Here is a 72,089-nt window from a genome sequence, read left to right as displayed (position 1 = left end):
CACTTCACTTAAAGAAGAATATAGTTTCAGACTAAGTACATGGTATCTTCTTTTCTAGTTTCTACTGATATGAACCACCATACTTCTACAGATCAAATTAAAGTGATATATACTTGTGCCGTACTGCCATTGGCTCATTGAATATTCCCATTTGATTATAACTTTTTCCCATGCAACTTGAGATATGGTGTCGAAGAAGATGCTGAACTATCGTTTCAATGGCTATCAAATTCCTATTATACTGAAATCTCCTAAATCACTTAGAGTGACACTTAAAATTAAAAATCTAAAATAACCAAATCGTTTAATCCCGTAATCAAACTTTTAAAAATCAAATTAATCCGAGCTTAGTTGGATTGCATGTAGATTGAAATTTCTTAAATTCGAAAATTGAAAACCCAAATCGAAGTTTTCATATTCTATCCTAATGCTTGGAATAAGATTGGTCGTTTGGTTGGGAAACAAATTATCCCATAATTAATTATCCCGCAATTATTATTCTACCATTCCATAAGGATAAAAATAACACTACAATCTCGGGATAACTAATCCCGAGATTAGTTATATCGCGATTTTATCCCAACTAAACGTGGGATAGACTCATCTCAACACTACTAGATATCCGGTAAAAACCAACCAAATTTGGTCGGTAATGGCCAATAGTGTTTGTGGTCGGAAAGGAATACCGACCAAAGTTGGTCGGAAATTACCGACCAACTTTGGTCGGTCAATTAAATTCAAAAAAAAAAATATTGCAAAAAAACCGACCAAAGTTGGTCGGTATTTTAATTATGTAATCAAAAGATTCACCATCTGAGAATCGAACCGAGGTCTGTACTGTGGCAGGATACTATTCTACCACTAGACCATTAGTGCATTTTGTGTTAAGACTGTCTTTTATTTAATTTATACTCTTTAATTGTATTTTCGCACGAAAATAACTGACCAACGTTGGTCGGTTTTATTAAAAAGTAAATTTACCGACTAAAGTTGGTCGGTTTTTTAAATGACCGGCCAAATTAACCGACCAATTTTGGTCGGTTTTTTTAATATTATTTTTTATTTATTTTAATTGAAAAACTGACCAAAGTTGGTCAGTTTCTTGAAAAATAAATTTTGTGCGACTCAAAAATAGTTTTCCGCATTTTTGCGCCAAAAAAAACCGACCAAAGTTGGTCGGTTTCGTAAAGAAAAATTAAAAAATAAAATATTTTGAAAAACCGACCAACTTTGGTCGGTTTTTTGGTCGATTTTTTGACCGACCAAAGTTGGTCGGTCGACCTTGGTCGGTTTTTACCGAATTTCTGGTAGTGCAAATTTAATCCCGGAATTAATTATCCTTTATCCCTCGTACCAGAGTAGTACAAGAAAGGGCATATATACCATAAAGAGATAGGAATCCATTTATCCATACGCACATTGTAGCGTCATGAGTTCAATTGTTTACTTCTGTAGTAAAAGGTATACTGGAGCGTCTTATGAATATCTATTAGTAACTGAAGCAAGATTAATTAGGAGATAAAATATTCCAAGATCAGAAGGAAAATATATAATATGTGCAAACATTTTTGGTGCTTTATGCAACTGTGAAATCTTGGAATTACAAGTGAGCTCTTTGTAATTATGATAAACCAAGGAAGATAAGTGTAATTTATCCAATTAAAGCACAATTTGTTTTTAAAATATTGAAAATCATTGTCAATCAATTTCCAATGGGCTCCTTAAAAAAGTGATTGAAGATGATATTTTTGAGGTGTGCCTAATTAACTTTTCTCATTTTCAGAAAAGGATTTACGTCTCAACAGTTTAATGATTAAACATATTAAGGTATTTAATTGTATAAAAATCAGTTTTAATGCAGGTCTTTCCATCAGTGGAACGTCATGAAACAAATATTCATAAACTATTCCTTATACAGGAAAGTTGATAAAGATGAGTTTAATATAATATATGACTACTTTGGATTTAACCACTATAATAATCATATATTGGTTGTCTTATATGTAAGTTGATTAATGGTCCTTGTTAAAAGATAATTACACAAATCGACAACCAAACAAATTAAATGGTGTGCTTTATAATTGTCAACTTCTCTTAAAATACTCTATACATTTATATCAAGAAAAGGAAATCTTTATCACAATAGTTTAACATTTATATTCTTACCGTGAAAAAAATATTTTTCGTCCAAAATTATTTAAAATAATTACAGGTACTCATAATTGCGTTTCTTTGCAAATTTTAACGAGACTTCTCAGAACCAGAAGAAAATAAAAAACAAATGCTACAAAATTTTGAAATTATAATAATAAAGTCAAAGAGGATGTTGCGGTCAACATAGCCCTGTATGGAAATATCCAGCTAAATGTATGTTAGGACTTAGGAGACAATGCATGTAACCCTAGAACCCTACTGTCTTTTTCAATCAAAATATTTAACAAACTAAAGAAATTGAAAAGAGAAAATCGATAAAGAATTTATTAGGAAAAATTCAATTGTGAGAAACCAAGTATTGGATTAATTTAAGCAAGAGGAGGGAACTGAGAAGCTTCAAGTTATGAATGTTTACCCGAAAAATGGATAGAGTTAAATTTGTACGTAGTTCTAAGGGTATGTGGTATAACTAGACACAAATCGCAAGGATAAATGGAAATATCGAATATTGACTGTAAAGAATGAAAAATAAACAAAGTTGAGAAAGGATGATTTATGGATTAAACAAGATAAGTCCATCTATGAAGCTAAAAAGGATAATTCTTCAGTACAAGAGTATATGATATTTGAGTTACAATGTAAGCAAAAACTTGGTCCTTTACAGGAATATAGCCATCCCTTTTATAGTGGGGGAACCCTACTTTAGATATAATTAAAAATACATAATGGAGAACCCATGATAAATCAGTTTTTCCCTAATTCTCGCCGAGATTCTCTCCCTTAATGCGGCTGCAATGGCTCTTGTCTGTGAGCTCGATCCTGATCGGACTCGGTATCGGTCAAAAAATTGGTTGGTTTCCAGCTTTAGAGTTTGATGCGGGTTTGAGGTCGATGCTGACTTGGGGTCCGAAAATGATTTGGGCTCGGTATTGGTTGGCCTCTGGCCCTTAAGCTTGATTCAATCACATCTTATCATAGTTCGATTCAGACCCAAGATCGATAATGATTTCGAGCTCGGTGTTTAACCTTTACCTGAAATCTGAAGCTCGTTTGTGCCATCTTCGGATACATCTCGATTTTATGAAGATTTTCTGCGGTCCATTATGGTTTCGTCTCGATCAGACGTACGAAGTCCAAAATTAGTTTCGACCGTATACAGATAGTCCCCTCGTTTCTCGGGAAAGATGTGGCGAGAAACGATATGATTTTCCAATGGCTCGATCAGATATAAGATGACGTTTACATCGGGCTCGATCATGACACACGTGATAGCTGTCCCGTCGGTTTAGTTTTCCAAGGCATTTAATGCGTGTCAGACGGTGGTCGACCACCGCTGATATTGAACCGCCATTGCTTCAATCTATAAATAGCCCCTCCTTTTACCATTTATCACTTTTACATCTTCAATCTCCCAAATTTTCCAAGTTCTTTTTCGTATCTTCTGAGTTCATTCGCAAATCTGTGATTCTTCTCTGTAAAATCCTTCTTCTAAAACACCAAATCTTTGTTACCTCATTCTATTCTCGATCTTTAAATCCAAAAATGGCGAAAACATCAAAAACTATTCCTCAGAAAGAGAAAGCTTCTTCTTCAAACCCTGCCGTCGACAAAACACCGGTAGAGCCACGGCCTGAGGAGTGCGTTCCTGGGGCGTGTGTTCTTACCTCTGATTTTAAGGTCGACCAAGGCTCGTCGGTTCCCGGTCGATGTGAGCCAGTATCGAGGTATATGTGTTCGATAACCGAGAGGCACCTCGAACAACTAAAAAAAGATTGCAATTGGGAGAACAAAAAAATATTAATCTCGTCTTCTGAAGAAGATATCACCACTTACGTGAAAGAATTTTTAAGTGTGTAAACTTACCCTTTCACGTTAGGTCCCCTCGACCCCGCTATTGTTGATTTTTGCCGTCAATACCAAATAAGCCTAGGCCAGATCCATCCTTCTTTTTGGCGGATCGTTATTTTAATCAGTTACTTCGTGAACAAAATCGAGAGGATGCCTTTCACCCTCGACCATCTCATCCGATTGTACTGCCCTCGCCTCTTTCAAGGCGGGTTAATAAAACTTCAGCGTCGGGCTACCAAGATTCTGTTCTCGAGCATAGACGAGGACAGAGATTGAGGCTAGATGGGCATGTTCGTTCGAGTAAGGACTTCGGACCTGATTCCGACTGAAAAGATGCTTTTTCCCGAGGAGTGGAACATGAAGCGTAAATGTAATTCTACTGTTATCTACTACTATTTTTCCCTTTCATTTCTTTTCTCACCGATATCCCCTTTTTGTGATGCAGCGGTTCCCTGGATGTCCGGTGCAGTTCCCGACCTCAAGAACTGGGTACGGGATCTAGCTTCGACCTCCACATACGTCGAACGCTCATGGCGTGATTTGTCAAAGGGCCGATGGGAGGCCAAAAATCATGGTAAGCCCCTTTCTCGTATCTTTGGTAGTTCGAACGAGATGCTTTTCATATACTTAAATCAATTTTCCTATATGTAGGTGTTGGCAAAGATGCAATTTTGAGGCCCTCGTCCGTCGAGGAAGAGGCTTCGGCCTCTGTTCCAAAGCTGGTGATGGATAATAAGAGAAAAAGAGCCTCTGCTTCCGAAGATTCAAAATCGAAAACGAAGATGGCTCGTAAACCGAGGAAAAATGCCATTCCTTTGATCATAGAATCAGTTTTGCGGCTAAGGGATGAAGACAGAGAAGAAGAAGAAAACAACGGGTCCGTGCTGGTGGCCCGAATGAAGAAAACCATCGATGCCCCAAAGGCAGCTGAATCGATGGTAATTTATAAGGCTCCGCCTCGGACTGAGGATATATCGGAGGAAGATTCGGGCAGAGTCCCCGAATCATTAGAGATCGAGGGTGCTTCGTACCGAAGTCAACAAACGGTGGGTATATCGGAAGAGGTCGGTCCTGAAGCTCTCCGAACTGAGGAGAACGCTCCAAGCGAGTCACTTGGGGCAATAGTAATCGGAGACTCGCCCACTCTCCCTGCCTTTTTTGAAGGGGCGATTTGGGAAGCCCAAGCTTTGGGGGACCTCGAGATGAACCGGTCTCATGAAGGGGATGACCCCTTCTGCGATTTGTTTACTGGGGTCAAAGATGGTGCTGTCCCTAGTGATGTATCAGGCCTTTTCTGCGAAGTGCAGCAAGCTCTGAATCGGGTAAGATTTAACTCTCTTCGTTGATATTACTTTTATGTTTGCTATTCTTTTCTAACTTCTTTTCTTCTGTCTTCACAGGCCGTGGCGGTTCATCGAGAAGCATGCTCTCGGTCTCGAGCTGAGCTGCATCGGTTCGAGGTCGACCTCCGACGGGTTACAGAGGAGAAGAACGCCCTTAGACTCCTTTCCGGGCAAAGGGAAGAAGAAATGAAAGGCCTTCGAGCTGAGTTGGCCAAGGCTCATCAAGACTAGACCGACCTGACTGAGCAGGTAATGATAATGTTAAGAACTCATGGGGTTGATTCAGGATTGGAGGCTAATATTTCGATCTCACAGTTGCAGCAGAAACTCGAGACGATCGGGCAGCTTCGTGAGGAAGGGCGGAGACCATGGGATGGAAAGATGGCTTGGACCGTCTTGCTACAGAAAAAGAAATTGTGCGGGCCCAATTGTCATCGACTGCAATCCAACTTTAAGGCATGAAGAAGAAGAGCTTGGTTTCAAGCGAGAAGAATAGAGGAACTCGAGGCTCGGTTGGCCTTCGAACTTGCCAAGGCCAAATCTGATGCCGAGGAAGCAAAGGCTAATGCGGATGCATTCGTGGCCGTCTATCGGGCCGATGCTGAAGCTGCTCAGGTACAGGCAAGAGAGGTAGCCGAGACCGCTAGAACTCGAGCACATTGGGTTGCCGAACTTTCTAAATGCCGATCTCGGAGGGAGACTCTTAAGGAGATCCACACTTGAGATTTTGTCTCACCGAAGAGATAAAAAGGGCTAAAGAGCTCGAAGCCGATGCTGAAGCCTTGGCTTCCGATGACGACGACGACGACGACGACGACGATGTTGAAGCCTTGGCTTTCAACGTTGTAAACAATCTTGTATATATATATATATATATATATAAATATCTTTTATTTTCCCGACTTGCCTCTATTTTATTTTTTTGCCTTTTGAAGATTTTGTTTCATTCATGCCTTATGAAGGTTTTCAGAAGGCTTTAGGCAATTTGATCGAATTTGGACCTTGTAGCTTTTATAACCAAGTGAGTGCTTGATCAAACTTGAAATGAGGTAGCTTGTAGGCTTAGTAGTCAGGTGAGTGATTGCTCGAACTCGAAGTAATATAGCTCGTAGGCTTAATAGTCGAGTGAGTGATTCGAACTCGAAGTAATATAGTCCGTGGGTTTAGAGGTCGAGTGAGTGATTCGAACTCGAAGTAATATAGCCCGTGGGTTTAGAGGTCGAGTGAGTGATTGCTCGAACTCAAAATGATGTAGCCCGTAGGCTTATTAGTCAAGTGAGTGATTTGAACTCGAGGTAATGTAGCTCGTAGGCTTAATGGTCGAGTGAGTGCTTGCTCGAACTCGAAATAAAAGTAGCCCGTAAGCTTAGTAGTCGAGTGAGTAATTCGAACTCGAAGTAATGTAGCCTGTAGGCTTAACGGTCGAGTGCGTGTTTGCTCGAACTCGAAATAAGAGTAGCCCGTAGGCTTAGTAGTCGAGTGAGTGCTTGCTCGAACTCAAAATAAAAGTAGCTCGTAGGCTTAGTAGTCGAGTGAGTGATTCGAACTCTAAGTAATGTAGCCCGTAGGCTTAATGGTCGAGTGAGTGATTGCTCGAACTTGAAATAAGAGTAACCTGTAGGCTTAGTAGTCGAGTGAGTGCTTGCTCGAACTCGAAGTAACGTAGCCCGTATGCTTAATGGTTGAGTGAGTGATTTCTCGAACTAGAAAATAAGAGTAGCCCGTAGGCTTAATGGTTGAGTGAGTGATTTCTCGAACTCAAAATAAGAGTAGCCCGTAGGCTTAGTAGTCGAGTGAGTGATTCGAACTCGAAGTAATGTAGCCCGTAGGCTTAATGGTCGAGTGAGTGATTGCTCGAACTTGAAATAAGAGTAGCCTGTAGGCTTAGTAGTCGAGTAAGTGCTTGCTCGAACTCGAAGTAACGTAGCCCGTAGGCTTAATGGTTGAGTGAGTGATTTCTCGAACTCGAAATAAGAGTAGCCCGTAGACTTAATGGTTGAGTGAGTGATTTCTCGAACTCAAAATAAGAGTAGTCTGTAGGCTTAGTAGTTGAGTGAGTGATTCGAACTCGAAGTGATGTATCCCGTAGGCTTTAATGGTCGAGGGAATGATTGCTCGAACTCGAAATAAGAGTAGCCCGTAGGCTTAGTAGTTGAGTGAGTGATTCGAACTCGAAGTGATGTAGCCCGTAGGCTTTAATGGTCGAGTGAGTGATTGCTCGAACTCGAAATAAGAGTAGCCCGTAGGCTTAGTAGTTGAGTGAGTGCTTGCTCGAACTCGAAGTAACATAGCCCGTAGACTTAATGGTTGAGTGAGAGATTTCTAGAACTCAAAATAAGAGTAGCCCATAGGTTTAGTAGTCGAGTGAGTGCTTGCTCGAACTCGGAATAAAAGTAGCACGTAGGCTTAGTAGTCAAGTGAGTGATTCGAACTCGAAGTAATGTAGCCCGTAGCCTTAATGGTTGAGTGAGCGATTTCTCGAACTCAAAATAAGAATAGCCCGTAGGCTTAGTAGTCGAGTGAGTGCTTGCTCGAACTCGAAGTAGTGTAGCCCGTAGGCTTAATGGTTGAGTGATTTCTCGAACTCGTTGATTTTTCGGTTGGCAGTCCCCGATTTATGGGGTAATGGTCGGCCCTTAAGCCTGTTGGCATAATAAATCTCGAAATAGAGGAATGTTTCTTGGATATAAGATATCGGTAAAGAAGACATTTTTTTTGTAAGTCATTATACATGTGTTCATGTTTTGTGTCAGGGCTCGGGCCAACTACATGAGCAAGGTTCATTTTGACCATTTAGCTCTTACAATTTTTCCTATCGGAACCCTGTTGTTATGAAGTAACTTTCTTGCATCGAACTTGATATATTTGAGGGGTAATGCCCCCCAAGTATTCGAGGTCGATTGTAAAGAGGCCTCGGATACTGTTGAATTGTTCTAAGTTAGCACGATCAATGATTGCCTCATTAAAAACCTTGCCGAAAAACCCATTTGGGATAAAACCGATCTAAGGGAAAAAGAGTGCAACGCGTGCTTTCAGACCTAGGGCTTCGTGTTGAATGATCCATCCTTGTTCCTGATCGAACTCCTGCAAGGGTTAGTTTTGAAATATAAACGAACATGGGAGGGTCGTACCTTAGCAGTAGTATCATTTTAGGTGCGACACATTCTAATTGCTTGGTAGTTGTTTGCCGTTTATAATACCGAGCTTGTAGGATCCTTTACCGATGTTTTCGAGAACCTGATACGGTCCTTCCCAGTTTGGACCCAGTTTTCCTTCATTTGGATTTCAGGTGCTGAGGGTGACTTTCCTTAGCACCAAGTCCCCGATTTTAAAATGGCGTAGATTGGTTCTTCGATTATAGTATCTTTCGATCCGCTGCTTTTGGGCGGCCAATTGGACGAGAGAAGCTTCTCGTTTTTCATCCAATAATTCGAGGCTAGTATTCATAACCTCATGATTTGACTCTTCTGTTGTATATCGAAACCTGGCACTGGGTTCTCCGACTTCAACTGGAATCAAGGCTTTATAGCCATATACTAAGGAGAACGGGGTTGCCCCCATACTAGATTTTGATGTTGTTCGATATGCCCAAAGAACATCGGGTAGAATTTCTCTCTATTTTCCCTTAGCATCGTTCAACCTTTTCTTTAGGTTTTGAATGATAGTCTTGTTTGTCGATTCGGCCTGTCCGTTCCCACTAGGGTGATACGGTGTTGGTAATATCCTTTTTATTTTGTGGTCTTCGAGGAATTTTGTCACTTTGCTGCCGATAAATTGTTTACCATTGTCACATTCTATTTCGGCGGGTATCCCAAATCGACATACAATATGATTCCAGATGAAGTCTATAACCTCTTTCTCCCTTATTTTTTCGAACGCCTGTGCTTCAACCCATTTAGAGAAATAGTCAGTCATAAATAAAATGAACTTAGCTTTACCTGGGGCCGACGACAGAGGGCCGACGATATCCATTCCCCATTTCATGAATGGCCATGAGGATATGACTGAGTAAAGTTGCTCTCCGGGATGATGGATCATCGGTGCAAACCTTTGACATTTATCACATTTTCGAACAAACTCCTTTGCATTTTTGTCCATATCAATCCAATAATATCCTGCTCTGATTATTTTTTGGACTAATGAATCGGCACATGAATGATTACCACAAGTACCCTCGTGAATCTTACGTATGATGTAGTCGGTGTCTCCTTGACCTAAGCATACCGCTAATAGTCCATCGAATTTCCTTCGGTATAATGTTCCATATGCAGTCAATGTGAATCGAGCAGCTTTGGTTCGTAGGGCCCTCGAATTTTTAGGATCCTATAGGAGCTTTCCGTTCTCCAAGTATTCAATATACTTATTCCTCCAATCCTAGGTTAAGCTTGTAGAATTTATCTTGGCATGACCTTCCTAGATCACAGATCTCGAGAGTTGAATGACAGTCCCCGGGCTGATCTCATCTTCCTCGACCGATGGTCCCATATTTGCAAGTGCATCGGCCTCACTGTTTTGTTCTCGAGGTATATGCTATAAAGTCCACTCTTTGAAATGGTGCAAAGTTACTTGCAGTTTGTCCAAATACCTTTGCATTCTATCCTCTCGAACTTCGAAGGTTTTGTTTACTTGATTTACCACAGGTAAAGAGTCACACTTGGCTTCAACGACTTTTGCTCCCAAGCTTTTAGTTAGCTCGAGACCTGCAATCATGGCCTCATACTCGGCCTCGTTATTAGTCAACCTAGTAGTTTTGATAGATTGCCTAATAGTGCTACCCGTATGCGGCTTTAAAACGATGCCTAGCCCGGACCCCTTCACGTTCGAAGCCCAGTCTATGAAAAGGGTCCATACCCCAAATGATGTACCCGATTTCAACAAGAGTTCCTTTTTAACTTCGAGTACGAGGGCTAGCGTGAAATCGTCTATGAAGTCCGCTAAAATATGAGACATGATGGCCGTCTGGGTTGATATTCGATATCGTACCCATTGAGTTCGATGGCCCATTTGGCCAATCGGCCTGATAGTTTGGGCTTGTGCACGAAGTGGGTAAGTGGTTAATACGCAAGGCGCTAATCAGTGCAAGTGCTAATTTCTCTAAGTATGGATATCTAGTTTCTGCTTCTCCTAAGGTTCGACTTACATAATAAATGGGAAATTGCGTACCTTGCTCTTCTCGAACTAGGACACCACTTACCGCGATTTCTGATACTGCCAAGTATAAGCAAAGTTTCTCGTCTGCTTTTGGAGTATGAAGTAGTGGTGGGCTCGATAGGTATCGCTTCAATTCCTCTAATTCCTGTTGGCATTCCGGGATCCAGGCAAAATCGTTCTTCTTTTTGAGTAGAGAGAAAAATCTGTGACTTCGATCTGACGACCTTGAAATGAATCGGCCTAAGGCAGCAATCCGCCCTGTTAGCCTCTGCACGGCTTTTACACTATACATAATGGCTATGTCTTCGATGGCTTTGATTTTATCGGGGTTGATCTCGATCCCCCGATTCGATATCATGAAGACAAGGAACTTGCCCGAACCAACCCCAAAAGCACATTTCTCGGGGTTGAGCTTCATGTTGTATTTCCTTAAAATCTCGAATGTTTCCTGCAAATGAGACAAATGGTCCTCTGTGCGCAGGGACTTAACTAGCATGTCATCTATATAAACTTTCATTGATTTACCTATTTGTTCCTCGAATATTTTATTTACTAGGCGTTGGTAAGTAGCTCCTGCATTTTTTAGCCCGAAGGGCATCACATTATAACAATATATTCCATACTTGGTGATAAATGAAGTCTTTTCCTGGTCTTTCGGGTTTATTCGGAATTGATTATAAACGGAATAGGCATCGAGAAAAGTAAGGACCTCGTGGCCGGCCGTGGCATCGATCATGCGATCGATGTTGGGCAGCGGAAAAGAATCTTTGGGGCACGCCTTGTTTAAATCCTTATAATCTACACACATTCTAAATTTATTTCCTTTTTTAGGGACTACAACTACATTGGCTAGCCATTCGGGATATTTCATCTCCCGAATGGATCCTATTTTAAGAAGTTTAGTAACCTCGTCCTTTATGAATGAGTGCTTTACCTCGGACTGAGGTCTTCTCTTTTGCTTCACCGGTTTGAACCTAGGGTCCAGGCTTAGCCGATGCATCGATATATATGGTGGGATCCCTGTTATATCTACATGGGACCAAGCAAAACAATCTATGTTATCGATAAGAAATTGAATAAGCCTTTTCCTATGTTCAGGGGTTAATCTCGTTCCCGGGTATACCTTTCGTTCGGGCAAATGCTTGATTAGTATGACTTGCTCCAATTCTTCAATCGTTGATTGGGTAACGTCGGAATCATCGGGAACCACGAAGGATCGATGGATCCTTTGATCATCATATTCGTCGATCTTCCGATTTTCTGGTTGGGTTGAAGCTGACGTATGTGATTGCTATTTGGCATCTCGTTCCTCTTTTGAGTCCGACCCCTTTGTTGACAAAGGTGAGGATATCAGAATTTCTTCTTCGACGGCAAACATTTCTCTCGCGGCCGGTTGTTCTCCGTACACTATTTTGACTCCCTTCGATGTTGGGAATTTAAGAACCTGATGTAGGGTCGAAGGTACAACTCTGATGTTGTGGATCCATGGTATTCCAAAAAGGTCATTGTACCTCATGTCGCCTTCGATTACATGGAACTTCGTTTCCTGGATGGTCCCGGCCATGTTTATTGGCAGAATTATCTCGCCTTTGGTGGTTTCACATGCCATATTGAATTCGTTTAGAACCAGGGTTCTGGTCCTGTAGACTGAGCTGTTCTACATCCTTTCTATCTAATAATGTTGGCCAAGCTACCTGGATCAATTAACACACACTTAATTTTAGTTTTATTCATAAGTACGGATATTACCAGCGCATCGTTATGCAGATGCATGACTCCTTCTGCATCTTCATCATTAAAGGACAAGGTTCCTATGGGTGAGCAATCCGAGTTCGAGGTCGCTTTTCTCTCATAATCGATGTCTTATTAGATTTATGCATCGACCCTTGAGGGGTATCGATGCCGTCGATGATCATGTTGATGATGTGTTGTGGTTCTTCCTGTTCGTTTTGTTTGCTGAAATCTCTGTTTTTGAAATGGTTTTTGGCCTTGTCGCTTAAATATTCTCGAAAGTGCCCTTTATTGAATAACCGGGCTACCTCCTCTCTTAGTTGCTTGCAATCTTCCGTCCTGTGGCCATGGTTGCCATGATATTCACACATTTGATTGGGGTTCCTCTGGGAAGGATCGGTGTGCATGGGTCGAGGCCATTTAGTGTCTTTGATGCATACGATAGCCGACACGATGGCAGATGCATCAATGCTGAAGTTATACTCCGATAACTGTGGTGCTTCCTTAGGTCCGGTAGGCCTGTCGAATCCATTTCTGTTCATCATCCCCCGTGACCCTTGACCTCGATCACTTCTTTTGTTGCCTTGTCCGGGGTTACATCTCGATTCATTGATTCTGTGACTTCCACTATACGGTCGGTATCGGTCCCTGATCGGACCTTGTTCTCGATTGATGTCCCTTCTAGCAGCGGGTTCAGAACCCAACTGATCGTTTTCGACTCTAATTTTTGATTGGTACCGATTATGAACGTCGTCCCAAGTAATAGCTGGGTACTCGATCAGTTTATGCTTCAACCGCCGTGAACCCGTCGAACTTCGTTCGTTCAAACCTTGAGTGAAAGCCTGAACAGCCCAATCGTTTGTGATTGGTGGCAGATCCATTCGTTCCATTTGAAAATGAGATACGAACTCCCTTAGCATCTCGTTATCCTTTTGTCTTACCTTAAACAGGTCCGACTTTTTGGTCTCGACCTTTATGGCCCCGGCATGTGCTTTTATGAAGGAATCTGCAAACATAGCAAAATAATCGATAGAATTAGATGGTAAATTATGATACCATATCATTACTCCATTTGACAGGGTTTCACCGAATTTCTTCAATAATATCGATTCGATTTCATCATCCTCTAGGTTGTTCCCTTTGATGGAACATGTGTAAGAGGTGACATGTTCTTTGGGGTCGGTAGTTCCGTTATATTTAGGAATCTCGGGCATTCGAAATTTCTTTGGGATCGGTTTAGGAGTCGCGCTTGGAGGGAAAGGCTTTTGTACGAATTTTTTGGAATCTAAGCCCTTCAATATCGGTGGTGCCCTCGGGATCTGATCAACCCTGGAGTTATATATTTTCACCTTTTTGTCGTTTGCCTCGATCCTCCTTTCACATGATTCTATTCGTTTGGTCAGTTCTTCGAACATCTTAGCAATTTCGGGATTAGTCCCCGACTCTTGCTTATTTGACCTTACTATAGCTGGTTCCGTTCTGTGGGCGATTTCTCGGGATGGACTGGGCTCCGGCCTGCTCGGTATCTGGGTTTGACTCTGTAACTGAGCTATTACTGCCTGGTGAGCTTGCAATATTTCGTAAATCATGCGCAAGCTGACGCCGTTTTCTTCGACGTTATGGGTATCTCGAGCTGCAGATCGAGTGCTACCATGAATGCTATTTTCAGGTTCAGAATGTAGGTTTGCCTTAATGGCCACATGCGGATTAACGTCTAATGGCACTTCGACTCGAGCTTCAACGGTGTCGACAAACGGCCTTTCGGTCCTAGGTGTCAAGTTGTTGTTCTCACCTTGAAGACCAGTGTCGTTGTCGATAGGTAAGGCCATTTAATTGATAGCTCGTCGTTGCTAATCCGAAATCAAAGACACTTCCGGAAACAAGCATAAAATGGCGTGTTTTACGAATTTGTACCAAATAACCACTGTTATCCTAAGTCCCACGGTGGACGCCAAACTGTTTACCTGAAAAATGGATAGAGTTAAATTTATACGTAGTTCTAAAGGTATGTGGTATAACTTGACACAAATCGTAAGGATAAATGGAAATATCGAATATTGATTGTAAAGAATGAAAAATAAACAAAGTTGAGAAGAGAATGATTTATGGATTAAGCAAGATAAGTCCATCTATGAAGCTAAAAAAGGATAATTCTTCAGTATGAGAGTATATGATATTTAAGTTACAATGTAAGCAAAAACTTGGTCCTTTACAGGAATATTGCCATCCCTTTTATAGTGGGGGAACCCTACTTTAGATATAATTAAAAATACATAGTGGGGAACCCATGATAAATCAGTTTTTTCCTAATTCCCGCCAAGCTTCTCTCCCTTAGTGCGGTTGCAACGGCTCTTGTCTATGAGCTCGATCCTGATCGGACTCGGTATCGGTCGATATTGGTTGGTTTCCAGCTTTAGAGTTCGATGTGGGTTTGAGGTCGATGTTGACTCGGGGTCCGAAAATGATTTGGGCTCGATATTGGTTGGACTCTGGCCCTTAAGCTCGATTCAATCACATCTTATCATAGTTCGATTCGGACCCGAGCTCGATAATAACTTCGAGCTCGGTGTTTAACTTGTACCTGAAATCTGAAGCTCGTTTGTGCCATCTTTGGATCCATCTCGATTTTATGAAGACTTTCTTCGGTCCATTATGGTCCCGTCTCGATCAGACGTACGAAGGCCGAAATCAGTTTTGACCGTATACCATGAATAATTAGGGTTGTTGATCTAACTCTACTTTGTGAAGAAAGCAACTTTCTTCCAGCTATAACTTGCAGCAAAACATGTTCCATAGTTTTCTACATTATTGTCTTAGTAGAGAAGATATATTGAATTCTTGAATGGAAGATAATTTATAGCCCGCTTCTAAAATAAGTTTATTTTGCAAGGTAATTTCAAAAAAGTATTTTTGGTAGCTGGCGAGAAGTATTTTATATTTGGTTAATTAATTTAAAAAATATTTTTTGAGCACCAATTAATATTTGACCAAGCTTTTAAAAAGTATTTTAAAGTATATTTTTCTCAAAACTGCTTTTCAATAAAAAATACTTTTAGGGAGAAACTACTTTTTTCTATTTTTTCAAAAATTGTTTCAGCTTCGATTGAATTTCTTCTAAAAGTTTGGTCAAAGACCTTAATTTTGAGAAAAAAAAATATTTGCCTAAAATAAAAATATTTATGGCAAAAAGAATTTTGGCGAAACATGCTATTTATCTGATTAACATTATTCGAAGGTAGGAAAAAGTGTTCCCACTCACTCTTTTGAGATTAAAACAAAGTGGAATAAATATTAGTTAGGTTTATAGAAGTATCTTGGATATTGGAACCTAAACTCGTGAAACCATTTCAAATTACTCACTTTGTTTCAATTTTTGTGACACTATTATTTTTTTAATTTGCTTAAAAAAGTTATTGTATTTTTATATTTAAAAAGAATATTTCTTTTTGATTTATTTTTTCATTAAAGAAATAATTTATAATCACATAAATTTTAATATTTGTTTATACCAATTTTTTTTTCTTCTAAAATTTCGTATCTAATCTTGCTTTTTTTAGAAAAATACCCGATGCGCTTCAATTCTTTAAGCATAGAATAGACGACGCGCCATTAGGCTCCCAAAATAAAGCACAAATACAACTCACACACGTCAAAATCAACTCCTAACAACTCCTTTATTTCAATCAAAAAACAAAAAAGAAAACAAATTGAAACCAGCTCCCCCTTCTAGTCTTCCCCTATATTGACGGTTGTATTCAACAGAAATGGACACGTGTTAAGGCTGCATATTCGTCGAAACACGTAGAAGCTACTCTCTCTATTATTGGTGGGTTTCTTTTTTAACGTGGCCCACACTCTTGCACCTTCCATCCAAGGTCTATTTTTTCAAATTAACAACAGTCTCTCATACAGTAGTTTTCTTCAAATTAACTCTTGATACAAAAAAATAAAAAAGAAAAAACCACACACACTATTTGATATAGTCACACTCTTAGGAGTCGTTTGGGATGCTGTATAGCAATTAATCATTATATAAGAATTTGTATTGAGTTAATACATTGTTTGATTGTGATTTCAAATGTAAGATAATTAATCCATATATATATATATATGCACCAAGTGTTGTATTATCTTATCCCTCTATCAACGAGAAATAACTAATCCATATATAAGCTATATATGGACCAAAATGACAAAATTATCTTTTTGACAAAATATCTTACGGTACAATTATAAGTTCATTATTTTTTAGTTTAAAAACTAACAAATAATTTAGATGATACTTTGTATACTCAATTTTAGTATAATAAACCAAACACCCAACAAGAGATAATCACACTATTAATTTTGGCATTGCTAATCCATGTATTTGTCTACGATCCAAACGACCCCTAGTGGCTCATTATTACTGTGTGCATCTTTAGTTTTGACCTTCTCTCATTTACCCCAAATTGTTTCTTCCCCATTAAGTATTACCGTTCATATCTTAATAGCCAATTACAGTATTTAATATTCTTCTAGTACTCTTATAAAGTGTCATAAGAGTATAAATTTATACTCTGTTTGGTTTGAGGTATAACTAAACAAGGTATAAATTTAATCCTACATATCTTACCTTACCCTTTTAAATATGAGATTATTTTATCTTATCTCTCATGTAATATAAATTAAACCTGGAATATTCCGAAATAATTTAGTTCGCGTACCAAACTACTGAGCTCGTGTATATTTACTGATTGACGTCAAGTACTAAACTCTTTTAAAAAACCAAGCTCATACTATTAATTTCGTGGTGTCTAATGGGGGGCCATCCTTCTCTTTTTAAACAGTGTTGGAGAAAAGAAAACGCCTATAAAAAGAGAAGTAGGCCTGTGTAAAGAAAGATCTCATCAAAGGAAGCAAAAAAGAAAAGTTTTTGTTTGTAGAGAGAGCAGCCTTTTTGCTTTCTTCCTTTTGTCCTTAAGCCTGTTCTAAAGCAAAGGAAAGAATCCAAGGGAAGTTTCTTACAAAGTCTTCCATTTCATCAAAATCTATTGAATATAAATTAACTCATAATTATCCCACTTTCTTTCCTCAGAAAAGGTTCAAAGTTTCTGTTTTTCACTTTCTTCCTCTAAATTAAAGTTGTGTTTCTTAGATATATATTTGCATAAAGAGAGAAAAGAAAAATGGGTTTAGGAGGAACTTTGGAGTATATTTCTGATATCATGAGCAGTGATAAGCCCAAAAAGAAGAAGAAGCAGTTTAATACAGTGGAGCTCAAAGTCAGAATGGATTGTGATGGCTGTGAACTTAAAGTCAAGAAAGCTCTTTCTTCCTTGAGTGGTAAGTACCATAATCTTTTTCCAAAATGTCCTGCACCATTAAAAAGTAATACAGTTTCTATGTACGTAGCTTCATTTTTTATAAACTTCCTATGAAAACAAGGTGATATATTTTGGTTTTGGTTATATTTGCAGGAGTGAAGTCTGTGGAGATAAACAGGAAACAACAGAAGGTGACAGTAACAGGGTATGTGGAAGCAAACAAGGTGTTAAAGAAGGCAAAGTCAACAGGGAAGAAGGCAGAGATATGGCCTTATGTCCCTTACAATTTGGTGTCTCAGCCCTATGCTGCAGCAGCTTATGACAAGAAAGCACCACCTGGTTATGTCAGAAGAGTTGATCACAACAACCCAACTACTGGAACAGTTGCAAGATATGAGGACCCTGCCTATATCAACATGTTCAGTGATGACAACCCTAATGCTTGTTCTATCATGTAAATAACTCCGCTTTAATTCCAAACAAGTTCAAGTCAGCTATTATCACACACAAGTTTTAGAGCACTGCAAGTTTGTTTGCAGGGTTTTGGGATTGGATCGAAAGGTTAATTGCTGTAATTGTAAGTTTTGCATGGGTACTGTTAATTAATGGATCTATCATAGATAGCTTTCTACTTTCACAAGATTGGAGTAAGGGTGTCTGACGCTACCTTTTACATAACCACTTGTGGGATGTCACTAGATTTTTTTTTGTTATTGTTGTTGCATGGGTGTTAATGAGTAGGGTTGGGTTTTTTGGTACAGTCTGGAGTACTGAATGAGCAGTCAGGCAAATACTTAGTAGGAATTTAGAATTGGGGTGGTTGTAATAAACCTACAACTTGTAGTAATAGAAGAATACTACATTGTCATTTTGAATGTTATATTCTCTTTTGCTTGTTTGTTTGTTTTTTCTTTTAGTTTAATTTCTACTATATATTTACAGAAATTTTTTACTATTAAATTATATATCTAAAAGATAATTATATGTAATTGTGCATAAAAAAGGAAATTAGCAACCTAAAAAATAAGACGGGCTAGTAATACAATAGATTAAAATATACTGATAATGTAAAAAATATTGGTACTAAGGGTAGTTTGATTTATGACCTCGATTAATTAATTGTAACATATAAGATAATACAACGTTTTGGTTGGCTTCATGCAAAAATTGATTATCCTATAAACTAATGCGATGTCTGGTTGACTTATTAAATAATATAAGTGTATTAGCAATGAAGAGACTAAACTATTTAAAGACAAAAATACTACTTTTTTATGCATAATAATATTCTCATAATCATCACTGCATAACAATCTCTTTATTATTAATCATGGAATAAATAATCCAAATATCCCTATGAATAAAAATTCGATTTTCTACGTGGGATGATGTTTGATGATGAGTTTCCTCTCTGCAGGTTGTGCACAACTGTAACATTGATATCACAGCAAAGCTGGTTGTTGACGCTAACCATCTCCTATTGATGCTGAAAACTGTTGGTACAAATAATATTGGGTCCAACACCCACGGTTTAAGTAGGACTTCTTGAGTTGGTGAGGACGGGAGCCAGGGGAGGTGTAGTCCTTTCAAAACCAAAAGAAAACAAATTGAATAAAAAAAAATGAATGTTTGAATGTTTTATTAGCTAGCATTTGGACATAAATTTGGTTGAAACTTGGAAAAACGAGATTTTAAAGATGCGATAAAAAATAATTTTTAAAAGTTACAATTGTGTCTGGACATGCATTTTACTTACAAAGAATTTGAAATTAAATTTTGTGAGTCAAAAACTACTCTAAAGTTGTTTTTGAGATTTGAAAATTTTGTTTTTAAAATATGTCAAAAAATAGTTAAAATCCATAAAGAAATAGATATTTAAAAATAAAATCCGACAAAAAGCTCCCAAATCTTATGGCCAAACTGGAACTTAGTCTCTTATCGTCAATTTAAATATTCATTACACCTATGGCACAGAGAACACCAATAAATAAGGAACACCCGATACTTTAGAGTTTAGATATGTAACTTACAAACGGTGCCAACTTTATAAAGATAATCAGAAATGAAATGATGAAAAATAAGAAAACAAAAATAGAGAAAAGGCAAGATATTCGGGACATGATAGAGTGACTTCTGTGGTAAACAAGTTGCGGGAAGTAAGACTAAGATGATTCAGACATATAAAAAGGAGATGTCAAGATACCCCAGTGAGGTAGTGCGAGACGTTGGCATTGGAGGGTCTGAGGAGACGGAGAGGCAGGCCAAAGTATTGGGGAGAGGTAATAAGGCATGACATGGCACATCTGCAGCTTATTGAGGACACGACTCTGATTAAGAAGGTGTGGATGTCGACAACTAGGGTCGAAGGCTAGTAGCTAGTCGCGAGTTTATCATTGTCTTCCCTGTAGTATGTATAGCACTCTCGTACTTCCTTATACTTAGATTTGTATTATTACCAGTTATTTTGTTGCTTGTGTTTTCTTGTTATCTTGTTGTTGTTGATATTGTTTTGTGTTTCTGTTTTATTTTCGTAGTTTATTTGTTGTTATATTTCTTTTCGACTACGCTGTGACTTTGCTTTTTCCTGAGCCGATGGTCTATTGGAAACAACCCCTATACCTTCAGAACGTAGAAGGTAAGGTTACGTACACACTACCCTCCTGAAATCCTAATCGTAAAATTATACCAGGTTTGTTGTTGTTGTTATTTGACCTTTGCTTTTCCTTTTCAAATCAAATGTCTACAGGTGAAAAATAAATAAATCAAATGTCTACAAGTGATAGTTTACTGATGTTCAACGACTTAATTAGGACTACATAAGGAGAATGCTGTCTTAATGATGAGACTATGGTAAAATTAGGGATCAGAAAGAGTAAAGTTTCAACTACACCTTATGTTTATACCAAACTAATAAATAAATAAATAAATATATATATATATATATATATATATATATATATATATATATATATATATATATATATATATATATATATGACATTTGGCCATTCTTAGTTAATATGCATTCTAATCTCATTAAATCACATAACTATAGTAAATGAATATGGTTTGATGTAAAGAGTTGGTGTGATAATTGTTATGTGTGATGTCCTAATTTGCTCATGTCGGATCAAAGGCAAGAAACAGTCCTTTAAAGTCGCACCTTCTAAATTTTCTTAGAAAAGTGCAAAACATATTTCAAACAAACGTTCTCAAACTTTTTAAAACATGGATTAGGATGTCCTAACAACTGCTTGTTTTCAAATTTGAGTTCTCAAACAAAACTCGGAATGTCCTTTTCAATTCGTATTTAGTGCTTGTTTTTAAAAAAAAGTTAGGTATGTGTTTACCCTTAAAATTGGATAACAATTAAACTTATAATGTGGTTTTAAGGACACGTAATTGCACCTAATACCAATTGATAAATGTGAAGATTAATAACAGAAATGAACTATAAAGTAAAGCGAACCAGTGTTGAAACGGAATTCAACCCTCGAACTAGGGTGCCCTCGAACTGATTGATACCAAAACAGTTAAAAATAAAGCAAGCTGATGAACAAGAGAGTATAAGCTAAAGAGAGAGCGTTATATTGGCTTTTTTATGCGAGAACAATATATCTTACAAATGGTTAATACTCCCCTTTATATAGTAAAGGAATTCTACTTATGGTATAACTCTAATTACAGAAGAAAATCTCATGATTAGCCAATTAATCATTCCTAATTTGATCCGTTCCGAGATTTCCGCCATGATCTTCGACTAGTCACGGATATTTCGCCTTTCTGTTATTATGTTATCTTCGATCTTGCTCGATGCATGTCTCATTCGGCCTCGATCGCTGCTGTCCTCGATCTCGACAGGTACCTCGAATCCCGAACTTGATACCTTGTCCTCGTACCTTGGTCTGATCCACTACGGGGCCGACCTTCGATGCAGCTCCCTAGTCCGGGTCAGATAGAAAAATTAGGTGGGCTCGATTTTAACCGTATATAGATAGCCCCCTCATTCTTTGGAGTGTAATGACAAGAAACGAATTGAGCCTTCGATTTTTACGTTGACCTGCCATGACGTCACCGTCGTGACGTAAGTGACGAAAGTGACCGAAACGTCCCGTCGGTACAATTACCCAAGTTATTAATGTGTATCAGTTGGTGGTCGGCCACTAGTGCCCTTGAACTGTCAACGTGAATCCCATAAATAGGCCTCTTTTTACACTCTTTCAAACTTTATCTTCAACCTTTTCTAATCTCCAAAGCTTTTTACATCTTCTAAGTTCTTCATCTGCAAATCTACGATGTTCACTGCTAACCTCTTCTTAGAACACTAAATCTTATCATCTCCATCTATTTTTAACTTCAAATCCAAATTATGAAAACATCAAAAATTGTTTCTCAAAAGGAAAGCGCTTCTTCATCGCGGCCGGCCAGCGACAAAACACAGACCTGAGGAGTGTGTTCCCGGGAGGTCCGTCCTCACTTCCAACTTTAAGACCGACAAAACTTCGTTGGTCCCTGGTCTATGCGAGCCAATGTCGAGGTATATATGCTCGATAACTGAGAGCTTCCTTAAGCAGTTGAAGAAAGACTGCAACTGGGAAGGCAAAGAGGTGGTGATTCCGGCCCCCGGGGAAGACATCACTACCCACGTGGAAGGGTTTCTGAGTGTTTACACTTACCCTTTCACGCTGGGCCCCCTCGATCCCATTATCGTCGATTTCTGCCGCAATTATCAAACAACCCTAGGTCAAATCCATCCCTCTTTTTGGCGGATTCTTATTCTGCTCTAAGTTTTCGTGAGCAAAGTCGAGGGGGTGCATTTCACTCTCGACCATCTCATCAGGTTGTATAGCCCCCTTCTCTTTCGAGGCGGGTTAATAAAACATCAGCGTCGGGCTACCGAGGTATTGTTCTCTAGCATAGATGATGACAAGGACCGAGGCTGGATGGGCCGGTTCATTTGAGTGAGGACTTCCGACCTAATACCGACCGCGAAGATGCCATTTTCCGAGAAATGGAATATGAAGCGTAAGTACAATCCCACTGTTAGCTCCTATTTATTGTTTTGCTCATTTGCTTCTTCTCATCAATATCCTTTTCCATGATGTAGCGGTCGCTTGAATGTCCGGTGTAATTCCTAACCTCGAGAGCTGGGTTCGAGACCTGGCCTTGACCTCTACGCACGCCAAGCGCTCATGGAGCGATTTATCCAAGGGCCGATGGGAGGCCATCATGGTAAGCCCCCTTTCCACGTCTTTGATGATTTTGTTAAAGCGTTTCTTACTTAATTTCCTTTCATATAGGCCTTGGCAAATATGCTGTCATGAGGCCCCTATCTGGAGAGGAGGAGACTTCGATCCCGGCACCGAAACCGACGAAGGACAAAAAGAGAAAAAAGACCTCAACCTCCGAGGCTGCAGAGACTCCATCTCGAGTGAGGGAGTCTCGGGAAGAGAGACTTAGGCGAAGTCCCCGAGTCATCGAGGATTGAAGATGCCTCCCACCATAATGAGCCAAGAGTAGGTACGGCTGTAGGGGCTGGTCTTGAGGCCCCTCGAGATGGAGAGAACTCCCCAAGTGATCCACTTGGGGCAATAGAAATTAGAGGCTCCCCGCTGCTCCCCTCGTTTTCTGAGGAGATAATTCAAGAGGCTCGGGCCTTGAAGACCCCCTCCATCGAAGGGGCCTACGGAAGGGAGGACCCCTTCCGTGATTACTTTAGTGGGGTCAAAGATGCTACTGACTTGAGCGACTTGGAGGTCTCGAGGAAGGACTCGGGCGAGGCATTGAGCCTTTTCAACGAAGCGCAGTAAGCTCTGAATCGGGTAAGCCTTAACTCCCCTTATTAGTATTACCCTTGTGTTCATTTTTCTCTTCCTGTCTAACTTCTTTTCTTCTTTCTGCGTAGGCCTCCGTGCTTCATCGGGAAGTATTTTCTCAGTCTCGAGCTGAGCTGAGTCAGTACGAGGCCGACATACAAAGTCTTACCGAGGAGAGGAATACCCTCAACCTTCTCGGTGGGCAAAAAGAAGAAAAGATCAAGGACCTCCGAGCCGAGTTGGCCACGGCTCACAAATATCAGACCGACCTGATCGAGCAGGTAATGAAAATCTTAAAAGCTCATGGGCTCGATTCGGGAATGGTGGCTAACATTTCAATCTCACAGCTGCAAAAGAAGGCCGAGAGGATCGAGCAGTTCCGCGAGGAGGTCAACATGATGAAGGCGGAGACCTTGGGGTAGAAAGAAAGTATGGACCGCTTTGCTGCAGAAAAAGAGACTGCTCGAGCCCAATTGTCATCGGTCAAAAGTCAGCTTCGAGGCATGAAGGAGAAGAGCTCGGCTCAGGCAAAGAAAATAGAGGAGCTCGAGGTTCGGTTGGCTTCTGAACTTGCAAAGTCCAAATCTGAAGCCGAAAAGGCAAAAGACAAGGCAGATACGATCATGGCCGTCTACCGGGTCGATACTGAAGCCGCTCAAGTCCAAGAGAGAGTGGCATACGAGACCGCTCAAACTTGAGCACATTGGATTGCTGAACTCGCCAAATGCCAATCTCGGAGGGAAACTCTCGAAGAGATCCACGCTCGAGGTTTCGATCTTACCGATGAGATAATAAAGGCTAGAGAGAATGAAGCTAATGTTGGAGTGCTGGTCTCTTCCGATGATGATGATGATGATGGCAGCAAGTGCGGGTCCGAGAATGGGGAGGACCTCGATGGAGAAGAAGCTGCCCCTGAGGAAAATTAGGAATCTTAGTCTTTTTATTTTTTTGATTTTTTATGCGGGACCCTGATCGGTCCTTGTAATTATCTTCGTATATAAAAAAGATCTTTTTTCTCTTTGACTTGTCTTTATTCTATTTCCTGCCTCGTGAAAATTCTGTTTCATTCATACTTTATGAAAATTTTGCTCATAAGTTTGAGGCTTAGGCAACTTGACCGAAGCCAGACTAGTGTAGTCTTAATCGAGTAAGTACTTGCTCGAACTCGGAGTAGGGTGACCCTTAGGTTTTAATTTGAGTGAGGATGATTTTTCGAACTCAAAAATAAAATCGCCATTTAGGCTCTTGAATTAGGCCGATACGACCATAGTAAAAAGAATGGCTTTCTCCCCCTTTTTGGCTTGAAACGTTTATTGTTTAATCATATAAAATCTATTGTACCTTAGCATGAAATAAGGGATTTTCTCGAGAGTTCGAACGATTCCGTACCCATTAGGGTTTTCAAGGGTCGATATTATCGAGACCCTTTGTTTCATAATACCTTAGCATAAAATAAAGAATTTGTTCGAGAGTTCAAACGACTTTGTACCCATAAGGGTTTTCGAGGGTCGATATTATCGAGACCTTTAGTAATTCAGCCAAGGGTAGCTTTTTTAACCGGTTTATGAAAATATTCGAAGGCCTGTTTTATAACGAAAATCAGACGTCTCCGAACCGTGTTAATTTGGTTGTAGCCTTTAGCTTGGGATTCGCCTTTTGGGCTTGTTTCCTCATTATACTTTGAACTTGTTTGATGTATCAGTCCCCTAGTGGGGCGGCCGTGGCCTATAAAATCAAGGGTTGCCTTTTTAAGATCTTACGATCTCGAGGTTTTAGTAATTTAATCATGTCGATTTTATGGATGGCAGTCCCCGAGTGCGGGGTCAATTGTTCGAACTTTAGTTGTGACCGACCCATAAGCCAGTTTCCACAATAGATCACAAGCATGGAATTGTAAAGCAAAAATTTCTCTAAGGCATGAAATATTTAGCAAGGAAAAATACTTTTTTCAATAGATTAACATGCGTACATGTTTGCCATTAGGGCTCGAGCAATCTACATGGGCATCGTTCGTTCGACCGTTTGACCCTTACAATAGACCCTGTCGGCACGAAGTATTTTTCTTGTAACTATCTGAGGGTGATGCCCCCAATATCTGAGGTTGATTGTAAAGGAGCCTCGGATACTGTTGAATTACTCTAAGTTAGCACGAACAATGGTTGCCTCGTTAAAAAACTCGTCGGGAAAACCCATTTGGGACAAAAATCGATCTAAGGGGAAAAGAGTGCAGCGCGTGCTTTCAGACCCAAGGACTTTGTGTTTGAAGAATCCTTTGATGTCTTCGATTAAACACCTGCTAATGGTTGGCATAAAATAAAAACGAAAGTGGAGAAGGTCGTACCTTAGCAGTAATATCGTTTGAGTAGTGATATGTTCCAATTATTTGGTAATTGTTCGTTGTTCATCGTGCCAAGATTGTAGGATCCATTTCCGATGATATCGAGGACCTAATACGGTCCCTCCCAGCTTGGGCCAAGCTTTCCTTCATTTGGGTCTCGAGTATTGAGAGTGACCTTCCTCAGAACCAAGTCCCCGATTTTAAAGTGTCGAAGATTGGATCTTCGATTGTAGTACCTTTCAATCCGTTGTTTCTGTGCTGCCATTCGAACGAGGGCGGCTTCTCATTTTTTATCTAGCAATTCGAGGCTTGTATTCATAGCTCGTGATTTGATTCTTCCATTGCATATCTAAACCTGACGTTAGGTTCCCCAACTTCAACCGGGATCAGAGTTTCGGTGCCATATACTAAAGAGAACGGTGTTGCCCCCGTATTGGATTTTGGCATTGTTCGATACGCCCAAAGGACTTCGGCCAATATTTCTCTTCATTTTCCCGTAGCATCGTTCAATCTTTTCTTTAGATTTTGAATGATGGTCTTGTTTGTCGATTCGGCCTGTCCGTTCCCACTAGGATGATATGGCGTTAACAAGATCCTTTTTATTTTGTGATCTTCGAGAAACTTTGTCACTTTGTTGCCGATGAATTGCTTTCCATTGTCGCATACGATCTCAGCAGGCATCCCGAATCGGCATATAATGTGGTCCGAGATGAAGTCTATGGCTTCTTTCTCTCTAATTTTCTCGAAAGCCTATGCTTAAACCATCTTAGAGAAATAGTCAGTCATAAACAATATATATTTAGCTTTACCTGGGGCCGATGGTAGAGGGCCGACGATATCCATTCCCTATTTTATGAATGGCCATGGGGATAAGACTGAGTGGAGTTGCTCTCCAGGTTGGTGAATCATCGGCGCATACCTTTGACAATTGTCGCACTTTCGAACAAACTCTTTTGTATCCTTTTTCATATCGGCCTAATAGTATCCTACTCTGATGACTTTGTGAACCAATGATTCGGTACCAGAATGATTTTTGCAGGTGCCCTCATGGATTTCTCGTAGGACGTAGTCAGCATCTCCTGGTCCCAAACATATTGCAAATGGTCCATCGAACATCATTCTATATAGTGTTCCATCTTTGGCCAATGTGAATCGTGCGGCCTTCGTACGTAGAGTCCTCGATTCCTTAGGACCCGATGGAAGCTTCCCGTCCTTTAGGTACTCGATATATTTGTTCCTCCAATCCCAGGTCAGACTTGTGGAGTTGATTTCGGTGTGGCCTTCTTCGATTACTGACCTTGAAAGTTGTACGACGGTCCCCGAGCTAATCTCGTCGTCTTCGACTGATGACCCCAAATTTGCAAGGGCATCGACCTCGCTATTTTGTTCTCGAGGCATATGCTGTAGGCTTCATTCTTTAAACCAATGTAGAGTCACCTATAATTTGTCCAAGTACCTCTGCATTCGATCTTCTCGAACCTCGAAGGTTCTGTTGACTTGGTTTACCACAAGTAGGGAGTCACATTTGGCCTCGATGACCTCTGCTCCCAAACCTTTAGCTAGCTCGAGACCTGCAATCATGGCCTCATACTCGGCCTCATTGTTAGTTAACTTGAAAGTTTGGATAGCTTGTCTAATTGTATTACCCGTGGGCGGCTTCAAAACGATGCCTAGCTCGGACCTCTTCACGTTTGAAGTGCCGTCTGTGAAAAGGGTCCACACTCCCAATGATGTACCCGACTTTAATAATAGTTCCTTTTCGACCTCGGGTACGAGGGCTGGCGTAAAGTCGGCCACGAAGACAGCTAAGATTTGAGACTTGATGGCCATTCGTGGTCGATACTCGATATCGTACCCACTAATCTCGACGGCCCATTTCACCAATCGGCCCGAAAGTTCGGGCTTATGAAAAATATTGTGAAGGGGATAAGTAGTCACCACACAGATCGGGTGATACTGAAAATATTGTTTAATTTCCTAGAGGCACTTATTAGGTCTAGTGCTAATTTTTCTAAGTGTGGGTACCGGGTCTCGGCCTCACCTAAAGTTCGACTAACATAGTAAACAGGAAATTATGTACCTTGCTCTTCTCGAACTAGGACCCCACTTACCGCAATTTTCGAGACTATTAAGTACAAGTAGAGTCGCTCGTTCGCTTTCGGGGTATGAAGCAGTGGCGGGTTCGAGATGTACCGCTTTAATTCTTCCAATGCTCATTAGCATTCCAGGGCCCATGCAAAACTGTTCTTCTTTTTGAGCAGTGAGAAGAACCTGTGACTTCTATTTGAAGACCTCGAGATGAATCGGCCTAGGGTAGCTATGCGCCCTGTTAATCTTTGTACGGCCTTAACATTGTCCACGATTGTGATGTATTCGATTGCCTTGATCTTATCGGGGTTGATTTCAATCCCCCGATTTGATACCATAAAGCCGAGGAACTTGCCCGAGCCAACCCTGAATGCACATTTCCCCGGGTTGTGCTTCATGTTGTATTTCCTTAGTATATCGAAGGTCTCCTGCAAATGTGTCAAATGGTCCTCTACTCGCAGGGACTTAACTAGCATATCGTCAATATAAACCTCCATTGATTTACCTATTTGTTCTTTGAACATTCAATTTACTAAGCGTTGATAAGTGGCACCAGCATTTTTTAGTCCAAACAACATTACATTATAACAATAGTTTCCGTACTTAGTGATGAACGAAGTCTTTTCCTGATCATCCGGGTTTATTTGTATTTGATTATACCCGGAGTAGGCATCGAGAAAACTGAGGATCTCGTGGCCGGCCGTGGCATCGATCGTGCGATCGATATTCGGCAGAGGAAAAGAGTCTTTAGGGCATGATTTGTTTAAATCTTTATAGTCTATGTATTTTCTAAGTTTATTTCCCTTTTTAAGGACTACGACTACCTTTGCTAACCATTCGGGATATTTTACCTCCCGAATGGATCCTATTTTGAGAAGTTTTTCTACCTCGTCCTTGATGAATGCGTGTATTACCTCGGACTGGGGCCTACTCTTTTATTTTACCAGGCGAAACTTCGGGTACAAGCTCAGTTGATGTGTAGTGATCTCTGGTGGGATCCCTGTCATATCTAGGTGGGACCAAGCAAAACAATCCATATTATTGATAAGAAATTTAATGAGTTTTCCCCTAAGCTCGGGGGTTAACCTCGTACCCAAGTATACCTTTTGATCGGGCAGATGCTCGATCAGTATGACTTGCTCCAGCTCTTCGACTGTCGATTTGGTGGAGTCGGAATCCTCGAGGATTATGAAGGATCGAGGGATCTAGTAGTCATCGTCCTTGTCCGTTCCCTGTTTCTCCGACTGAGTCGAGGCCGGTGGCTGTGGTTGCTATTTAGCTTCCTGTTTTCCTTTGGACTCCGATTCATTTGTTGACGAAAGTGCTGACACCGGTATTACTTCGTAGAACGCGAACATCTCTTTGGTAGCATGTTGTTCCCCATACACCATTTTTACTCCATCCGGTGTTGGAAACTTCAACATTTGGTGAAGGGTTGAGAGGACCGCCCTCATGTTGTGAATCCAGGGTGTTGGCAGTGCGTTGTATCTCATATCGCCCTCGATCACATGGAACTTTGTTTCTTGAATAGTTTCGGCTACATTTACTGGTAGGATGATTTCACCTTTAGTTGTTTCACTCGCCGTGTTGAAACCATTGAGAATCTGAGCTGCGAGTACGATCTGATCTTGTAGGCCGAGCTGCTCCACGACCCTTGATCGAATAATATTGGCCGAGCTTCCTGGATCAATTAAAACATGTTTAACCTAAATTTTATTCATAAGGATAGAGATTACCAAAGCATCATTGTAGGGTTGAGAGACCCCTTCTGCTTCATCATCATTGAATGATAAAGTGCCTTCTAGCATATAGTCTTGAGTTCATTTTTCCCTGGTGATTGATACTTTAGTGCGTTTGAACACGGGCCCTTGTGGAATATCGACCCCACCAACGATCATGTGAATCACGTGTTGTGGTTCTTCCTGCTCGTTTTTCCTGTTTGCATCCCTATCTCTGAAATGGTCTTTAGCTCGGTCGCTCAAGAATTCTCAAAGGTGACCCTCGTTGAATAGACGGGCCACTTCCTCCCTTAGTTGTCTGCAGTCTCCGATTCTATGACCATATGTACCATGGTATTTGCATATTTGATTAGGGCTTCTTTGGGATGGATCGGTTTGTAGGGGCCTCGGCCATCTAGTATCTTTGATTCTCTCAATGGCTAACACAATACCTGATGCGTTGATGCTGAAGTTGTATTCTGATAATCATGGTGCTTCTGTGGGATCGGCATGTTTATCGATGCCACTTTTGTTCAAAAGCCCTCGAGAGCTCTGTCCTCGATCGTTCCTTCGATCATTTCGGATGGGATTGCATCCTGGGATGCTGTTTCTACGATCTACATTGTACGGTTGGTACCGATCTCTGTTCGATCGGAGTTCTCTGTCGATATCCCTTTGAGTTCTTCTGACGGGCCTGTTTGGATAAATGGAAATGGAAGGGGTCCCCAATTGATCATCTTCGACCCTGATCTTTGACTGGTACCGATTATGTACATCGGCCCAGGTTACCGCTGGATATTCAATTAAATTTTGCTTTAGTTGTCGTGATGCCACCGAACTTCGTTCGTTCAAACCTTGAGTAAAGACTTGAATAGCCTAATCATCTGTGACCGGTGGTAGTTCCAAGCGTTCCATCTGGAACCGAGATACGAATTCCCTCAAGATTTCGTTGTCTCTTTATTTTACCTTGAAGAGGTCCGACTTCCTAGTCGCAACCTTTATTGCTCCGGCATGTGCCTTTACGAAGGAATCTGCAAGCATGGCGAAGGAATCGATAGGATTTGGCGGCAAATTGTGGTACCATATCATTGCTCCTTTCGACAAGGTTTCTCCAAATTTCTTCAGTAGAACAGATTCGATCTCATCGTCTTCCAAGTCATTCCCTTTTATTGTGCATGTATAAGAAGTGACATGCTCGTTAGGGTCGGTGGTCCCATTGTACTTAGGAATTTTTGGCATTCGGAATTTCTTCGGAATGGGTTTCGGTGCCGTACTCGGAGGGAAAGGCTTCTGTACGAGTTATTTTGAATCCATACCCTTTAGAATCGGCGGTGCCCCCGGTATTTGGTCAACCCGGGAATTGTATGTCTCTATTTTCTTGTTATTTGCCTCGATTTTTGTTTCTCCCGATTCAATCTATTTAGTGAGCTCCTCGAGTATTTTCATAATGGCAGAGTTAGTCCCCGATTCGTTGGCGTTCGACCATTCCGGCACAGGCTCGGTCCTGTGAACGACTTCTGGTTCGATCCTACTCGGTGTTCGGTGCTAATTTTGTAGTTGTGCTATAACGGCTTGTTGAGCCTGTAACATTTCGAATATCAATTGGAGGCTAACTCCGCTATCTTCTCCGTGCGTACCTCGACCACCTGATCGAAATTCCCTGCGTACGCTACCTTCGGGATCAACGCCCAAATTTGCATTTAGGACGACATGTGAACTGACATCGACGTGATTTGCAGTTGGTGTTCCCTCGAGGTCAGCCAAAGGCACCTCGATCTGAGGCCGTTGTCATCATGTGTAGGCGCTGCTTGTGAGTTTGACATATTTATCCTGAAAACAAAGATTCTTACAAGAACAAATGTAAAGTAATGTGTGTTATCGGAATCAGTATTAAGCAATCACTATTATCCTTAGCCCCACGGTGGGCGCCAAACTGTTTACCCTTAAAATTGGATAACAATTAAACTTATAATGTGATTTTAAGGACACGTGATTTCACCTAATACCAATTGATAAATGTGAAGATTAATAATAGAAATGAACTATAAAGTAAAGCGAATCAATATTGAAATGGAATTTAACCCTCGAGTTAGGGTGTCCTCGAACTGATTGATACTAAAACAGTTAAAAATAAAGCAAGCTGATGAACAAGAGAGTATAAGCTAAAGAGAGAGCGTTATATTAGCTTTTTTATGCGAGAACAATATATCTTACAAATGGTTAATACTCCCATTTATATAGTAAATGAATTCTACTTATGATATAACTCTAATTACAGAAGGAAATCTCATGATTAGCTAATTAACTGTTCCTAATTTGATCCGTTCCGAGATTTCCGCTATGATCTTCGACTAGTCACGGATATTTCACCTTTCCATTATTATGTTATCTTCGATCTTGCTTGATGCCTATCTCATTCGGTCTCGATCGCTGCTGTCCTCGATCTTGACACATACCTCGAATCCCGAACTTGGTACCTTGTCCTCGTACCTTGGTATGATCCACTATGGGGCCGACCTTCGATGCAGCTCCCTGGTCCCGGTCAGATAGAAAAATTGGGTAGACTCGATTTTAACCGTATATAGTATCCAATAAATTAGCAAGAGTTAAAAAATATATTAATTATGGTCGTTGGCAAGATAAATCATGTTCGATTTCTGTACTAAACCAAATGCATATCCAAAAGGTAAAAACACGAAACGTATCTTACTTGTTTGATTTTTATTATCAAAATACCGTGTTTATAAATTGTTTTGAAGAAGCAGTTTGTTATTAGCCCTAAAAATAAATATTTATGTAACAATAACTAAACTCGTAATTAGTGGATATATTCAAATCAACTACTAATATTTAATCAAACTAAACAGTACCAAAGTGAATAGTGTCGTAGGATCCTATTATTGTTATTGTTATTCTTTTTCCTCTAACGGATTTCCATTTATGAAAAAAAAGTCATCGCATAAAAAGGACATCTCATTAAAGACATAACATGAAAAGACTCACAATTTTCCCCTTTAAAGTCCCTCAATTAGAACCCTTTACTTTTGTCACATACAATCAGATTGTGACCTTTCTACCAAGTGTCCAAGTTTGGTCTGCAATTTTCCTGTTTGCTCTCAATAATTCATTCCCTAATTTTTCAAATGATTGATGTTTTTTCCTTAAATTTCGAGTCTCGTTTGAATATAAATTTTCTACTATCCCTCCGGTTAGTCGCCAAGATAGAAATAGTTAGACGCGATTGAATTCAGAATTTAAAGTTAATGAGTTCAATTTTTATATTTAACTTATTGTATTATTAAAATATGAGTTTAATATTTGTGTGATTTTTATAGGATATCTATATTTCTATGTCAAAATTTTTAGTTTCATATGAACCGTAGCCAAAAGGTCAAATAGTGCCAATGTGGTCCATACTAGTGGCTAGGGTATTCAAATCGAACCGGAAAATCGTACCAAATCGAAAAATCAAACTAAACCGATTAAAAAATCCGACAAGGTTTGGTTTGACTTGGTTTGGTATTGAGTAAAAAAATCCGAACCAAACCAACATATAAATATATAATTTTTATATATATTTTTAAGACTTTATATTGAATCTTCTTTAAAAAAATATCGAAATATTTGGGATCCTCTCACATGTTAACCTTGAAAGCGTACATTAACGAAAATTATTGTTAGACGACTAAGAAAATAACTATCATGTGTTACTAAAAAAATTCTCTCATTAGAATATTTTAATAGATCATATGTTTGTCAATTTTTTCAATATTTACTAAACATATATTCACTTATCAAAACTTTATCTATAACTTTAACAAAGTAAGATTGGAATAATATTCATGTAACAAAAAAAAAACCGAAAAACCCGACAAAACCGAACCAATCCAAACCGATATAGTTGGTTTGGTTTGATTTTGATAAAAACCGAACCAATCCGGTCCATGTACACCCATACTAGTGGCAAACGTTTACCCTAATTAATGAGCCAATTTCGACGTCTCACACATTGGATTTAAAATGGATGCTGGTGCACCAATATAGAAACAAAAGTTGGCCACAAGTAAAAGTTGTCCCTTACCAGGGAAAAAAACAATAAAAGTTGGACCCCTGAAATTGAAAAACTTTATAACTAGTCTGCTTTATTTTTTCTTTAACCAAGAGAAGAGTATTTATCAAGTATATGGAGCAATTAAATGTAAAAGTATTATTTTGAGGTTTGAGATTATCTTCATGTCCATTTAGTAATCTCAAATTTACGCAAAGTCAATAGAGCTGTATTTACTCTACCCCATGGTAAATGAACACAGAGGCGGATCCATAATACAGAGGTTTTAAATGCCACACCGTATGCAGGATTTGGCAGCAGTGTCAATATTTATAGAAGAGAAGTAATTACTTCTAAAGTAGGTAAAAGCAAAAAGAATCCACCTTTAGCGTCAGAAAAGTAAAAGAGACTTGGTCCTCTGTTTGTAACTTTGTATCTTGCGTATATATAGCTTCATAATCAAAATGTCTTTACATAAATTATTATCACTTAATCCGTATTAATAATTCACATTTTGATCTCAATTTTATCACTAAGTATAGTCAAATAATGTAGTTTGCTAAACCCAGGGGTGGGAGTAATTTTTCCCTTTCAAAGATATAACAGGATATAAAATATCAAAACAAATACATATATTGATGCCGTTGAACGTATTTGGAGTAATAGACCAAGTCATGTGAAGATGATTCACAACAATTACATAAGCAAATCGACCTCAAGATTCAGAAACATCACACAAGTCGCAGTTCAATTTGTATTGTAACGGGTATATGTACCTCACACTATATCCCAACTACATATATAGCCCTTCAAAATAGTGGATGTGGGACCGTAAATCAGAATATTTTACTAAAATTCCTGCTATAGCATATGCATTATTGAGCTATGACATCAAAGAATCTCATAATTTCAGCTAGTTTCAACCTAGGATCTTCCTTCAGCATTGCAATTTTATTGTTGAAGATGGTGACAGTGGAAAAGAGGTCAAATGGAATGCACTCAACTATATGGCATGGGGGTCAATGAAATTGGAGAAAATCATCTAAGACCAAAGTTTAAATTTCACCATAGAATAAGAAACGTAGGTGGTTCTTCTCATTTGCCTAAACCTTTGGTGGCCCTGGTGGAAATAGCGCGTACCCAATAAAAGCTGGTCCCGACACCACTATTATATAAATAAAAGTAAAAGGAGGCCAAATGGAATGATCCTGACCATTTTTGACTTCATGTTGCATAGTGAAGGGTGAACTATAGTTATTCAAGATTTTCAAGTATGTTGAACATGAAAACCAAATTTGCATATACTTTATTTAAGTAGAATGGTCAATTATACACATTATATATGTTAGTAACTTGGATTATCAGCTCAAAAATGAACTCAGAAAGCTGGCACCTGCAAGCTCTCCTCACCATTAGCTAGGTAAGTTGCATTTTGTATGGTGAAAGCCATGTGATGCTTGACTTACTTTTATTCCCTTAAGAGAAAGAATCTGCAACCTTTTGCTCTATATCTTCAGTCAAACTAATTCTGGGTGTAGCCTATGTCAAGAGATCAACAATATGTCAGTACATTAAACAAGCCCCACATCAATGAAGTAATGAAAGTCAATATTTTCTGCATAACATCTTCAAGTGTAAGCTATGCAAACTTCAGGACATTGAAACTGGTTACCCTGTAAGCCACAGATTTCAAGTAGCTCAAACAATATGGCATAAGAGGGAACACTCTTGCTATGATTCCAATGAAATTTTTTCTTAATCAGTAAGTACAGTATGAATATAGTTGCTTCACCAGGGTATATTTTTCATACATGTTGACTTGATCTAACCAATTATGGCGCAAAAAGTTAAGAACTCAAAGATCTCTACCCAGAAAGGGAACTTTCAGCAGCACAGCACAAACCCTACATGAATAATGGGGCAAAAGACATTGGAACAGCTTTTGACAAACACTTTATAATTCTAACCTGAATTCGTTGTTATTAGTATTATTTTTGGGAAGTATCTAATCTGAATTCATTCTTAAAGTTAATGACGACATTAGATCAAGAATTCTTGAAACACTGCCAGAACTGATGCATTAATCATTGCATGGATTCATCTGCTCTAGAGACGGGAATCTGAAGTGGAGTCATTGGGATGTCACAATGCCACTGGAATTTTGGCAATTCTTAGCTTCAGAAATGGAAACCAAAAATCACTCCACATTTTTATTGTTATTGTCATTGTAGTCAACTAGTCACCATAATTTCCGGTACAGATGCCACAACATACAAAAAGTTTCAGTGCAGAGTCCAACACTCGGAAGAAATTCAAAATAAACTAAACAAATGGTGAATCCTGAAGCCATATCTGTTGTTTATTAAAATAAGATATTGTGGGTCAACATTTCATGTAGAGGTCCTAGCTAGACCCAAGTGCAACAGAATCAAGGAAGATTGCATGTCCTAACATCTCCTTTTTACCTTTACGATAGATGGTGGAGTGATCTTTGGGCACCAAGTTTGGTGCATGTTTCTCAACCTTAACGGAGTCCAATGGGTTATACCAACAAATGTAACACAAGCCCTATGCAATTGGCAAATCCAGAAAATGAGGACGGCGACAAAGAAAACCTGGAAGACCATTCCGCTTGGCATAATGTAGAGTATTGGGCTTGAGAGAAACCGCAGATGTTTTAAGGGGAAGGAAGAGAACTCTTCACTGTTGAAAATTTGATGCATCCAGAGTTTAAAAATATGGTGTAATGTTGATTTTACTACTGATACTACTGTAATGCTGGACTTCTTAGAATCTTTTCAGCTTTGAAGGATTCCTTCCTAGCAATATTTCATACTTAGCTCGGTACTAGCTTGGCACTAAGTTTATTCATAAAATTTACCTTTTACTGATAAAAAAGAAGTGGCAAACAGGAAATATAACACATCGTTCTACATTTCCATTGAACCTATTACAGACAACTTATCCAGAAAATTGTTTTAACAAATGTCAGAAACCCAGCTGGCGATTAGCGGTTACGGCAGCTAAAACGGCAGCATTTGGACGTTTGTACAAAGAACTAAGTGACAAGGGTAGAGATAAGAAGTTGTACAGGCTAGCCAAGGTGAGAGAAAGGAAGGACCGTGACCTGGATCAGGTGAGGTGCATCAAAGATGAGGATCGCAGAGTATTGATGGATGATGCACATATTAGACGTAGATGGCAGACATACTTCTATAAACTCCTAGATGAAGAGGGGGATAGGGGTATTGTGTTGCATGATTTGGAGCACTCCGAGAGTCGTCGTGACTTTGGTTTTTGTAGGCGTATCAAAATGGGGGAGGTCGAGGGGGCTATGCATAAGATGTGCAGGGGAAGAGCGACTGAGCCAGATGAAATTCCGGTAGAATTTTGGAAGAGCGTGGATAGAGCTAGCTTGGAATGGCTCACTGGGTTGTTTAACACCATCTTTAGGACGAACAAAATGCCTGAGGAATGGAGGTGTATTACGATGATTCTGGTGTATAAGAATAAGGGAGATATCCAAAATTGTAACTATAGGGGTATCAAGCTGTTGAGCCACACTATGAAAGTCTGGGAGAGAGTGGTGGAAGCGAGGGTGAGGAAGAGCGTGTCTATTTCCGAAAACCAGTTCGGATTCATGCCGGGATGTTCAACTACGGAAGCCATTCACCTTGTAAGGAAGTTGGTGGATCAATATAGGGATAGGAAGAGAGACTTACATATGGTGTTCATTGATCTAGAGAAAGCATACGGCAAAGTTCTGAGGGAGATTCTATAGAGGTGTTTGGAGGCTAGGGGTATTTCGGTGGCTTACACTAGGGTGATTAAGGACATGTATGATGGAGCTAAAATACGAGTGAGGACCGGGGGGGAGGGGGGGGATTCAGACACTTTTCAGTTGTGATGGGGTTGCACCAGGGGTCGGCTCTTAGCCCATTCTTATTTGCCATGGCGTTGGACACACTAACGCGCCACATTCAAGGGGAGGTGCCATGGTGTATGTTATTTGCGGATGATATTGTTCTGATTGACGAGACGCGAGGCGGTGTTAACATGAGACTGGAGGTTTGGAGACAGACGTTGGAGTCTAAAGGTTTCAAGTTGAGTAGGACCAAGACTGAGTATTTGGAGTGCAAGTTCAGTGACGAAACTGATGGTACAGACGCGGACGTGAGGCTTGATACACAAGTCATCCCTAAGAGAGTTAGTTTCAAGTACTTTGGGTCTATTATCCAAGGAAACGAGGAGATTGATGAGGATGTTACTCATCGTATTGGAGCGGGGTGGATGAAATGGAGACTCGCATCCGATGTTTTACGTGATAAGAATGTGCCACCTAAACTTAAAAGTAAAACGAGTGGTTGTCAGACCTACCATGTTGTACGGAGCAGAGTGTTGGCTAGTCAAGAACTCTCATGTCCAGAAGATGAAAGTAGCGAAAATGAGGATGTTAAGATGGATGTGCGGACATACCAGGATTGATAAGATTAGAAATAAAGATATTCGGGACAGGGTAGGATTAGCCTCGGTGGAAGACAAGACGCGGAAAACGAGGCTTAGGTGGTTTGGGCATGTGAAGAGTAGAAGCGCAGATGCTCCAGTGAGGAGGTGTGAGAGGTTGGCCTCGGGTGGTCTGAAAAAGGGTAGAGGTAGGCCAAAAAAGTACTGGGGAGAGGTAATTACGCAAGACTTGGCGTTGCTTCATCTCACTGAGGACATGACCCCTGATAGGAAGGTGTGGAGGTTGAAAATTATGGTAGACGGTTAGTAGGTAGTCGAGTGTGTGTCTTCCCCATACCGGTAGTAGTAGTAGTTAGCCTTGTATTCAGTTATTAACAGTCTTGATTACTACATGTTTTCTTATTATATTGTTGTTGATACTGCTTGTTCTCTTATTATCTTATTATTGTTACTGCTTGTTTTCTTATTATCTTGTTGGTGGTATTGCTGGTTATTACTGCTCTCTTTTCTTTCCTTGAGCCGGGGTCTATCAGAAACAACCTCTCTACCCTCAAAGATTCAAAGTAGGGGTAAGGTCTGCGTACACACTACCCTCCTAGACCCCACTCGTGAGATTATACTGGGTTTTTTGTTGTTGTTGTTGTTCTCTTTCTGGACCAACTGTTACAAAGCCAGCCGGAGTTGAGGAGAAAGAATATTTATTTCGAGTCATGGTCAGATCGGTTATTAGAATGAAACAAGGGATAGGGTAAACCTGGTGATTACGAACTTAAAACCTGCATAAACAAGTATTTGTGGAGATGTGTTTGTAAGGTGTTGGGAACAGTTAAATTAGATAGAAGACGTATATGTTAGATTATAGAAGGAACAACAATTCATTCTGGTAACAACCTTTGCAACCTGTTCCTTGTTTATCCATTCGATACTCATGAAGGTACATGCACCTTCTCTCTTTTTAATTAAAGTTATTTTCTTTCTTTTTTGTTTTGGGGAGTTGAGATAGGAAGGGCAACTGCAAACTTTACGGGAAAGCCATTATGTTTACATGATAAGAACATAGTGTAGACGCAGAATATTCCACAGGATCACTCATCAGTCTTTCTTTAACTTTCCTGATCTCTAGTTGTATGGCATTTCCTGCTTAGAAAATGAAAATACTTTTTCTTATATATGATGATGTAGGATCTCTATCCCAAAAGTTGCGAGCATTACTCTCATGTGAATAAATATGTTGAAATATCTGGCTTTTTTCTGGAAATTCTCTCTAGGAACAGTAAATAAGAGAGCTACCAGTCTGCTAGAAATCACCAAGATAACTCACTCTTCTATTGATGTTCTCTTTTCCTTATGTGCTATTAACCTTTGCTTAATTTATTGATTATAAATATAGTATGATATACCACTGGACAAATCATGTATAGGAATCATTTAACAATATGTTCTAAGCTTAAAAAGTGACATGTTGGTCGATGCAAGCAAATTTATACGTCTCATGAAGTTACCCCCAAAAAAAAAATGGAGTGCTACTTTCTCTGTCCCAGTTACTTGAGCTACTTTTCCCTTTCCCTTATTCCCAATCTACTTGACCTTCTTTTTGGATGAAAATCCCTAATATGATAATTCTACTAAATTTAAACTAACAAATCCCGCCTCTGTGCAAAGTATGGGCACAATCCGGGATAAAGGAGATGTACGAAGGGGTGATGGTTAGCATGAAAATAGTCAAACTAATTCGAGGAGTCATACAGTCGATCCCAACTAGTTTGAGAATTAGGCGCAGTTCATGCATAAATTTAAACTAACACTATCTTTTATTTTTGTTAGTTATGTAGATACCAATAAAATAACCACATGCTCAGATTTTTTACAAATTTTCACTAGATGTGATACATCTTTGACACTCTACTCCACCTTATATACATTTAAATATTGTCCTGAATCTCCTCTAGGTAAGTCTCATATGGTAACACATAATAGGGTCATCCAGATTGGAACTGAGGGAGGAAGAGAGTACAAAAGTAAGTGTGACACCATGATATAACAAAGCAAGTTAGAACACTTAATTACAAGGTGGCGTAGGAACTCACTAGTTGTGCTTGAGCTTCAGATTTCTCATCATATCATGTTGGCTTCCTTCATTTCCGGTTTCCCGAGTAGATTTCAACGAACTTGATGTCATATACAAGTGTTGCATTTCCAGGAATATTGCAGTCCCCTACACAAATAACGAACATACATCATTATTACTGTGTAAACACCTTTTTATTAAAGAATAGAAAAAAGAAAGTTTTACTGTGTAAACAACTGAAATCACAACAAACTGAATATCTTCTTGTTATTGCAGAGATGAAAAAGTTAGATGAGTAACACGATGAGAACGGGCAGATGAGTCCCCTCAGCCTCCCAAGGCCAATGGTAGGTAGATCGTGTAATTGAGGAATATACATTGATTAAGATCACTAAGATACATTGCATGCTAATTGACATCCACCCTTTCAGAACATAGTAAACAGAGTCTCTGTTGAAGATGCTACTTGCAATTACGTGTTTCTTTCAATAATAATGCAAGTTTTTTTCTCACCAGTAAAACAAAGGAAAAAAAATTAAAAGATTCATTTTGGCTAGCTTGATGAAGATAAAGAATAGGCCTTATCATCTAATGTCGCGAGCTGATATATGTCTTAAGGAACCCAAGAATATAATGCATTTAATATGTACCATAAACTGACAACAGTGGGTTGCTCTAGTGGTAAGCACCCTCCACTTCCAACCAAGAGGTTGTGAGTTCGAGTCACCCCAAGAGCAAGGTGGGGAGTTTTTGGAGGGAGGGAGCCGAGGGTCTATCGGAAACGGCCTCTCTACCCCAGGGTAGGGGTAAGGTCTGCGTACACACTACCCTCCCCAGACCCCACTAGTGGGATTATACTGGGTTGTTGTTGTTGTTGTTGTTTGTATGTACCATAAACACACCTGAAAAGCAGCCTGCTGGTTCTGGTCCATATGCCAAATGTGGAGGAATCTGAAGCTTACGTTTTCCACCTGTGTACCAAAACATCTAAAGTGAACTATGGTGGGAATATTGGAAAGAGAACAAGAAGAACCTCCACAGGAGGCTGTTATTAGCTGTAAAATCTTACCAATATGCATTGGCGGTACCCCTTCACCTCCCAAGATTCCTTGATCTAGTCCCTTGATAACCTGTCAACAGCATGCCTCAGTTCACGAATTGTAGATGAGGTATTGCAAAAATTGAACTATACTCTTCATTTACTGTCTCGTTTATGTTTCTTATTCATGTACTCCTTCAATATGAACCTTAGATAAAGCTCTTGGATCTCGTCGCAATTACAATTTGAGGTGTACATATATAGCAAGAGATTCCAGTATAATAGAAAGTTATGGCTTACTGAGAAGAATTGGTTATCACTTAGCAGCACATTATTGCTGTCTTCCTTTGATCAATAATCAAATGAGGTTGTTGATGTTACATGGTGTGACCTTGGGCCTCACTCAATCCCATAAGCTAGCACATGAGGCGAGGATTGCTCATTTAAGGAGATCACAATATGTGGGACTTAACACCCCGTCCCCTCCCCCGACTTCCCAAACAGAGCGTAACATAACACAAGGGTCCAACACTGAGAAACACAACAACAAGGATCAATGGGTTTGCCTCTGATACCATGTGAAAGAATGGAGCTTGGGCCTAACTCAACTCTAAAAGCTAGCTCAAGAGTGGAGGATTGCCCAAGACCATATAAGGATACCACAACTCATTCCCTCAACCAATGTGCGAATTAACAAATGGAAGTAATCTTATCTTGTTCTACTCCATTTGATATCCCAAAACATGGTTGTCTCATTTCTGCAAGCTTCTTTTATATTTCATTCCTTTTCCTTCTTTCTTGTATGGATAAAAGTTTTTTTTTTTTTATAATAAAATATTTTGGTAGCAAAAACAGCGGACGGGGGCACAGGGGAATAGGAAAGATGTTAATACAAATCCAGACGGTAAGACTACCTTAATAAAGCCTAGACGTCTAGTAAATTTGGACGATGGTAACATACACTTACTTTTTTAAAGTAAGAGGCTGTATCAAAATTATAACTATCTTCAATTTCCAGCATTTATAAAAGTCAAGAAAACAGCGGAAATGAAAAATGATGATACACTAAAACATGGATGATAATGCCCTAACAGTTGCTTAATTCAGAGTCGTTTACATTCTTCTCTTAATCTATCTTTACAAACTGCTCATATATTTTCTTTTGTCAGTACATAGATATGTTTCCAGCTTGATATACTTTTTATGATCTTATCTTTTGATGCATATAGTGTATAGATAATAGAACTATAATAAATAAATATATACAAACACCTTTTCAACTGTGTATCTGATAGATAACCAGTCCTAATTTTATAATCTGGGACAGATATACAAAGCAGAAGCTAATTAGGAGTCACACTTTAATACCATCAGTTGCAATAACTTACATTTGACTCCGAACTGGAAAAACATACCTTGCCCATGCCGAGGCGCATGGTCAGGGGTCGACCACGTTTATAGCTGCTGTCGAAAACTATCCCATCCCCAAACCTTGCAGTATAATGAATCTGCAATAATAATATACTTAAAAAAACATTCTCAAGTTCAAGAAAGATTAGAGATAGATAACTAGATATTCAAACATTCCCATGTGACTAATAGAGGAAGTGGTATGTCCTCATGGGGGAAAAAAAAAGATACAGCAGCAAACAATGCCTCTTTTTTTAGCAGAAAATACTGAAGATGAATCTTTTAGTAACTTCAATTTATCTTTCTCATTATTCTCCTCTGTTGTATGAACAATAGAAGATAAAAAATCAACTCCTTTTCCTTTTTTCTTTGCCCGTTTTTACTTTGGACTTACATTAATGAGCTGATTATAAGGAGCCTCTTGACCAGAGCCAACAGCAATGTCACAATAACCAAGTCCAGAGCGGGCAAAATTGAAGTCACAAGTGGGCTCAGCAGTAGTAGCATAGTATTCAATTCTGGTAGCATCAGCAATTAAGGGTGTCAAAGCCATTACTGAAGCAGCCAATATTCCAACACCCACTTGCAAAATTTGCTTCTTGTTGATACTAGGACTGGATTGGTTTGAACTAGAAGAAGCCTTGAAAATGGCTGCTGTAGCTGTGGGCTTTGGAGTGAAGGCTTGAAGCTTTAGTGATGAAAAGGCTAATGAAGAGACTGCCATTTTTATGTCTTTGTGATTTCTATCTCATTAATCTGTAGCTTGTGGGCTGTATTTAGATATATGGGGCATTGGTTGTTTTGACAAGAGGTGAAGGTGATCATACATTTTTGGGGGCCATTTTTGGCGCACGTGCGGGCCAATTGGTTTTCCTTTTTTTTTTATTCCCCTCCGCTTTGATTCCCCTTTGTGACCCTAGTGTGATGACTCGCCATGTCATCATGCCACATAAGTGCCATTTGGCATATATTAATGCCATGTGGAAGCTTACATAGGAGGAATGCTTGCATTTGTGAGAAGATTCTAGAAAAGTATGGACATTTCCTTTGGAAGATCCTAGATGTTTATGGATTTGCTAGGAAAGTCCTTGGAATCTTCTAGGCTTGTAGAGAATTCTAGAGAAAGCCCTTATCTTGTAAATAATAAGGACTTGTGTAACAATTAATATTTGCACACTAGCTCCTAGGAGACTAGTATATAAAGGAGGCCATTCATTTGTAATTCATCAAGCAAACAATTCAAGTTCTCTCTAATATAAAGCTTCCATTAACAATTCTCTTGTGTTCTTTCTACCATTCTCTTAGCGATCTTGAGTGTAGTAAGGCTAACTTGGCATAACAAGAACGTGAGCAAATTGTCAAGTGCCGCACGTGTACTTAGTTAATTACTAAGGACGTGACAACGTGGTATCAGAGCAAAGGTTGCGACTAAGGGAATGGCGAACGACGGAGAAATTAACGCTGCCAACACTCAAGCCAACGTCATCCAGGATGCTGCTGGCAAGAGCGGCCGTAACAAAAAGAGAAATGCCACCAACAAGGGCCAGGAGGTGCCACCTGAGGTTGCGTCAAACGAAGGGCTTACATCCCAAGAACCATCTGCCACTGAGGCGAGCGAGGATGAAGTGGAGGTCCTGCCTGAGGACGTCTCGCTCGGTAAAGAGTGGGTGATGAAGATGAACGCGGGGATGGACGCCGTGGAGATCTTTGGCCAACGCTTGGGGAAGGTGGAAGGCACCCTTAGTGTTCTTGAGGGGCACACTCTTGAAGAGATTGAGAGCATCCGAAATGACTTGGAGGGACGTACACAGACCGAGATGGAACTAAGGCAAACTATCACTGCCTTAGAGTGCAGACTCATGGAGGCTTTGAGTACTATCGATGCTATGAAGGCAAAGATAGAGTCACTCGAGGAGCATGTTAGTGCTGGCGTGACCGAGGCAGCTAGCAATGTTGTGGTGACGAGGGAGGCCAAGATCGAGGCTCCCAAACCCCCGGTGTTCAAAGGTGTTCGTGATGCGCAAGAAGTGGAAAACTTCCTTTGGCACTTGGAGAACTACTTCAAGCACGGCAAAGTGAAGGACGACGAGGCCATGATCAACACTGCGGTGTTGTACCTCTCAGAGACTGCCATGCTATGGTGGAGAAGGAAGATGGCCGACGTGGATAAAAGTATATGTACTATTAGCACGTGGGATCAGTTCAAAGCCGTGTTCAAGCGACAATTCTTTCCAAACAATGTCTTGTACAAGGCAAGGCGCAAACTTAGGGAGTTGAAGCAAACAGGGAGCATACGTGTCTATGTCAAGGAATTCACTACCCTTATGCTTCAAATCCCCAACCTGACCAATGATGACTTGTTGTTCCACTTCATGGACGGGTTGCAAAATTGGGCTAAGCAGGAGTTACAACGCCGGCAAGTCACAAATATAGACCAAGCCATAGTGGAGGCCGAATCATTGATGGATTTCAGGCATGACAAACACGACAAAGGGAAAGTCAAAGAATCAAAGTTTAACAATGTCAAAGGTGGGGGAGACCGTGGCAAAGTCAAGGAGATACAACAACAATACTACAAGACTCAAGATTCCAAAAAGCTGAGTGGCCGTCAGGGGTACGCCGAGAAGAAAGCTCAGGCCGAGAAGAAGGGATGTTACATATGCGGAGGGCCTCACAGCTTCAAGAATTGTCCCGACCTAAAGAGCCTTAGCGCCATGGTCCGTGAACGGAATGAGCAGCCGCAAGGAGAGAGTTCGGGAACCGCACAGTTAGGTATGATCGAATTATGCGGTACTGTCACAAAGCAATCTATCCAACCTACCGAGAATGGAAACCAGTACGTGGATCTCACCATCAACAACAAGCCTGCTCGTGCAATGGTGGATACTGGAGCAACTCATAATTTCGTGATTGAGGCTGCCGCAAAAAGACTAGAATTGAAGCTTGCTCCAACCAACTCCCGCGTCAAGACCGTGAATGTCGAGGTACAAAATGCTCGTGGGGTAGCTAATGGAGTTGGTGTCAAATTGGGAACTTGGAAAGGTATGACAAACTTTACCGTAACCGTTATGGATATCTTTGACATCATATTGGGACAAGAGTTCTTTAGACATTGTCATACTTTGATCGATCCCTACCTCCAACATCTCTTGGTTATGGAGCAAGAAGGAGCTTGCATAGTACCTACAGTGTCTATGCCACACGGACAGAGCCAAGCATAACTCTCAGCTATGCAGGTTATAAAGGGGATCGAGAAGGGGGAGCCGACGTTCGTGGCAACCATCGCAAGTCTGGAGGAAGACAAGAGTTTTCAAGAGACACTACCACCTTGCATAGAGAAGTTGCTTGAGAAAAACAAAGATGTCATGCCCGAGGAGTTGCCTAAACACTTGCCGCCTAGTTGAGAGGTGGATCACAAGATTGAGTTGGAGCCAGGGGCTAAGCCACCCGCATTTACCCCATATCGTATGGCACCGCCCGAGCTAGAGGAGCTTAGGAAACAATTGAAAGAGTTGCTAGATGCTGGTCACATTCGCCCATCAAAGGCACCTTTCGGCGCACCAGTATTGTTCCAGAAGAAGAAAGATGGATCACTACACTTGTGCATAGACTACCAAGCACTTAATAAGGTCACGGTGAAGAATAAGTACCCAATCCCGCTCATTGCTGACTTATTCGATGGACTTGGGCAAGCCAAGTATTTTACCAAGGTAGATCTTCGCAAGGGCTACTACCAGGTTCGCATTGCAGAGGGGGATGAGCCAAAGACAACATGTGTGACGAGATATGGAGCCTTTGAGTGGTTGGTGATGCCTTTCGGCTTAACCAATGCACCTGCCACATTTTGCACCCTTATGAATAAGATTTTCCATCCCTACCTTGATCAGTTCGTGGTAGTCTACCTAGACGACATAGTCATCTACAACAACACCTTGGAAGAGCACATGAAGCACTTAAGGAAGGTTTTCCAAGTCTTGCGGGAGAACGGGCTATACATCAAGAGGGAGAAATGCGAGTTTGCACAATCAAAGGTGCACTTCTTAGGCCATCTTATTAGCAATGGCGAGCTACGCATGGACGAGGCTAAGGTACGTGCTATCCAGGAGTGGGAGGCACCTATAAAGGTAACTGAGTTGAGATCCTTCCTTGGCCTTGTTAACTAATATCGTCGGTTCATCTGTGGCTACTCAGCAAAGGCCGCACCATTGACTGAGTTGCTAAAGAAGAACAAGCCATGGGTTTGGACGGAGCATTGTCAAAGGGCGTTTGAAGACCTCAAGGCAGTTGTAACAGAGGAGCCAGTCTTGGCATTACCTGACTTTGCCAAGACATTTGAGGTGCATACAGATGCCTCGGATTTTACCATTGGGGGTGTCTTGATACAGGATAAGCATCCCATAGCATTTGAGAGTCGCAAGTTAAATGAGACGGAGCGGCGTTACACAGTGCAAGAGAAGGAGATGACTGCTATTGTGCATTGCCTTCGTACATGGCGACATTATTTGCTTGGGTCGAGGTTCGTGGTCAAGACCGACAATGTAGCTACTAGCTACTTTCAGACGCAGAAGAAGCTCACCCCAAAACAGGCTTGGTGGCAGGATTTCTTGGCCGAATTTGATTATGTACTAGAGTATAAGCCGGGCAAAGGTAACGTTGTAGCCGATGCCTTGAGCCGGAAAGCCGAGCTTGCTGCAATCACTTCAACAAGATGGGACATTCGTAAGGCTATAAAAGAAGGCATGCAACACGATCCAGCAGCCAAACAACTTATCGAATTAGCCAACCAGGGCAATACGAGACGTTTTTGGGTCGAAGACGGCCTACTACTTACCACAGGTCGGCGGGTCTACGTGCCTAAGTTTGGAGACATTAGACGGCGGATTATAAGGGAGAGTCATGACACAATGTGGGCTGGTCATCCAGGCCAACGTCGCACTAGGGCCTTGGTTGAGTCAATCTACTATTGGCCATGCATGCGAGATGACATAGAGTGTTATGTGCAGACTTGTCTTGTCTGTCAACAGGACAAGGTTGAGCAACAAAAACCCGGAGGACTTTTGGAGCCACTACCAGTTGCAGAGCATCCATGGGAGAGCGTGACTATGGACTTTATCACTTGCCTACCGAAGTCTGACGGTTATGGTACTATTATGGTGGTCGTGGATAGATTTTCCAAATATGCCACCTTCATGCCCGCCACACCAGGTTGCACCGCCAAGGAAGCCGCCAAGCTATTCTTTAAGAATGTGGTGAAGTATTGGGGCTTACCAAGGTATATTATCAGTGATCGAGACCCCCGTTTTACTGGGAACTTTTGGAGAGAATTATTCGATATACTTGGCACGGAACTACACTTTTTCACTAGTTTCCACCCACAGACAGATGGACAAACGGAACGGGTCAATGCCTTACTAGAATGCTACTTGAGGCATTATGTAAGCGCGCATCAGAAAGATTGGTCAAGGCTCCTAGACATCGCCCAATTCTCTTATAACTTGCAGCGGAGTGAGTCCACGGGACGGACACCATTTGAGCTAGCCACAGGCCAACAGCCACAAACTCCACATTCATTACCAGCCGCGTTCGAGGGAAAGAGTTTGGGGGCTTATCATATGGCTAAAGGATGGGAGGAGCAGCTTGACACTGCTAAGTCCTACTTGGATAAGGCAGCTAAGAAGATGAAGAAGTTTACAGATCGTAAGCGGCGTCCCACAGACTATAGAGTTGGGGACATGGTCATGGTGAAGTTTAATCCAAGACAGTTTAAGGCACTACGAGGCATGCATCAGAATCTGATTCGCAAGTATGAGGGGCCATTTAAGATAGTCGCCAAGGTAGGCAAGATCTCATACAAGCTTGACATGCCATCATATCTTAAGATCTACGCTGTCTTCCATGCCAGCATGTTTAAGCCCTATCATGAAGACAATGATGATCCAAGTAGGGGCCAATCAAGTCGAGCGCCTATTACTATCACCGCCTCGCACGACCGGGAGATTGAGGCTATTATTGATTACCAGGCCAGCGAAAACAAGGGCAAAAAGCCACCGCAATGTTCCTCGTCCATTGGAAGGGGCAATCACCGGAGGAGGCCACATGGGAACGTTATGAAGATTTATGGCAATTTAAAGATAAGATCCGAGAGTTTATGCAGCAACATTGCGCCGCGGTCGTCGCAACATTAGGTGGGGGAGAGTGTGATGACTCGCTATGTTATCATGCCACATAAGTGCCATTTGGCATATATTAATGCCATGTGGAAGCTTACATAGGAGGAATGCTTGCATTTGTGAGAAGATTCTAGAAAAGTATGGACATTTCCTTTGGAAGATCCTAGATGTTTATGGATTTGCTAGGAAAGTCCTTGGAATCTTCTAGGCTTATAGAGAATTCTAGAGAAAGCCCTTATCTTGTAAATATTAAGGACTTGTGTAACAATTAATATTTGCACACTAGCCCTTAGGAGACTAGTATATAAAGGAGGCCATTCATTTGTAATTCATCAAGCAAACAATTCAAGTTCTCTCTAATATAAAGCTTCCATTAACAATTCTCTTGTGTTCTTTCTACCATTCTCTTAGTGATCTTGAGTGTAGTAAGGCTAACTTGGCATAACAAGAACGTGAGCAAATTGTCAAGTGCCGCACGTGTACTTAGTTAATTACTAAGGACGTGACACTAGCGTGTAGCTGATGAATGTTAACCATCTGTGCAACCCTATCTTGTCCCGTGTTTTCTATTTTATGGAAAAAAAATTTACACTATAAATTACTCTTACAAGCGTTTTCATATCTTATAGGAGTACTTGTTTGGCTAAGTTTCAAATATAAACTTATTTTACGAGAAACAATTTATGTTTGGCTAATTAATTTGAAACATATTTCTGAGTAGTAATTGGTATTTGGCCAAATTTTTAAAAAGTGCTTCTAAGTATATTTTCTCAAAAGTGATTTTTAAAAAGTACTTTTGGGGAGAACTGTTTCTACTCAAAAATACTTTTTTCCTTCTAAAAACTTGGTCAAATACTTCAATTTTAAAAAACAATATTTAATTTTTTTTTTTATATTTTTGGCTTTAAAGAAGCTTGTCACAACAAGCTCTTAGTATAGTGGCTTCAAGTATCCAATATTACTTATAGCGTGTTTGGTCGTGCTCTTTTTGGCCAATTTTTTTTTTTTTTAAAGTTCAGGTATTTGATTAAAACTTTTAGAAGGAAAAAAGTGTTTTTCAGTAGAAGCAGAAACAATTTTTGAGAAACAGAAAAAGTAGTTACTCCCCAAAAATATTTTTTTGAAAAGTAATTTTTAGAAAAATATACTTAAAAATATTTTTAAAAGATCTGACAAATACTAATCACTAGTCAAAAGTATTTTTTAAAATAAGTTAATTTTAAAAGCACGATCAAGCAAAAAAAGTTTCGCAAAACCAATTCAGTATTTTTTTTTGGGGGGGGGGGGGGTAAAATACGAGATTTTATTAAAAAGTAAAGATTATTACAAAACATAATAGGTGCTTTAAGAGCACAAGAGTTGGAGTCAAATAATTACAACTAGTAGTAGAAACATTTATAAAAAAAATCCTCCTATTTTATAAAGTTCATTTGATGATAAAAAAGTTGGGAGGGCTCGGTAGATTAACAAAAATATTGAACTTGGCTCCTTTCATCCCTTTCTTAGCTAGTAAAATTATGGCTGCTTTCTGAGCATTTCAATTTGCAGCATCATTAACCTGCAATCATGAATGTTTCTAGCTAATCTCATTATGGAAATAATTAGCTTTAGAGTTTTGTTTCTTTCACAAACTCGTTAATTTTCAGTCAAAGTGTTTATTGTCATTGTTAACCAGTTAGGATAAACCTACCAACTTTCCTTTGGAAGATGATAGGAGTAATAAATCCGATAATTAATGATCTTTCTCACTTCTACTCTGAATTCGTTGTGTCCTATTCTCCCACCCCCTCCCTAAACTCTCCGGCCATCACCTGAGACTCCTTTAAAGGAAGGAAAAAAAAAATGTTAAAGAACAATTTCATTTGAAATACCAATAAGCCCGTTTGGCCATAGATTTTGTCAAAATAAATTTGGATTTTATTTGGCAAATACATATTTGGCCATAAATTTTGCCTACATTTTGGCAAAATCTCAAATCCCAATAACCGGTTTTGGGCCAAAATATAACTATTATATTTTTTAAAAATTATCTCAAATTTTTGTATTTTATAAAATAGCCCACCATTTATTATTTTGTAACAATGTTGCTTCGTCTTCTCGGTCACCTGATAGTGTATCATGTAGTTCATTATAAAAATGATAATTTTGTATCAAATTTGTTTATGTTCAGGACAATGGTTTGCGATAATATAATGAATGATATTGATAATGGTACTGTTGGGTATTTGTGATAGTTTTTAGAACTTGTGGGTATAAGTCATATTTTTTCAAAATAAAATTGGGAAATATATTTTGAAAACTGATGTCCAAACGCATTTTCATCTTCAAACAAAACTTCACCCAAATTAAATTTTTCAGAACAAATTTGAGAATCTATGACCAAACGCTAGCCAAGTACTCTCTCCGTTCACTTTACATATCCACTATATTAAAAATATATATATTTTTAATATATTTTAGCAATAAAGAAAAAGACAAAAGTATAAAATATGACGAGGGAAAGTGGGTTTTACATTAAGAGGTGCATTGTTCTTTGAAAAGAGAGCTTAATCTCTGTACACACTAGTGTATAATTTGTTTTTTTATAACATATTTATCATAATTAATTTTATTTTTTGCGAAAAAAAAATATAATTCTTTCATATATGGTTAGTTCTTTTTCTTGGATTAAAAAGTTTTAGATAAATTAAGTATCTTTTCTCCTGATCATTTAGTAGCATTTACAACTATAAGGGCTGTGAGATTCTTATTTACGGAAAAACTTTTTGAGATAAGTGTTATCATGTATTGAAGTGTGTCCATCTAATCTAAAAGTTTAAGTTGTTAGAGAGAACACACTTTTATTTATTTAATTATGTGTTCAACATGCTCCTCACGTGCGGGCTTGATTCTTTTTTATGAACCAAGCACGTGAAATATTTTTTTGATATTGGGTGGCGGTGAGACTCAAACCCATGACCTATGCCTATTCTGATACCATGTTGAAGTGTGTGACCATCTCATTTAAAAGTTTAAGCTGTTGGAGAAAACATATTTTTATTTATTTAATTATGGCTTCAACATATTTAATTCTATAAATTGATGAATCAAAATATTAAAATGTATTATTATTAGAACTTAGGCTAATTGCATTTTTCTTTACCATATTTTGTTCTATAAGAAAAAAGAAAAAGATTTCAAAAAATTCACTTTTAATAAAAATAAACACTATGGTCCAAATCCTTCAGACGAAGAAAAAAGAAACCACTCGAGAACAAAGTTTCCATCAAAAGATAGTAATAATATAATTAAAAGAAAAACATATGTATGAAATGTTGATTGCTGCTTAATATTTCTCTTTCAAGACAAAAAATTATTGTTCGATATTTATATCGTATGCTTTTCATTTCCAATTTTAAATAAAGCAACATCATTTTTTACTCTACATTTGGCTAAAAGAAACGGCACCAAGGCGAGCAATAGAAGCCATAATATAAAGATGTTAAAGTAACTGCCTAAACTCTAATGAAATAGATGGTCATAAATAAGGAGAAAATAATCGAATTAACCTTAAGCTATATTTCTTGATTTAGGAGACCACCGTTCGCCTTTCATAGGCCATATTTATATTTTTTTTGATATATTTCTTTTTTCGTTGTAAGATTATACTTTGTTATTTTTCGTATTACATCTGATTATATAATAATAATAAGTTTACCTTAATAAACATATAACTTTTTATGTCATATTTTAATCTAGAAAATCAAGTTTAAATTGTTTTTTTTAATAAGGATGCAAAGCGCAAATAACGAGGTAATTCCTATAAGAAAGGTCCAAACCCATGCCAATGAATGATCTTACTTTCCCACCTACTGCAAAATAATCAACAACCTCATTTACCTCCTTAAAAAATATGCTGTAGAGGAGGACTCTCCATTGCTCGCATCAGTATCAGTTTAAATTGTACTGAGAGCATAAATTCTTTTTAACACTATCTATCTATCTAATTTAATTTCTAACAAAATCTGTATATCTTATATTCAAAACGTATTACAAAGAATTGTAGCACGTGATAGTAATAGAGAATCGAGCTGAGTTGTATACGCAATTTACGTTAACTGAAGCAAATTATATAGAAGACCACTAACGCAAAAGGTTAGTAATTAATTGTTTTTATATTTCTTGTTAGATTCTTTTTTTTAAAGAGAAATGAATAAACAAATACGGAGTACTACATTTAAAAAAAAAAAATATGTACAAACACTTAAAATAGGAAAATTTCAATTTTATCATATTTCTAAGATTTCCTTTTTTGAAGGAACTGAAAGTGTGTTTCTTACAGGTGACAGTATGACATTAAATACTGAAATGCCTTTAAAAACATAAAATATAAAACAAGCATATTAATAACACAAACCAGTCTAATTAGAATAAAGTTCACAAGCTAGAGTTGCTACGCATGCAAATTGTATAACAACCAACTTTACAGCCAAATTTATTTTCTGAAAATAAAAACAAATAATTAAACTCTCGAATCTGTCGAGAATTTTTATTTATTATCCTCTCTCTGCATCGTCATGGGATTCTTCTTGCCTTGCAGAAGTAGCTCCTAAAGGTGACACTTGCATTTGCACCGTTTCTTGACACTGTAAATAAAATAAAATTACTATTATTAAAAAAAATAATAAATTATGTTTGATAATAAATGTTTTTTAACAAGTAAAACAAGGAAGTTATTATTATCAAGAAATGAAAACAATGAGATTCAAACCCAAGCATCCTTTCTGCACGAAGCAGCTCCTGCTTAATTTGATTCACCTCTCTTTGCATCGACTGTGAGAGAGGAAAAAGGGAAATATATAATTATATGACGAATATGTAAAGTTAATAGAGTTTACAATTATTGTTTAGAAAATGGAAAGAATTTGTGGAAGTATAATAGTTAATTACCTCAAGCCTAGAGTTGAATTATGATGCATGTAAGTTGAGACATGATAAAAGAAAATAGAAAATATGTTATTAATTAGTATCAGACTTGGTACAAATACATGGAATATAATTAAACATGGCAAAAGAAATGGAATATTATTAGTCTTTTTGGCATCTACACTGTAGATTTCATATTCAATACTCCTATATTTTTAATGCACAATTTTATTTAACAAATAAATTAAGTGTGTGTGTGAGAGAGAGAGAGACCAGGCCCGTCTTGCAAGTCGAAACATAAGTGCATGTTGTGACATCATCTGGAAAATCGCCTGTTGATGTTTGTATAACAGAAATTAGATTAAAAGAAATGCACATAAGACAATATCCACCGACCATTTTCTTTGCAAATGAGACCATTGACGTTAAAAAGACTTGATTTTATGAAAAAAAATGTATTCTTAAAGAATTGTCCAAGTAAATATGATTTGTAAATCGTGTTTATTATAAGCTTAGCATCACAAAACTGTTTTAGGAATAGACCTCAAAATACATATTTAGTTGTCAAACTTTAGGTTCTAAGCGATTTTGTAAATGATGAGTCTAAAACATGGGTTTTTCCATAATGGCAATAAGAAAGCTAATAACCAAATTAATGAACAACAATATATATCCATAATGTAGTCTTTCAGTGATTTCTGTTTAGGGGAGATTACTCTTTCAAATTTTTTTATTTTCTCTTTTTATATTAGTGATGAATCATATGTAGGTCGATTGACCAAATCATCATGTCATATATTTATTATGCCTAGTATAGTATAAAAGAAAAACCAAATTAATGACCAAGGTAAAATTTAATATGTCTACGAGTTAAATATCGCCATCTTTGGAAAATAAGATCACCTATTATTAATAACCAAAGTCAGTCAAGGTAAAGATTAACGTGTGGACAAGCTAAATATTGTTATATGTCGAATTGTTTTTTTTGTTGATGAAAACAGAAAAACTAATAACAAAATCAATGACTAGCTAGTAAAAGATTTGACCTGTCTGCGACGTGATTCAGTGGTGTGGTCAACATTGCTGCTGGTAATGCTACAACATAAGTAGAACAAAATCAAAGGAAGGTTAATCCAAAAAATCAAGTGAATATTTTTTTGTTACGTACGTAATACACCAAACCCCGTCATTGAAAAGAAAAAGACACAACCACACCATACAAGACCATCCTCTTAATTACTCAACCATTAACTGTGATTTGTGACATCACATGCACCTGACTTATTTTGAGGTATTGATTTATAATTCCTCTGGTCGTTTTTATCTGTCGTTCAAGGTTTTAACTCACCCATTAAAAAGATTCTTTAATAACATTAATTATAAGACATTGATTATTTCAAACTTAGCAAGAAAATTAAGTCGGTGATTATGATCTATACAAATAACCTGAAGACAGAGAAACGAAGATACAAAGAAATAAGTCATTCTGAAATACAAATGATTGAATAGCTTCTAAAATTAGAAGATCACTTGCTTATTTTAAAATCTAGAAAAATCATTCCCTATTCAGTTGATAGATCCTTTTGCATGGCGTTTGAAAACTTAAATCAACAAAAGGATAGATTGTCAACCCACACCACACACACCCCACAAGATTTAAATGGAAAAAAGAAAATAATAAGAAACATAAATAACGAAGAATTGAAGAAAAGGAAACTTCAAGTGGGGTGAAACCGTAGATTTGTATACTCTCTTATTTCTTCTTCTTTTCTTTCGTGATAGGGTTATTAAAAAAAGGACAGTTCAATGCACAAAGCATCAGGTGTTCCGCGATAGGGTCACTAAAAGGTAAAAATGGCTCACCTTGAATGATCAGTGGCAGTGTTGCTTGAATGAGCAGAAGAAGCTCCATTCTCAATCTCCTTGATAGCCATTGCGTAAAAGCACCAAACAGAAGAACAAAACTATTAAAATTAAGAATGAGAACTGAACTGAACTCTCTCTTTCTCTAGTTTAGATCTAGTGCTTTGATAGAAGAAATGCAGGAAAATGAGCAGATTTATAGGAACTTTTTTCTAGTGGTGTTCTGTTAATTCACATTCAGCAAATTTGTACCAACTTGAAGTGAGTGACGTTTGGGTTTGCATGTATGAGTTTTTCTTTCTTGCATGAATTTAACAAGTGTTGTTTACTCTTTAGAAACTTGTCGGTAATGCATCACATGAAACCTTCTTCTCAGAAATTTTTTGATCTCTTTACCCTCACTGAAAAAGAAAGAAAATAAAGTGTTTTGAGGACAAAATGCCACGACTTTTTTGGCGTTTTCGTTCTCTCTTTAGTATCACTCTTAACATGGAATAAGTAGTTTGAAGAAAAGTTTACCTTCTAGGGATAGAGTTGTTATGTTGTCATGTTTCCGTAGCTAATTAAAATGATAGGTCCATTGTACTTGTGTAGTCATGATATCTCTATTACTCATAAATGATTAATGCTCATACTATTCAATTTCGCAAGATCTAGTACTTTAGATAGTGTGATTGACAAAAGGAAATACACATTGAAGTACAATATGATAAAAACTTATACATGCATGGAATAGTTGAAATGGAGAGAAGGAAAGGATCTTTATGCAAATAAATGATTTTCCATTTTTTTGTGTGTGTTGTGAACCGTATATGATAACAAGATTAAGTAGATGTTTAATATACTATAGATTCCACTAAAATTAGGGTATAAAATAAAAAGAAGTTATGTTAACTTGAGGACAATGTTCACCTTTTATTGTTTTAATTTACTTTTGTCGCGCATAGTACGACGACTGTTCTCGTGTGCCCTAAAGTGACATTTATCATTTAGTACGTAATAAGTACATTCTGATGCCAACAGTTGTACTCATACGTCGGTTGTTTTCGTGTGCTTTCAAATGACGTATAATTTCTGGTAATAAATATATTTGGAAGATGTCAATAACAACGATTCTAACTATAAAAGAGAGAAAGATAGCCTGACTTCAAGATTAAGGTTTTAATTTAGGAAATTATAAAAGCAAAATACATATATATAAAATCCCTTACCACCGACCTATTTGATTAGTTTAGGTTAAGTACCTACGTGACTAATAATCTTCTTAATTACAATCGTTATATACGTTCATATAACATCGCGGCTAAATATGTACCGATCATTATAACCTTTGATATATGTGCATTCATATTCATATTTCTCCTTCAAGTTGGAGGATGAAGAGTGTTCAATGCTTCCTGTTGAGCTGAGCTAAAATTGATTTTGATGATCAATAAGCAGTGATTAAAGAACCAAGCCTCTTAATGATGTTTGTCGCCCTTATAAATAAGGATAATAATTTGTTAAGCTGATGTCAAAGAACCAGGTCCCTTGGAGTAAGTTGATCAGGAGCTGCAAACTGATTCCTAATGCAAGTAGTATTCCTTGAAAGATTTATTTGGTGAGCTACTAATATTATATCAGCCGGAGAAATTTGTGGTCAATAAAGATTCATTAATTGTTACACTGCATTAAAGAAATAAGGTTGTTAAGTTGGAGATATTTAAGAAAACCTAAGTCATATTGGGATTGTTTTCCTTAATCAAATTATTCTAGGTATTGGAGAAAAAATTGGAGAAGTTTACGGCCAACCTCACTCGTATTGTAATGGCCCGGTCGGTCGTTTTGAGTATTATAGCCCCATTCCCCAATTTATTATTTATTCTACGTTTGTTTGTTGGTATGTGACTTGTCGGGGTGGTTGGTTTGATTCCAGAGATATTTAGGAATGAATTGGGACATTTAGTCCTGAGGTTAGAAGCCTAAGTTGGAAGAGTTGACCAGATGTTGACTGATGTGCATGTAAATAACTACGGAATAGAGTTTTGATAGTTTTGATAGCTCCGTATAGTAATTTTGGACTTAAGAGTGTGTCCGGATATCGATTTGGAGGTCCGTATATGATTTTGGCTTGACCTAATGAAAGTTGGAAAAGTTAAAGTTTGGAGAGTTGAGAAGTTTGACCGAGAGTTGACTTTATTGATACGTGCTTATATTTTGGTTCCGAAAGTTACAATAGGTCAGTTGTGTCATTTATGATTTGTGTACAAAATTTTAGGTTAATCGGAGTTGGTTTGTTAGGTTTCAATATCGATTGTAGAAGTTAGAAATCCATTAGTTTCATTAGGCTTGAATTGGGGTGCGATTTGTGTTTTTGATGTTATTTGAGGCCTTGACTAAGTTTGTATGATATTTTTGGACGGGTTGTTATGTTTGGATGGGGTCCCGAGGGCCTCGAGTATGATTCAGATTGAAAACAGATTGAATTTTTGACTTGTGTTATTGCTGGTGCGATCAAACCTGGTGCAACCGCACCGCGTGAATTTGGCCATAGGTGCGGAGCCGCAGAAGCGGCCAAAGGGGTCGCAGATACGGTTCTGGGCGAGTTGGGGTGTTTGCTCAGGTACGAGAAAGATTCCACATATACGAGCTCGCAGATGTAGAAAGGAGGTCGGAGTGGTAGGTCCGCAGAATCAGACAGTTTTGCACAGAAACGCACCCGCTAGTGCGAGCAAGGGATCGCAGAAGCGGTTGGTCGGGCCATGAGTGACTTCCCTAAATTGGTGAAAGTGCTCGCAGGTGCAAAATGTCTGGCATAATGCATAAAGACGAGAGTTAGAGTATTTTCTTCATTTTTGGACTTTGGGAGCTCGGATTAAGGCGGTTTTTGAAGGGGTTTTCACTAGATTTCAAGAGGTAAGTGATTTTTGATCACTTTTGTCCATGTATTTTGAATGCCCATTGATTATTTCACATATTTGCCATGAATCTAAGTTAAAGTTTGGGGATTTTTGAACCATATATTGGAGAGTAAGATTTGGAAATTTGAGTGTCGATTTGTGGTCGGAATTGAATGATTTTGGTATGGCTGGACTTGTTGTTGAATGGCTGTTCAGATTTTATAAATTTTGTCGAGATTCAAGACATGGGCCCGGGGTTGACTTTTTGAATTTAGTTAAAGAACTTAGCTTTATCGTATGTAATCAATTTCAATATCTTGTATTGATTGTATTAAGTTGATTGTGGCTAGATTCTAGTCGTTTGGAGGTCGATTCGCGAGACAAGGGCTTGTTGGAGTTATGATTTACGTGGGTTGAGGTAAGTAACACATCTAAACTTGGTACTGAGGGTATGAATCCCTTAACTACGTGTTATGTGGTTGGTGTTGAGGTGACGGGCGTGTGGGCGTGCACCGTGGTAAATATATATGACTCAGTTGATCCCGTGGTACCGTGTAGTTATCAAACCTTATTGCTATTCATGTAACCCCTATATGTTAGAGTAATTGAGTTGCGATCCATGTTAGAAAATTATGTTTAGGCTATATGCTTATTCCGTTGGGACCCGCTGAGGTCATTTCTGCTATTGAATTATTTGCTTAAATTATAATTATGTACTCAGTCACAATCATCATTTGCATATCATATCTCCGTCTCTGCTATTATTTATTATTACATCATATTATCATTGTTTGGGCTGATTGGCATGAGATTTCTGAGCCCGAGGGACTAGAGAGATTGATGACTAAGTTAGGGCCCGAGAGCCGTGTTGTGAGTGAGGTTGTGGATCAGGCTACACGCCGTAGTAGGCCATATTGGCTTTATATATATATATATATATATATATATATATATATATATATATATATATATATATATTATTATTATTTTGGATCGGGCTGCATGATGCCTTATTGGCTTATTTATTATTGTGGATCGGGCTGCACGCCGCAACAGGCCTTATAGGCTTTATATTAGCGCCTGGGCAGGATCCGCCCCTCCGGAGTTTGACATACCAGCAGCGAGCGCAAGTACCGTACAGTGCTGAGTAATTGAATGTGCTGAGTGGTTGAGTATGATGAATGAGAGTGGGAGACATTGATATTGATTACTCAGAGAGAGTGAGTACATAGATTTATCATTGTGATGCATTGCATTTGATATGCATATTTGGCATGTAGGCATAGAGATGTGACATTCCTCATGCTAGTTATAGTTGGCATATTTTATCAGTGTTGAGCTTAAACTGTTAAACGTAAAACCATGTCTATATTTCTGTACTATGTACGAATCAATCATGGGATTTGTTTGAGTTATTACCCTCACTTCCCTGTTATACCTGTACTGTTATTATCTGGATTTGGACTGTACCTTTCTGAGCTCATCACTGCTTTCAGTCTAAGGTTAGTCCTGTTACTTATTGAGTACATTGGGTCGGTTATACTCATACTACACTTTATACTTCATGTGCAGATCCAGGTACATCTGGACCCGGTGGTTGCTAGACTTGGAGCAGTACCTGCTTGGAGACTATTGGGGTAGCTGCTATGATATCCGCAAACCTCGACTCTCCTTCTTTTTAGTTTATTTAGCACTGTTCTATCTTTCTAGACAATTGTATTAGGAGTGTTGACACTTACTAGCTCATGTACTCGGCGACACCCGGATTTTGGGAGATCTTATAGTTGAGTCGCAGTTGTTCTTATCGATTATCTCTGATATTTTTCAATGTTAACCCTATTACATCATATTTTTAATTTAAATGAGTAGTTAATTTATGATTGTCGGCTTGCCTAGTACTTTGATAGGTGCCATCACAGCATGTTGAGAGTTGGGTCATGAGAAGTTGGTATCAGAGCCTAGGTTACATAGGTTTCACAAGTCATGTGCAGGTTTAGTGGAGCCTTGCGGATCGGTACAAAGACATCTATACTTATTTTTGAGAGGCTACTGAACTGTTAGGGAACTTCACTTTCTTGTATTCTTGTTGTACGAATTTGTTGATTCCAAAAACTAAACTTCTACTATTATATTCTTTCACTGATGGTGAGGACACATGCCGCTGGATCGGGAGGAAGACCACCAGTACTACCAGCTAGGGCCGTGAGAGGTCGGGGCTGTGGTAGATGTCAAGATGCAGCCGTACAATAGCTAGAGCACCACCTGTGGAGCCACCGGTTGCTCTAGATGAGGAGGAGATACCAGATGTGGTTGAACCAGTGGGACCAACTCAGGCACCCGTTATGTCCATTGTGATTCCAGGCCCTTAGGAGGATTTGGCCCAGATATTGAGTGTATGCACTAGCCTTGCTTAGGAGATTTCAGTTCAGGCCACACCAGCCACTTCTCAGGCCGGGGGAGGTGCTCATACTCCCGCCGCTCATACTCCTGAGTAGGTGGTTCAAGGACTTCAGACATCGGGGGTACTACCAGCCCAGCCAATTGTAGTTGCTCAGGCCTAGGTGGGTACCCCTATGAGTGAAGAGGAGCAGAAAAGGCTAGAGCTGTTTAGGAGGCTTAGGCCTCCATCATTCAGTGGGGATGAGTCGGAGGATGCTCAGGATTTCTTAGACAGGTGCCATCGGATCTCATTTATTACTTTTCAGCTATCGGGGGCAGCCTTCAAATGGTGGGAGGCCTATGAGTTGAGCAGGCCAACCGGCGCTGCACCACTTACGTGGTATGAGTTCTTAGCTCTCTTCTTAGAGAAGTTTGTTCCACATACCCGTATGGAGGAGTTGCGTAGGCAGTTTGAGCAGCTACGCCAAGAGGGCATGTCAGTGACCCAATATGTGATGAGATTTTCAGAGTTGGCTCATCACGCAATTTGGTTGGTTCCCACAGAGAGGGAGAGGATTAAGAGGTTCACTGATGGCCTCAACTATGGACTGCGCTTCGTCATGACCCGGGAGATTGCATCAGGTACTATGTTTGATGATGTGGTTGATATTGCTAGGCGGCTACAATAGGTTCGTAGTCAGGAGCGTGAGGAGAGGGATGCCAAGAGGCCTCATGGTTTGGGTGGTTTCAGCAGTGTTTCTTCTGGAGGACAGTCCCACCACAACAGGGGTCTCCCTTATAGGCCCGCTTAGATGGCTCGTTCGGTTCATCATAGTGTATCAACTAGCCATGGTTCATATAGTACTAGGTTCTTCTAGAAGTTCTTGGGGTCCGATTCAGTCTCCATCACCATTGACGGATTAGAGTTGCTACGAGTATGGAGAGTTTGGTCATGTGAGGAGGTATTGTCCCCGTATCTTGGGAGTCTAATTTAGTAGAGGGGTCAGGTTATGACTTCCACACCAGTTACTTCTCCACCCGCTCAGCTAGCTCGGGGTGGGGCTCCGACAGCTAGAGGTTTCCCTAGAGGGGAAGGCCGATCAGGTGGCGGTCAGGCTCGATGCTATGCTTTTCCCACCAAGCCAGATGTCGTTGCTTCATACATAGTGATCATAGGTATTGTCTCGGTATGCCATGAGGATGCTTCCATATTATCTGACCCTGTTTCCACTTATTCATATGTATCAACGTATTTTTCTCGTTATTTGGATATTCCCCATGAGTCCTTAGTTTCGCTTGTTCATGTATCTACGCCGGTGGACGATCCTATTGTTATGGACCGTGTGCATCGGTCGTGTGTAGTGAACATCGGGGGATTGGAGACAAGAGTTGATATCTTATTGCTTAGAATGGTTGATTTTAAATTCTACGCATGGATTGGTTAATTTCATGTCATGCTATTCTAGATTGTCACGCTAAGACCGTGATGTTAGCGATGCCAGATTGACTAAGATTGAGTGGAGAGGTTCTCTAGACTATGTTCCCAGCAGGGTGATTTCATATTTGAAGGCCCAATGGATTGTTGGTAATGGTTGTCTAGCCTGTCTGGCCTTTGAGAGGGTTGTTGATGCTGATGCTCCTACTATTGATTCTATTCCGGTAGTGCGAGACTTTTCGGATGTGTTTCCTGCAGACCTACCGAGCATGCCACCCGGCAGGGACATTGATTTTGGTATTGACTTGGTGCCGAACACTCAACCCATATCTATTCTTCCATATCATATGGCATCAGCAGAGTTGAAGGAATTGAAAGAGCGATTTCAAGAGCTTCTCGATAAGGGGTTCATTAGGCCTAATGTGTCAACTTGGGTTTGCATGTATGGGTTTTTCTTTCTTGCATGAATTTAACAAGTGTTGTTTACTCTTTAGAAACTTGTCGGTAATGCATCACATGAAACCTTCTTCTCAATATTTTTTGATCTCTTTACCCTCACTGAAATAGAAAGAAAATAAAGTGTTTTGAGGACAAAATGCCACGACTTTTTTGGCATTTTCGTTCTCACCTTAGTATCATTCTTAACATGGAATAAGTAGTTTGAAGAAAAGTTTACCTTTTAGGGATAGAGTTGTCATGTTGTCATGTTTCCGTAGCTAATTAGAATGATAGGTCCATGGTAACTATGTAGTCAGTGATATCTCTATTGCTCATAAATGATTAATGCTCATACTATTCAATTTCGCAAGATCTAGTACTTTAGATAGTGTGATTGACAAAAGGAAATACACATTGAAGTGCATATGATAAAAACTTATACATGCATGGAATAGTTGAAATGGAGAGAAGGAAAGGATCTTTATGCAAATAAATGGTTTTCCATTTTTTTTTTGTGTGTTGTGAACCGTATATGATAACAAGATTAAGTAGATGTTTAATATACTATAGATTCCACTAAAATTAGGGTATAAAATAAAAAGAAGTTATGTTAACTTGAGGACAATTTTCACCTTTTATTGTTTTAATTTACTTTTGTCGCGCATAGTACGACGACTGTTCTCGTGTGCCCTAAAGTGACATTTATCATTTAGTACGTAATAAGTACATTCCGATGCCAAGAATTGTACTCATACGTCGATTGTTCACGTGTGCTTTTAAATGACGTATAATTTCTGGTAATAAGTATATTTGGAAGATGTCAATAACGACGATTCTAACTATAAAAGAGAGAAAGTAGCCTGACTTTCAGATTAGGGTTTTAATTTAGGAAATTGTAAAAGCAAAATACATATATACAAAATCCCTTACCACCGACCTATTTGATTAGTTTAGGTTAAGTACCTACGTGACTAATAATCTTCTTAATTACAATCGTTATATACGTTCATATAACATCGCGGCTAAATATGTACCGATCATTATAACCTTTGATATATGTGCATTCATATTCATATTTCCCCTTCAAGTTGGAGGATGAAGAATGTTCAATGCTTCCTGTTGAGTTGAGCTAAAATTGATTTTGATGATCAATAAGCAGTGATTAAAGAACCAAGCCTCTTAATGATGTTTGTCGCCCTTATAAATAAGGATAATGATTTGTTAAGCTGATGTCAAAGAACCAGGTCCCTTGGAGTAAGTTGATCAGGAGCTGCAAACTGATTCCTAACGCAAGTAGGATTCCTTGAAAGATTTATTTGTTGAGCTACTAATATTATATCAGTCGAAGAAATTTGTGGTCAATAAGGATTCATTAATTGTTACACTACATTAAAGAAATAAGGCTGTTAAGTTGGAGATATTTAAGAAAACCTAAGTCATATTGGGATTGGTTTCCTTAATCAAATTATTCTAGGTATTGGAGCAAAATTTGGAGAAGTTTACGGCCAGCCTCACTCCTATTATAACGGTTCGGTCGGTCATTTTGAGTATCATTGCCCCATTCCCCCATTTATTACTTATTCTATGTTCGTTTGTTGGTATGTGACTTGTCGGGGTGGTTGGTTTGATTCCAGAGATATTTAGGAATGAATTAGGACATTTAATCCTGAGGTTAGAAGCCTAAGTTGGAAGAATTGACCGGATGTTGACTGATGTGCATGTAAATAACTACGGAATAGAGTTTTGATAGTTTTGATAGCTCCGTATGGTGATTTTGGACTTAGGAGTGTGTCTAGATATCAATTTGAAGGTCCGTAAGTGGTTTTTGCTAGAATTGATGAAAGTTGGAAAAGTTAAAGTTTGGAAAAATGAGAAGTTTGACCGAGAGTTGACTTTATTAATACTGGCTTAGATTTTGGTTCCGAAAGTTAGAATAGGTCAGTTGTGTAATTTATGACTTGTGTGTAAAATTTGAGATTAATCGGAGTTGGTTGAGCGGTAAGATAGTGCTAGCTAGCGTAATTCGGGAGAATATGTCTAGTAAATTATTGTAGTTGCTTGGAAGAGAATTACGGCAAATAAAGTGATCACGATCAGTAGAAAATACCTAGGAAAAATTATAGAAGACATAGTGTGAAGGATTCCGATAATTTGGAAAAATCATAACTTTAGGCCTCCACAATCTTGTCTCAAATTCTTAGCATCTATAGTTGTTAATTTACTACTTTAATTTGTTAGTTAATTAGTTAGACGGAAAAATCTTAATATTTATAACTTAGAAATTATTCGGGCTTGTTTTCTTAGTGACAGTGAATAGTTGTAGCTAAACCTTAGTTCTGTGTGGGATTCGACTCCGGACTCTTAGATCGGATTATATTTACGGCGACCACTTAGTCATTTTTATAAGGCATAGTTGGGCGTGATCACCCATCTTGATAAACTGTTAGGGTGGATGCAGAGTGTCAACCCTCTGTAACGATCTGGCCAGTCATTTTACTTTCTAGGACCCCGTTCCCCTAAATAAGACTCCTCGTAGGTGCTTTTATTATTTTATGACTCGCGAGGATAGTTAGTTTGGGATTTTGAGGGGTTCGGGTTAAAGTCGGAACACTCAATTCCTTAGTTGGCTTTTAAAAGGCTAATTTTGACTTTGGACAATATTTTGAGTAAACGACATCGGAACAGGGATTTGACGGTTCCAATAGATTCGTATGATGATTTTAGAATTGGGCGTATGTTCGGATAGGGTTTTGGATGACCCGGGAGCGTTTCAGCGCTTAAGATTGAAAGTTTGCTTATTGAATGGTTAAAGTTCCTTAACTTTGGTTTGGAGTAGGTTTTTGGTGTTTCCAAGGTCCGTTTGGGATTTCGAGATGGGTAATAGTGTCACGGCCCAATTCCAATTTAAGCGGTGATGACGCCTAACACCATTGTCACGCAAGCCGACACTAATCAAAATAGTGGTTTTCCGTTTTAAATAAATTTACTAAGTGGATACATTTCCTTATTTGTTGAAAAGATTTAGAAATTTGCAAATGAGACATAATTAAACGAGAATAACAAGTACTAATCAAAATAAAGTAAACAAATCCAAAATCATAAGTCTACTAGAGTACGTGCCAAGACCTGATGTCACAAGTATGTGGGCAATCTAGTAGAATATACAAAAGAGTACTAGCCTACTGTCTGAAAGGAAATAGAAAGAACAATAGAGCATAAGAGAGACCCTAGCTACTACATAACGGCTTGGAAGGCAGCTCACCGTGAAGTCTCGAGATGGGGATCAAAACTGCGCACCAGATTGGTAACCAGATGCACCTGCCTCAGATCCTGTACAATTAAGTACAAAAGTGTAGCGTGAGTACATAAAACAACATGTACCCAGTAAGTATCCCGCCTAACCTCGAAGAAGTAGTGACGAGGGGTCGACTTCGACACTTACTAGGGTTAATAACATGATAATATGAGATTCTAATTAAGCATGGTATACAACAATAAGACTTAGGACAAGAATTTAACTGGTCAAGAAATCACCATATTTAAGGACTTAATCACTTGATTCCTTTAAAACATATGATCACACAAACAGTGAATCCATATTAATTATGAAAGAAACTTTCAGTTCTACTGTCACACACAATACCACTAAGGACGTTCGGCCCGATCTAACATAAATATACACTATGTATTGGCGAGGGTCGAACGGCGCGAACCATAGATGCATCTATTTTTCCCGCTCGTGAATCATACATGCTACACGGTCAAACATAAATTTAAGGAATTACCTTACTCGTGAATCATACATGCGACGCGGTTACACAAAGATCTTATAAATTATTATAGTACTCTCCTATTCTTTTCAAAATACGACATTCAAATGAAAACCTTTAAGATCCCATTATTTTTCCTCAATTCCAATTCCTTTTGAAACATTTAATAAGCACACTCCATTCCGCCCTTCTCAAGGAAAACAATATACATAAAGCAATAACAATATCAATAAGGTATGGTGTAAGCCTAAGACTACCTGGACATAACAGGAATAGTAGCTACGTACGGACTCTCGTCACTTCGTGCGTACTTGCCCCCCACAAACAACAACACATATTAATTTAGTTCACCTATAGGGTAATTTTCCTCTTACAAGGTTAGAAAGGAGACTTACTTCGTCTCAAAGCCTACTTCCCAATTCAAGAATGCACTCAAACCTCCAAAATTGACACCAACGACTCGAAGCTAGTCAAACATTACATAAACTAATCAATCTATGCTCAAAAGTTCATAATTCCACCCTTTAAGTGATTTCCCAACCTAAATTGCAAGATTCCTAAAATTTACCCCCAGGCCCACATATTCGGATTCCGGAAATATTTAAAGAAAGTTGTTACCCATGACCTAAGGAACATAAATATATGATTATCACTAAGTTTCATGGTCAACTTCGTGGTAAAAATCTCATTCTTGTCAAACCCTAGGTTTTTCATCTAACCCATGATTTCTATTAATTTTCATGTTGAAATCTACCCAAAATTTATGTATTGAACTCACGATAGGTAGAAATTACTTACCTCCAAAAGCTAAGTGGAAATCCCTCCCAAGAAGCTCCAATAATTGCCCAAAGAGTGAGAGAAAATGAGTGAAAATGGCTTAAGTCCCGTATTAATTGAACCTCATTGCCCCAATGATTTTCGCACATGCGGTGCATAGGTCGCACCTGCGGATCCGCTTTTGCGGACCAGGTGTCCTCTTCTGCAGAGTTGGCTGGTCCGGCACGGGCTCCCACTTCTGCATAGAAGGAGCCGTATCTGCGGAATTGACTGGGCTAGCTGGGGCCTCATCTGCGGACGCTGGTCTCACACCTGCGAGCTCGCATCTATGGCTGGCCAACCGCATGTGCGGTTATGACAGAACTGGGGAGCTTCAGCTCCCGAAATCGTCCGAGCCTCGTCCGATCGACACTCGGGGGCCCCGGGCCCCGCCCTAACTTAATAACAAGTTTGGAATCACAAAATAGATTCGCTCGAACTCACGGAACGCCCGAAACAACATTAAAACCAAGAATCACACCCTAAAACCAATTGAATCAAACTTAAGAACTTCAAGTTCTTCAATTTACTTTCAATGCGCCGAAACATACCTATACTACTCGGAATGACAACCAATTTTGCGTGCAAGTCTTAAATGATACTACAGAACTATTCCCGATCTCGGAATTCCATTTGGATCTCGATATCATCAAAACCCGCTCCAAACCAAATTTTAAAGAACTTCTAAAACCTTCAAGAACCAACTTTCACTATTAGGCGCCAAAACACTCCCGGTTCATCCAAAACCCAATCCGAACATACGCCCAAATCCGAAATCACCATACAAACCTATTGGAACCGTTAAATCCCGATTCTGACGTCGTTTACTCAAAATGTTGACCGAAGTCAAACTTGGCCTTTCAAGCCAACCTTAAGGAACCAAGTGTTCCGATTTCAACCCAAACTCTTCCAAATCCCGAACCAACCATCCCCGCAAGGCATAAATCAGTAAAAGCATGTATGGGAAGTTTTATTTAGGGGAACGAAGTTCTAGAAAGAAAAACGACCGATCGAGTCGTTACATTTTTCACCTCTTAAATAAACGTTCGTCCTCGAACAGATTTAAATTCATACCTGAAGTGCTGAATAAGTGTGGATATCTGCTCCGCATGTCCTCTTCGGACTCCCAGGTCGCCTCCTCGACTAGTTGGCCCCTCCACTGAACCCTTATTGCGGAAATCCTCTTGGATATCAACTGGCGATCCTGTCTAGCAACAATAGCAATTGGCTCCTCTTCATAACCTAAACTCTCATCTAACTGAATAATGCTGAAATCTAACACATGTGACAAGTCGGCATGATATCTCCGGAGCATAGAGACGTGAAAAATTGGATGAACCCCTGATAGGTTGGGAGGTAAAGCAAGCTCATAAGCAACTTCCCCAACTCGCCTCAACACCTCAAATGGGCCTATAAAACTTGGGCTCAACTTGCCCTTATTTACGAATCTAATAATACCCTTCATCGGCAAGACCTTCAAGAGAACCTTCTCGCCGACTATAAATAATACATCGCGCGCCTTCTGACCAGCGTAACCTTTCTGTCTGGACTGTGTTGTGCGAAGTCGCTGCTGAATCAATTTTACCTTTTCCAAGGCATCCTTTACCAAATCAGTACCATATAGCTTAGCCTCGCCGGGCTCAAACCACCCGATGGGAGAACGATATCACCGGCCATATAAAGCCTCAAATAGAGCTATCTCGATGCTGGACTGGTAACTGTTGTTGTAAGCAAACTCGGCCAAAGGCAAGAACTGATCCCACTATCCCCTAAAGTCAATCATACATGCTCTTAGCATGCCCTCCAATATCTGAACCGTTCGCTCTAACTGCCCGTCGATCTGAGGATGAAATGCAGTGCTGAGCTCTACACGGGTACCCAACTCACTATGTACGACTCTTTAGAAATGCGAAGTGAACTGAGGGCCTCTATCTGATAAGATAGAAATAGACACACTGTGCAACTAAACTATCTCCCTGATATAAATCTGGGCTAACTTTTCTGAAGTATATGTAGTCATAATCGGAATGAAGTGTGCCGACTAGGTTAACATGTCGACAATGACCCAAACTGCATCAAACTTCTGCAAGGTCCGCAGTAACCCAACCACGAAGTCCATGGTAATGCGCTCCCATTTCCACTCAGGTATAGTCATTTACTGAAGTAGGCCACCTGGCCTCTGGTGTTCATACTTGACCTGCTGGCAATTCAGACACCTAGCCACATACTCAACTATATCTTTCTTCATCCGCTGCCACCAATAGTGCTATCTCAGGTCACGATACATCTTCGTAGCACCTGGATGAATAGAATACCGAGAACTGTGTGCCTCCTCTAGAATCCTCTCTCTCAAGCCATCGACATTAGGAACACATAGACAACCCTAGAGTCGCAGAACACTATCATCGCCAATAGAAACCTTCTTGGCACTACCCTATAGTATCGTCTCTCTAAGAATTGCCAAATGTGGGTCATCAAACTGCCGAGCCTTGATCTGTCCCAATAGTGAAGACTAGGCAACAACACATGCAAGAACCCGGCTGAGCTCTAAAATATCCAACCTCACAAGTCTGTTAGCCAAGGAATGAATGTCCAAATCTAGTGGCCTCTCCTCCGCTGAAATAAATGCTAAGCTACCCATACTTTCTGCCTTCCTGCTTAAGGCATCCGCGACCACATTTTCCTTACCCGGATGATAAAGAATGGTGATGTCATAATCCTTCAGTAACTCGAGCCATTTACGCTGCCTCAAATTGAGATCCCTTTGCTTGAACAAATGTTGTAAGATGCGATGATCAATATAAACCTCACATGACACCCCATACAGATAATGCCTCCATATCTTAAGAGCATGAAGAATCGCGGCTAACTCCAAATCGTGCACAGGGTAATTCTTCTCATGAATCTTCAGCTGACACGAAGCATACGCAATAACTCGCACCTCCTGTATCAATACACAACCCAAGCCAATGCATGAAGTGTCGTAATATACCGTATACATCCCCGAGATGGAAGGGAACACTAGAACCGGTGCTGTAGTCAAAGCTGTCTTGAGCTTTTGGAAGCTCACCTCATAATCATCAGACCAACGAAATGGAGCACCCTTTTGGGTCAATCTAGTCAGATGTGCTGTAATGGATGAGAAACCCTGCACAAAATGGCGATAATAACCTGCCAACCCTAGGAAACTCCTGATCTCGGTCACCGAAGTGGGACGAGGCCAACTCTGAACAGCCTCAATATTCTTGGGATCCACCTTAATATCCTCTCATGATACAACATGCCCCAAGAATGCCACAGACTCTAGCCAAAACTCACACTTGGAGAACTTAGCATATAGATCTTGTTCCCGCAATTTCTGAAGCACCACTCTCAAATGCTGCTCGTGCTCTTCCAGGCTACGTGAGTAAATCATGATGTCATCAATGAAGACAATAACAAAGGAATCAATATAAGGCCTAAACACTCTGTTCATCAAATCCATGAATGCCGCTGGGGCATTAGTCATGCTGAAGGACATCACTAGAAACTCAAAATGATCATATCTAGTGCAGAAAGTCTTCGGAACATCTGAGTCCCGAATCTTCAACTAATGGTACCCTGACCTCAAGTCGATTTTAGAGAACATCCTAGTACCCTGCAACTGGTCAAACAAATCATCGATATGCGGCAACGGGTACTTGTTCTTGATGGTAACCTTGTTCAACTGGCGGTAATCAATGCGCATATGCATAGTCCCATCTTTCTTCTTCACAAATAACACTGCTACACCCCAAGGTGATACACTTGGTCTCACAAAACCCTTTGCTAACAACTCCTCAAGATGTGCCTTCAACTCCTTCAACTCTTTCGGAGCCATACGGTACGATGGGATAGATATAGGCTGGGTGCCTGGAGCCAAATCAATATGGAAATCAATATCACGATCTGGCGGCATGCTTGGAAGGTCAGAAGGAAACACATCGGCGAACTCCCAGACTACTGGCACTGAATTAATCGTCGGAGACTCTGCGGTGGTGTCCCGAACATAGGCTAAATAAGCCAAACAACCCTTCTCGACCATGTGTCGAGCCTTCAGAAAAGAGATAACCCGACTAGAGTAATAGATGAACCCTTCTACTCCAACCCGGGCAACTCCGGCATCGCTAAAGCAACAGTCTTGGCATGGCAATCAAGAATGGCATGATATGGAGATAACCGGTCCATGCCCAGGATGACCTCAAAGTCAGTCATATCAAGTAATAGAAGGTCTGCCCTAGTCTCGTAACCACATAATGTGACCACTCATGACTGATAGATCCAATTCACAACCACAGAATCGCCCACAAGAGTGGACACACAAACAGAAGTACCCAAGAACTCACGAGGAACATCTAGAAAATGAGCAAACAGAGATGATACATAAGAATAGGCCGGATCAAATAACACCAAAGCATCCCTACCGCACACAGAAATAATACCTATGATCACGGCATCTGAGGCCACTGCATTTGGTCTGGCCGGAAAGCACAGAATCTAGCTGGGGTGCCACTTGACTACCCCCCGTATGCCTAACCTCCACCTCTAGGACGACCTCTACCCACATGCCCTCCGTCTTTGGGCGGCCGGATGGCTGGTGCGGCTGTTGGAGCTAAAATCATGGGCTGCTGACCCTGCTGTACTGCCTTGCCCCGAAGCCTGGGCCAGGATCTCTTCATATGATTCGGAACTCCACACTCGTAAAAACCTCTCGGTACCATAGACTGCTGCCCCAAAGTCTGACCCTGATGGCCTGAATACCCACTAGAAGAACCCTGAATGGCTGTTGGGTGGTATGAACTCTCTGGCATGGTGCTGAAATAGGCACTGGAAGAACCTTGATGAACCGGTGGGAGATAAGAACTCTTTGGCATAACACTAAAATAGAGTCGTG

General features: G+C 39.6%; 2 protein-coding genes and 1 long non-coding RNA gene across 3 annotated transcripts; 1 reads left to right on the top strand and 2 right to left on the bottom strand.

Annotated features, from left to right (window-relative positions):
* The first annotated feature begins 17,109 nt into the window (after positions 1–17,109).
* On the top strand, positions 17,110–18,413 carry LOC107808861 (heavy metal-associated isoprenylated plant protein 23). The gene is made up of 2 exons (XM_016633428.2): positions 17,110–17,552; positions 17,687–18,413. Exons 1-2 carry the CDS (start codon positions 17,396–17,398, stop codon positions 17,989–17,991), a joined length of 462 nt encoding a protein of 153 aa, XP_016488914.1. The 5' UTR covers positions 17,110–17,395; the 3' UTR covers positions 17,992–18,413.
* A 16,392-nt stretch (positions 18,414–34,805) lies between these two features.
* On the bottom strand, positions 34,806–43,327 carry LOC107808853 (photosynthetic NDH subunit of lumenal location 4, chloroplastic-like). The gene is made up of 6 exons (XM_016633419.2): positions 42,917–43,327; positions 42,528–42,620; positions 41,143–41,203; positions 40,976–41,044; positions 40,093–40,220; positions 34,806–35,080 (listed from the first exon to the last, which is right to left on the bottom strand). Exons 1-5 carry the CDS (start codon positions 43,244–43,246, stop codon positions 40,141–40,143), a joined length of 633 nt encoding a protein of 210 aa, XP_016488905.1. The 5' UTR covers positions 43,247–43,327; the 3' UTR covers positions 34,806–35,080; positions 40,093–40,140.
* Positions 43,328–53,869: 10,542 nt separating this feature from the next.
* On the bottom strand, positions 53,870–55,627 carry LOC142168410 (uncharacterized). The gene is made up of 3 exons (XR_012698284.1): positions 55,461–55,627; positions 54,644–54,692; positions 53,870–53,929 (listed from the first exon to the last, which is right to left on the bottom strand). It is a non-coding gene; the product is annotated as an uncharacterized LOC142168410 (long non-coding RNA).
* Positions 55,628–72,089: the final 16,462 nt, after the last annotated feature.

The sequence above is a fragment of the Nicotiana tabacum genome, chromosome 13 (genome assembly GCF_000715075.1).
Source record: "Nicotiana tabacum cultivar K326 chromosome 13, ASM71507v2, whole genome shotgun sequence".
In the NCBI taxonomy this organism is placed as follows: domain Eukaryota; kingdom Viridiplantae; phylum Streptophyta; class Magnoliopsida; order Solanales; family Solanaceae; genus Nicotiana; species Nicotiana tabacum.
Note: the sequence above shows the minus strand (reverse complement) of the source record. Positions and strands in the feature narration are given on the sequence as shown.

Coding starts and splice junctions, on each gene's coding strand:
- LOC107808861 (XM_016633428.2), top strand. CDS start 17,396: ATGGGTTTAGGAGGAACTTTGGAGTATATTTCTGATATCATGAGCAGT. Junction 17,553..17,686: donor AGCTCTTTCTTCCTTGAGTG/GTAAGTACCATA, acceptor TTATATTTGCAG/GAGTGAAGTCTGTGGAGATA.
- LOC107808853 (XM_016633419.2), bottom strand. CDS start 43,246: ATGGCAGTCTCTTCATTAGCCTTTTCATCACTAAAGCTTCAAGCCTTC. Junction 42,621..42,916: donor CTTATAATCAGCTCATTAAT/GTAAGTCCAAAG, acceptor TTATTATTGCAG/ATTCATTATACTGCAAGGTT. Junction 41,204..42,527: donor TGCGCCTCGGCATGGGCAAG/GTATGTTTTTCC, acceptor TGCTGTTGACAG/GTTATCAAGGGACTAGATCA.